This window comes from Balaenoptera acutorostrata, chromosome 19, assembly GCF_949987535.1.
Source record: "Balaenoptera acutorostrata chromosome 19, mBalAcu1.1, whole genome shotgun sequence".
Lineage (NCBI taxonomy): Eukaryota > Metazoa > Chordata > Mammalia > Artiodactyla > Balaenopteridae > Balaenoptera > Balaenoptera acutorostrata.
Window position 1 is genome coordinate 42,586,010 of NC_080082.1, and position 70,742 is coordinate 42,656,751.

The window sequence follows — 70,742 nt, forward strand, 5'->3', positions numbered from 1 at the left end:
GGCACATTGGCTCAGGACTGCCCTACCCGAAGGGCTCACGGTGTGCAGCCCTATTTGTTGAGATCAGCCCCTCTGGCTCTTTCTCGGATGAAACCAACTGGGCAAAGAGCCGTTCATAAGCTGGGGACCCTGGGAGCTTTCCCTAGTCTACACCAGAACAGCCCTCTGAGCGAGAGGAGCTGCTGACGTTTGGTAGCAAAATCTCCTATTCTGAAGAGAAACGTTTCGTTGTTAGTGGGTTCCATCAGCCTTGCCATATTTTCTCAGCTGGCTAGGATGGAGGGCAGGCAGTCAGTGGGCAGACTCACCTGAGGCCCTGCTTCCCAGACTGTGAAACTGACCCCCCCACCCCCGCCTGCTTCAGCCAAAGGGACGGCTTATGGTAAGGTAAACACACTGTGTTGGAAAGATCCTGCCTAACCCTCGCACAAGCACAAGCATATTGGTCATTGGCCAAAGACTTTCCCCCCAAGTTTAACATGTTTGCTCCCATCTAGCCTCCGAAGACCGAGTATACCTAGCTAGGAATCACACTTCAGGAAAGGTACTCAGGCTGCTGGTGAATGCAACTTGTTTCACCAGGCAGCCCAAATCGAGTACACCCACTTGCATTTTCCAGGGGCACAGCAAATGGTGTCAACGTACTTGCCTCTAGCCTGGGAGGGGCAACATACACTTTCTGAATGGGAAAGAAGCCCATGGCTTCAGTGTGAAAGGCCGCTAAGCCTCTTTGCTTTGGCAGCCCAGGGATAGCGTCAGCTCTGAAATGCTTCCATAGGAGCAGAGTCAGAGAACCTTTGAACCACAGAGCAGGTGCAGCCCAGAACAAGGACTGCTCTTGGCCTGAGAACACCCACTGCCCAGCGCTTCTTTTGGGTACACACGTGTAGAGGAAGGGTGTTGAATTCTGCTGAGTCATAACTTCTCTGGACCCACGTAGTGTGAGGGCAAGGAGAGTGGCCCTCCATCTCATCCTAGTTTCATGTATCAGTTGTATAAGGCAAACTCCCTGCTTGAATCCCTCCGTGGGCTAGGTAACCTCCAGAGAAAGATGGATGATTGGGACCCAGGGCTGGCATCTAGGTTAATGTTCTGTGCATCAACTTCGTAGCTGTTCTCTCTAAGCGGTTCCCAAAGGCTTTCTGGAAGTGTTTCCTTAGAGGGTCAAAAACAGGATATTAACCGACAGGCCCACGGGGATGCCCGTTCTCTCCAGCAACAAGGCTACCAGCCTCCCACTCTTGGGTTCTCTTTGTAAATGGAAGAACACTATGCTTGGAAGCTTCTTCCATCTAGTTTGAGAGTCGCACTTCCACTGCATCCTAGGATTCCAAGTGTTGCCATGCCGTCACAATTTCCAATTCTTAGGCCTATGACGGCAGAGTGTGTGGCAGTTCTGAAAGAGACCTTAGCAATGCAGGCGTTTTGGCTCCTTCCACCGAGAAACCAGCTCCTCCAGATCCTCTGTCGTTAGGTATTTCATGTTAGAGTATCTCTAGGCGCCCTCTTTCCTCCTGCACGAGGTAAGACACAAACGGAATTGCCCTAAAGGGAAGAAGCCTTCTGAGTCCGGCAGAGAGGCAGTCTCTCCCACTCAGCATTCCCCCACGGCTGAGCCCAGGGTATGGGTCCGAGAGAGGGAGAAAGCCGTAACTCCGAGCTTTTCTACTATGTAGTATAGGCCTCACCCTCAAGCTGAGGTCAGTTTCATAGAGGAAACACCAGGCCTCGGTGTGCTTTCCTGTGGCAAGGAAACTTTGCTTTCATTCCTTAGGTGGCACATTGGCTCAGGACTGCCCTACCCGAAGGGCTCACGGTGTGCACCCCTATTTGTTGAGATCAGCCCCTCTGGCTCTTTCTCGGATGAAACCAACTGGGCAAAGAGCCGTTCATAAGCTGGGGACCCTGGGAGCTTTCCCTAGTCTACACCAGAACAGCCCTCTGAGCGAGAGGAGCTGCTGACGTTTGGTAGCAAAAGCTCCTATTCTGAAGAGAAACGTTTCGTTGTTAGTGGGTTCCATCAGCCTTGCCATATTTTCTCAGCTGGCTAGGATGGAGGGCAGGCAGTCAGTGGGCAGACTCACCTGAGGCCCTGCTTCCCAGACTGTGAAACAGACCCCCCGCACCCCCGCCTGCTTCAGCCAAAGGGACGGCTTATGGTAAGGTAAACACACTGTGTTGGAAGATCCTGCCTAACCCTCGCACAAGCACAAGCATATTGCTCATTGGCCAAAGACTTTCCCCCCAAGTTTAACATGTTTGCTCCCATCTAGCCTCCAAAGACCGAGTATACCTAGCTAGGAATCACACTTCAGGAAAGGTACTCAGGCTGCTGGTGAATGCAACTTGTTTCACCAGGCAGCCGAAATCGAGTACACCCACTTGCATTTTCCAGGGGCAGAGCAAATGGTGTCAACGTACTTGCCTGTAGCCTGGGAGGGGCAACATACACTTTCTGAATGGGAAAGAAGCCCATGGCTTCAGTGTGAAAGGCCCCTAAGCCTCTTTGCTTTGGCAGCCCAGGGATAGCGTCAGCTCTGAAATGCTTCCATAGGAGCAGAGTCAGAGAACCTTTGAACCACAGAGCAGGTGCAGCCCAGAACAACGACTGCTCTTGGCCTGAGAACACCCACTGCCCAGCGCTTCTTTTGGGTACACACGTGTAGAGGAAGGGTGTTGAATTCTGCTGAGTCATAACTTCTCTGGACCCACGTAGTGTGAGGGCAAGGAGAGTGGCTCTCCATCTCATCCTAGTTTCATGTGTCAGTTGTATAAGGCAAACTCCCTGCTTGAATCCCTCCGTGGGCTAGGTAACCTCGAAAGAAAGATGGATGATTGGGACCCAGGGCTGGTATCTAGGTTAATGTTCTGTGCATCAACTTCGTAGCTGTTCTCTCTAAGCGGTTCCCAAAGGCTTTCTGGAAGTGTTTCCTTAGAGGGTCAAAAACAGGATATTAACCGACAGGCCCACGGGGATGCCCGTTCTCTCCAGCAACAAGGCTACCAGCCTCCCACTCTTGGGTTCTCTTTGTAAATGGAAGAACACTATGCTTGGAAGCTTCTTCCATCTAGTTTGAGAGTCGCACTTCCACTGCATCCTAGGATTCCAAGTGTTGCCATGCCGTCACAATTTCCAATTCTTAGGCCTATGACGGCAGAGTGTGTGGCAGTTCTGAAAGAGACCTTAGCAATGCAGGCGTTTTGGCTCCTTCCACCGAGAAACCAGCTCCTCCAGATCCTCTGTCGTTAGGTATTTCATGTTAGAGTATCTCTAGGCGCCCTCTTTCCTCCTGCACGAGGTAAGACACAAACGGAATTGCCCTAAAGGGAAGAAGCCTTCTGAGTCCGGCAGAGAGGCAGTCTCTCCCACTCAGCATTCCCCCACGGCTGAGCCCAGGGTATGGGTCCGAGAGAGGGAGAAAGCCGTAACTCCGAGCTTTTCTACTATGTAGTATAGGCCTCACCCTCAAGCTGAGGTCAGTTTCATAGAGGAAACACCAGGCCTCGGTGTGCTTTCCTGTGGCAAGGAAACTTTGCTTTCATTCCTTAGGTGGCACATTGGCTCAGGACTGCCCTACCCGAAGGGCTCACGGTGTGCAGCCCTATTTGTTGAGATCAGCCCCTCTGGCTCTTTCTCGGATGAAACCAACTGGGCAAAGAGCCGTTCATAAGCTGGGGACCCTGGGAGCTTTCCCTAGTCTACACCAGAACAGCCCTCTGAGCGAGAGGAGCTGCTGACGTTTGGTAGCAAAATCTCCTATTCTGAAGAGAAACGTTTCGTTGTTAGTGGGTTCCATCAGCCTTGCCATATTTTCTCAGCTGGCTAGGATGGAGGGCAGGCAGTCAGTGGGCAGACTCACCTGAGGCCCTGCTTCCCAGACTGTGAAACTGACCCCCCCACCCCCGCCTGCTTCAGCCAAAGGGACGGCTTATGGTAAGGTAAACACACTGTGTTGGAAAGATCCTGCCTAACCCTCGCACAAGCACAAGCATATTGGTCATTGGCCAAAGACTTTCCCCCCAAGTTTAACATGTTTGCTCCCATCTAGCCTCCGAAGACCGAGTATACCTAGCTAGGAATCACACTTCAGGAAAGGTACTCAGGCTGCTGGTGAATGCAACTTGTTTCACCAGGCAGCCCAAATCGAGTACACCCACTTGCATTTTCCAGGGGCACAGCAAATGGTGTCAACGTACTTGCCTGTAGCCTGGGAGGGGCAACATACACTTTCTGAATGGGAAAGAAGCCCATGGCTTCAGTGTGAAAGGCCGCTAAGCCTCTTTGCTTTGGCAGCCCAGGGATAGCGTCAGCTCTGAAATGCTTCCATAGGAGCAGAGTCAGAGAACCTTTGAACCACAGAGCAGGTGCAGCCCAGAACAAGGACTGCTCTTGGCCTGAGAACACCCACTGCCCAGCGCTTCTTTTGGGTACACACGTGTAGAGGAAGGGTGTTGAATTCTGCTGAGTCATAACTTCTCTGGACCCACGTAGTGTGAGGGCAAGGAGAGTGGCCCTCCATCTCATCCTAGTTTCATGTATCAGTTGTATAAGGCAAACTCCCTGCTTGAATCCCTCCGTGGGCTAGGTAACCTCGAGAGAAAGATGGATGATTGGGACCCAGGGCTGGCATCTAGGTTAATGTTCTGTGCATCAACTTCGTAGCTGTTCTCTCTAAGCGGTTCCCAAAGGCTTTCTGGAAGTGTTTCCTTAGAGGGTCAAAAACAGGATATTAACCGACAGGCCCACGGGGATGCCCATTCTCTCCAGCAACAAGGCTACCAGCCTCCCACTCTTGGGTTCTCTTTGTAAATGGAAGAACACTATGCTTGGAAGCTTCTTCCATCTAGTTTGAGAGTCGCACTTCCACTGCATCCTAGGATTCCAAGTGTTGCCATGCCGTCACAATTTCCAATTCTTAGGCCTATGACGGCAGAGTGTGTGGCAGTTCTGAAAGAGACCTTAGCAATGCAGGCGTTTTGGATCCTTCCACCGAGAAACCAGCTCCTCCAGATCCTCTGTCGTTAGGTATTTCATGTTAGAGTATCTCTAGGCGCCCTCTTTCCTCCTGCACGAGGTAAGACACAAACGGAATTGCCCTAAAGGGAAGAAGCCTTCTGAGTCCGGCAGAGAGGCAGTCTCTCCCACTCAGCATTCCCCCACGGCTGAGCCCAGGGTATGGGTCCGAGAGAGGGAGAAAGCCGTAACTCCGAGCTTTTCTACTATGTAGTATAGGCCTCACCCTCAAGCTGAGGTCAGTTTCATAGAGGAAACACCAGGCCTCGGTGTGCTTTCCTGTGGCAAGGAAACTTTGCTTTCATTCCTTAGGTGGCACATTGGCTCAGGACTGCCCTACCCGAAGGGCTCACGGTGTGCAGCCCTATTTGTTGAGATCAGCCCCTCTGGCTCTTTCTCGGATGAAACCAACTGGGCAAAGAGCCGTTCATAAGCTGGGGACCCTGGGAGCTTTCCCTAGTCTACACCAGAACAGCCCTCTGAGCGAGAGGAGCTGCTGACGTTTGGTAGCAAAATCTCCTATTCTGAAGAGAAACGTTTCGTTGTTAGTGGGTTCCATCAGCCTTGCCATATTTTCTCAGCTGGCTAGGATGGAGGGCAGGCAGTCAGTGGGCAGACTCACCTGAGGCCCTGCTTCCCAGACTGTGAAACTGACCCCCCCACCCCCGCCTGCTTCAGCCAAAGGGACGCCTTATGGTAAGGTAAACACACTGTGTTGGAAAGATCCTGCCTAACCCTCGCACAAGCACAAGCATATTGGTCATTGGCCAAAGACTTTCCCCCCAAGTTTAACATGATTGCTCCCATCTAGCCTCCGAAGACCGAGTATACCTAGCTAGGAATCACACTTCAGGAAAGGTACTCAGGCTGCTGGTGAATGCAACTTGTTTCACCAGGCAGCCCAAATCGAGTACACCCACTTGCATTTTCCAGGGGCACAGCAAATGGTGTCAACGTACTTGCCTGTAGCCTGGGAGGGGCAACATACACTTTCTGAATGGGAAAGAAGCCCATGCCTTCAGTGTGAAAGGCCGCTAAGCCTCTTTGCTTTGGCAGCCCAGGGATAGCGTCAGCTCTGAAATGCTTCCATAGGAGCAGAGTCAGAGAACCTTTGAACCACAGAGCAGGTGCAGCCCAGAACAACGACTGCTCTTGGCCTGAGAACACCCACTGCCCAGCGCTTCTTTTGGGTACACACGTGTAGAGGAAGGGTGTTGAATTCTGCTGAGTCATAACTTCTCTGGACCCCCGTAGTGTGAGGGCAAGGAGAGTGGCCCTCCATCTCATCCTAGTTTCATGTATCAGTTGTATAAGGCAAACTCCCTGCTTGAATCCCTCCGTGGGCTAGGTAACCTCCAGAGAAAGATGGATGATTGGGACCCAGGGCTGGCATCTAGGTTAATGTTCTGTGCGTCAACTTCGTAGCTGTTCTCTCTAAGCGGTTCCCAAAGGCTTTCTGGAAGTGTTTCCTTAGAGGGTCAAAAACAGGATATTAACCGACAGGCCCACGGGGATGCCCGTTCTCTCCAGCAACAAGGCTACCAGCCTCCCACTCTTGGGTTCTCTTTGTAAATGGAAGAACACTATGCTTGGAAGCTTCTTCCATCTAGTTTGAGAGTCGCACTTCCACTGCATCCTAGGATTCCAAGTGTTGCCATGCCGTCACAATTTCCAATTCTTAGGCCTATGACGGCAGAGTGTCTGGCAGTTCTGAAAGAGACCTTAGCAATGCAGGCGTTTTGGCTCCTTCCACCGAGAAACCAGCTCCTCCAGATCCTCTGTCGTTAGGTATTTCATGTTAGAGTATCTCTAGGCGCCCTCTTTCCTCCTGCACGAGGTAAGACACAAACGGAATTGCCCTAAAGGGAAGAAGCCTTCTGAGTCCGGCAGAGAGGCAGTCTCTCCCACTCAGCATTCCCCCACGGCTGAGCCCAGGGTATGGGTCCGAGAGAGGGAGAAAGCCGTAACTCCGAGCTTTTCTACTATGTAGTATAGGCCTCACCCTCAAGATGAGGTCAGTTTCATAGAGGAAACACCAGGCCTCGGTGTGCTTTCCTGTGGCAAGGAAACTTTGCTTTCATTCCTTAGGTGGCACATTGGCTCAGGACTGCCCTACCCGAAGGGCTCACGGTGTGCAGCCCTATTTGTTGAGATCAGCCCCTCTGGCTCTTTCTCGGATGAAACCAACTGGGCAAAGAGCCGTTCATAAGCTGGGGACCCTGGGAGCTTTCCCTAGTCTACACCAGAACAGCCCTCTGAGCGAGAGGAGCTGCTGACGTTTGGTAGCAAAATCTCCTATTCTGAAGAGAAACGTTTCGTTGTTAGTGGGTTCCATCAGCCTTGCCATATTTTCTCAGCTGGCTAGGATGGAGGGCAGGCAGTCAGTGGGCAGACTCACCTGAGGCCCTGCTTCCCAGACTGTGAAACTGACCCCCCCACCCCCGCCTGCTTCAGCCAAAGGGACGGCTTATGGTAAGGTAAACACACTGTGTTGGAAAGATCCTGCCTAACCCTCGCACAAGCACAAGCATATTGGTCATTGGCCAAAGACTTTCCCCCCAAGTTTAACATGTTTGCTCCCATCTAGCCTCCGAAGACCGAGTATACCTAGCTAGGAATCACACTTCAGGAAAGGTACTCAGGCTGCTGGTGAATGCAACTTGTTTCACCAGGCAGCCCAAATCGAGTACACCCACTTGCATTTTCCAGGGGCACAGCAAATGGTGTCAACGTACTTGCCTGTAGCCTGGGAGGGGCAACATACACTTTCTGAATGGGAAAGAAGCCCATGCCTTCAGTGTGAAAGGCCGCTAAGCCTCTTTGCTTTGGCAGCCCAGGGATAGCGTCAGCTCTGAAATGCTTCCATAGGAGCAGAGTCAGAGAACCTTTGAACCACAGAGCAGGTGCAGCCCAGAACAACGACTGCTCTTGGCCTGAGAACACCCACTGCCCAGCGCTTCTTTTGGGTACACACGTGTAGAGGAAGGGTGTTGAATTCTGCTGAGTCATAACTTCTCTGGACCCCCGTAGTGTGAGGGCAAGGAGAGTGGCCCTCCATCTCATCCTAGTTTCATGTATCAGTTGTATAAGGCAAACTCCCTGCTTGAATCCCTCCGTGGGCTAGGTAACCTCCAGAGAAAGATGGATGATTGGGACCCAGGGCTGGCATCTAGGTTAATGTTCTGTGCATCAACTTCGTAGCTGTTCTCTCTAAGCGGTTCCCAAAGGCTTTCTGGAAGTGTTTCCTTAGAGGGTCAAAAACAGGATATTAACCGACAGGCCCACGGGGATGCCCGTTCTCTCCAGCAACAAGGCTACCAGCCTCCCACTCTTGGGTTCTCTTTGTAAATGGAAGAACACTATGCTTGGAAGCTTCTTCCATCTAGTTTGAGAGTCGCACTTCCACTGCATCCTAGGATTCCAAGTGTTGCCATGCCGTCACAATTTCCAATTCTTAGGCCTATGACGGCAGAGTGTGTGGCAGTTCTGAAAGAGACCTTAGCAATGCAGGCGTTTTGGCTCCTTCCACCGAGAAACCAGCTCCTCCAGATCCTCTGTCGTTAGGTATTTCATGTTAGAGTATCTCTAGGCGCCCTCTTTCCTCCTGCACGAGGTAAGACACAAACGGAATTGCCCTAAAGGGAAGAAGCCTTCTGAGTCCGGCAGAGAGGCAGTCTCTCCCACTCAGCATTCCCCCACGGCTGAGCCCAGGGTATGGGTCCGAGAGAGGGAGAAAGCCGTAACTCCGAGCTTTTCTACTATGTAGTATAGGCCTCACCCTCAAGCTGAGGTCAGTTTCATAGAGGAAACACCAGGCCTCGGTGTGCTTTCCTGTGGCAAGGAAACTTTGCTTTCATTCCTTAGGTGGCACATTGGCTCAGGACTGCCCTACCCGAAGGGCTCACGGTGTGCAGCCCTATTTGTTGAGATCAGCCCCTCTGGCTCTTTCTCGGATGAAACCAACTGGGCAAAGAGCCGTTCATAAGCTGGGGACCCTGGGAGCTTTCCCTAGTCTACACCAGAACAGCCCTCTGAGCGAGAGGAGCTGCTGACGTTTGGTAGCAAAATCTCCTATTCTGAAGAGAAACGTTTCGTTGTTAGTGGGTTCCATCAGCCTTGCCATATTTTCTCAGCTGGCTAGGATGGAGGGCAGGCAGTCAGTGGGCAGACTCACCTGAGGCCCTGCTTCCCAGACTGTGAAACTGACCCCCCCACCCCCGCCTGCTTCAGCCAAAGGGACGCCTTATGGTAAGGTAAACACACTGTGTTGGAAAGATCCTGCCTAACCCTCGCACAAGCACAAGCATATTGGTCATTGGCCAAAGACTTTCCCCCCAAGTTTAACATGTTTGCTCCCATCTAGCCTCCGAAGACCGAGTATACCTAGCTAGGAATCACACTTCAGGAAAGGTACTCAGGCTGCTGGTGAATGCAACTTGTTTCACCAGGCAGCCCAAATCGAGTACACCCACTTGCATTTTCCAGGGGCACAGCAAATGGTGTCAACGTACTTGCCTCTAGCCTGGGAGGGGCAACATACACTTTCTGAATGGGAAAGAAGCCCATGCCTTCAGTGTGAAAGGCCGCTAAGCCTCTTTGCTTTGGCAGCCCAGGGATAGCGTCAGCTCTGAAATGCTTCCATAGGAGCAGAGTCAGAGAACCTTTGAACCACAGAGCAGGTGCAGCCCAGAACAAGGACTGCTCTTGGCCTGAGAACACCCACTGCCCAGCGCTTCTTTTGGGTACACACGTGTAGAGGAAGGGTGTTGAATTCTGCTGAGTCATAACTTCTCTGGACCCCCGTAGTGTGAGGGCAAGGAGAGTGGCCCTCCATCTCATCCTAGTTTCATGTATCAGTTGTATAAGGCAAACTCCCTGCTTGAATCCCTCCGTGGGCTAGGTAACCTCCAGAGAAAGATGGATGATTGGGACCCAGGGCTGGCATCTATGTTAATGTTCTGTGCGTCAACTTCGTAGCTGTTCTCTCTAAGCGGTTCCCAAAGGCTTTCTGGAAGTGTTTCCTTAGAGGGTCAAAAACAGGATATTAACCGACAGGCCCACGGGGATGCCCGTTCTCTCCAGCAACAAGGCTACCAGCCTCCCACTCTTGGGTTCTCTTTGTAAATGGAAGAACACTATGCTTGGAAGCTTCTTCCATCTAGTTTGAGAGTCGCACTTCCACTGCATCCTAGGATTCCAAGTGTTGCCATGCCGTCACAATTTCCAATTCTTAGGCCTATGACGGCAGAGTGTGTGGCAGTTCTGAAAGAGACCTTAGCAATGCAGGCGTTTTGGCTCCTTCCACCGAGAAACCAGCTCCTCCAGATCCTCTGTCGTTAGGTATTTCATGTTAGAGTATCTCTAGGCGCCCTCTTTCCTCCTGCACGAGGTAAGACACAAACGGAATTGCCCTAAAGGGAAGAAGCCTTCTGAGTCCGGCAGAGAGGCAGTCTCTCCCACTCAGCATTCCCCCACGGCTGAGCCCAGGGTATGGGTCCGAGAGAGGGAGAAAGCCGTAACTCCGAGCTTTTCTACTATGTAGTATAGGCCTCACCCTCAAGCTGAGGTCAGTTTCATAGAGGAAACACCAGGCCTCGGTGTGCTTTCCTGTGGCAAGGAAACTTTGCTTTCATTCCTTAGGTGGCACATTGGCTCAGGACTGCCCTACCCGAAGGGCTCACGGTGTGCAGCCCTATTTGTTGAGATCAGCCCCTCTGGCTCTTTCTCGGATGAAACCAACTGGGCAAAGAGCCGTTCATAAGCTGGGGACCCTGGGAGCTTTCCCTAGTCTACACCAGAACAGCCCTCTGAGCGAGAGGAGCTGCTGACGTTTGGTAGCAAAATCTCCTATTCTGAAGAGAAACGTTTCGTTGTTAGTGGGTTCCATCAGCCTTGCCATATTTTCTCAGCTGGCTAGGATGGAGGGCAGGCAGTCAGTGGGCAGACTCACCTGAGGCCCTGCTTCCCAGACTGTGAAACTGACCCCCCCACCCCCGCCTGCTTCAGCCAAAGGGACGGCTTATGGTAAGGTAAACACACTGTGTTGGAAAGATCCTGCCTAACCCTCGCACAAGCACAAGCATATTGGTCATTGGCCAAAGACTTTCCCCCCAAGTTTAACATGTTTGCTCCCATCTAGCCTCCGAAGACCGAGTATACCTAGCTAGGAATCACACTTCAGGAAAGGTACTCAGGCTGCTGGTGAATGCAACTTGTTTCACCAGGCAGCCCAAATCGAGTACACCCACTTGCATTTTCCAGGGGCACAGCAAATGGTGTCAACGTACTTGCCTGTAGCCTGGGAGGGGCAACATACACTTTCTGAATGGGAAAGAAGCCCATGGCTTCAGTGTGAAAGGCCGCTAAGCCTCTTTGCTTTGGCAGCCCAGGGATAGCGTCAGCTCTGAAATGCTTCCATAGGAGCAGAGTCAGAGAACCTTTGAACCACAGAGCAGGTGCAGCCCAGAACAACGACTGCTCTTGGCCTGAGAACACCCACTGCCCAGCGCTTCTTTTGGGTACACACGTGTAGAGGAAGGGTGTTGAATTCTGCTGAGTCATAACTTCTCTGGACCCACGTAGTGTGAGGGCAAGGAGAGTGGCCCTCCATCTCATCCTAGTTTCATGTATCAGTTGTATAAGGCAAACTCCCTGCTTGAATCCCTCCGTGGGCTAGGTAACCTCCAGAGAAAGATGGATGATTGGGACCCAGGGCTGGCATCTAGGTTAATGTTCTGTGCATCAACTTCGTAGCTGTTCTCTCTAAGCGGTTCCCAAAGGCTTTCTGGAAGTGTTTCCTTAGAGGGTCAAAAACAGGATATTAACCGACAGGCCCACGGGGATGCCCGTTCTCTCCAGCAACAAGGCTACCAGCCTCCCACTCTTGGGTTCTCTTTGTAAATGGAAGAACACTATGCTTGGAAGCTTCTTCCATCTAGTTTGAGAGTCGCACTTCCACTGCATCCTAGGATTCCAAGTGTTGCCATGCCGTCACAATTTCCAATTCTTAGGCCTATGACGGCAGAGTGTGTGGCAGTTCTGAAAGAGACCTTAGCAATGCAGGCGTTTTGGCTCCTTCCACCGAGAAACCAGCTCCTCCAGATCCTCTGTCGTTAGGTATTTCATGTTAGAGTATCTCTAGGCGCCCTCTTTCCTCCTGCACGAGGTAAGACACAAACGGAATTGCCCTAAAGGGAAGAAGCCTTCTGAGTCCGGCAGAGAGGCAGTCTCTCCCACTCAGCATTCCCCCACGGCTGAGCCCAGGGTATGGGTCCGAGAGAGGGAGAAAGCCGTAACTCCGAGCTTTTCTACTATGTAGTATAGGCCTCACCCTCAAGCTGAGGTCAGTTTCATAGAGGAAACACCAGGCCTCGGTGTGCTTTCCTGTGGCAAGGAAACTTTGCTTTCATTCCTTAGGTGGCACATTGGCTCAGGACTGCCCTACCCGAAGGGCTCACGGTGTGCAGCCCTATTTGTTGAGATCAGCCCCTCTGGCTCTTTCTCGGATGAAACCAACTGGGCAAAGAGCCGTTCATAAGCTGGGGACCCTGGGAGCTTTCCCTAGTCTACACCAGAACAGCCCTCTGAGCGAGAGGAGCTGCTGACGTTTGGTAGCAAAATCTCCTATTCTGAAGAGAAACGTTTCGTTGTTAGTGGGTTCCATCAGCCTTGCCATATTTTCTCAGCTGGCTAGGATGGAGGGCAGGCAGTCAGTGGGCAGACTCACCTGAGGCCCTGCTTCCCAGACTGTGAAACTGACCCCCCCACCCCCGCCTGCTTCAGCCAAAGGGACGGCTTATGGTAAGGTAAACACACTGTGTTGGAAAGATCCTGCCTAACCCTCGCACAAGCACAAGCATATTGGTCATTGGCCAAAGACTTTCCCCCCAAGTTTAACATGTTTGCTCCCATCTAGCCTCCGAAGACCGAGTATACCTAGCTAGGAATCACACTTCAGGAAAGGTACTCAGGCTGCTGGTGAATGCAACTTGTTTCACCAGGCAGCCCAAATCGAGTACACCCACTTGCATTTTCCAGGGGCACAGCAAATGGTGTCAACGTACTTGCCTGTAGCCTGGGAGGGGCAACATACACTTTCTGAATGGGAAAGAAGCCCATGCCTTCAGTGTGAAAGGCCGCTAAGCCTCTTTGCTTTGGCAGCCCAGGGATAGCGTCAGCTCTGAAATGCTTCCATAGGAGCAGAGTCAGAGAACCTTTGAACCACAGAGCAGGTGCAGCCCAGAACAACGACTGCTCTTGGCCTGAGAACACCCACTGCCCAGCGCTTCTTTTGGGTACACACGTGTAGAGGAAGGGTGTTGAATTCTGCTGAGTCATAACTTCTCTGGACCCCCGTAGTGTGAGGGCAAGGAGAGTGGCCCTCCATCTCATCCTAGTTTCATGTATCAGTTGTATAAGGCAAACTCCCTGCTTGAATCCCTCCGTGGGCTAGGTAACCTCCAGAGAAAGATGGATGATTGGGACCCAGGGCTGGCATCTAGGTTAATGTTCTGTGCATCAACTTCGTAGCTGTTCTCTCTAAGCGGTTCCCAAAGGCTTTCTGGAAGTGTTTCCTTAGAGGGTCAAAAACAGGATATTAACCGACAGGCCCACGGGGATGCCCGTTCTCTCCAGCAACAAGGCTACCAGCCTCCCACTCTTGGGTTCTCTTTGTAAATGGAAGAACACTATGCTTGGAAGCTTCTTCCATCTAGTTTGAGAGTCGCACTTCCACTGCATCCTAGGATTCCAAGTGTTGCCATGCCGTCACAATTTCCAATTCTTAGGCCTATGACGGCAGAGTGTGTGGCAGTTCTGAAAGAGACCTTAGCAATGCAGGCGTTTTGGCTCCTTCCACCGAGAAACCAGCTCCTCCAGATCCTCTGTCGTTAGGTATTTCATGTTAGAGTATCTCTAGGCGCCCTCTTTCCTCCTGCACGAGGTAAGACACAAACGGAATTGCCCTAAAGGGAAGAAGCCTTCTGAGTCCGGCAGAGAGGCAGTCTCTCCCACTCAGCATTCCCCCACGGCTGAGCCCAGGGTATGGGTCCGAGAGAGGGAGAAAGCCGTAACTCCGAGCTTTTCTACTATGTAGTATAGGCCTCACCCTCAAGCTGAGGTCAGTTTCATAGAGGAAACACCAGGCCTCGGTGTGCTTTCCTGTGGCAAGGAAACTTTGCTTTCATTCCTTAGGTGGCACATTGGCTCAGGACTGCCCTACCCGAAGGGCTCACGGTGTGCAGCCCTATTTGTTGAGATCAGCCCCTCTGGCTCTTTCTCGGATGAAACCAACTGGGCAAAGAGCCGTTCATAAGCTGGGGACCCTGGGAACTTTCCCTAGTCTACACCAGAACAGCCCTCTGAGCGAGAGGAGCTGCTGACGTTTGGTAGCAAAATCTCCTATTCTGAAGAGAAACGTTTCGTTGTTAGTGGGTTCCATCAGCCTTGCCATATTTTCTCAGCTGGCTAGGATGGAGGGCAGGCAGTCAGTGGGCAGACTCACCTGAGGCCCTGCTTCCCAGACTGTGAAACTGACCCCCCCACCCCCGCCTGCTTCAGCCAAAGGGACGCCTTATGGTAAGGTAAACACACTGTGTTGGAAAGATCCTGCCTAACCCTCGCACAAGCACAAGCATATTGGTCATTGGCCAAAGACTTTCCCCCCAAGTTTAACATGTTTGCTCCCATCTAGCCTCCGAAGACCGAGTATACCTAGCTAGGAATCACACTTCAGGAAAGGTACTCAGGCTGCTGGTGAATGCAACTTGTTTCACCAGGCAGCCCAAATCGAGTACACCCACTTGCATTTTCCAGGGGCACAGCAAATGGTGTCAACGTACTTGCCTCTAGCCTGGGAGGGGCAACATACACTTTCTGAATGGGAAAGAAGCCCATGCCTTCAGTGTGAAAGGCCGCTAAGCCTCTTTGCTTTGGCAGCCCAGGGATAGCGTCAGCTCTGAAATGCTTCCATAGGAGCAGAGTCAGAGAACCTTTGAACCACAGAGCAGGTGCAGCCCAGAACAAGGACTGCTCTTGGCCTGAGAACACCCACTGCCCAGCGCTTCTTTTGGGTACACACGTGTAGAGGAAGGGTGTTGAATTCTGCTGAGTCATAACTTCTCTGGACCCCCGTAGTGTGAGGGCAAGGAGAGTGGCCCTCCATCTCATCCTAGTTTCATGTATCAGTTGTATAAGGCAAACTCCCTGCTTGAATCCCTCCGTGGGCTAGGTAACCTCCAGAGAAAGATGGATGATTGGGACCCAGGGCTGGCATCTAGGTTAATGTTCTGTGCATCAACTTCGTAGCTGTTCTCTCTAAGCGGTTCCCAAAGGCTTTCTGGAAGTGTTTCCTTAGAGGGTCAAAAACAGGATATTAACCGACAGGCCCACGGGGATGCCCGTTCTCTCCAGCAACAAGGCTACCAGCCTCCCACTCTTGGGTTCTCTTTGTAAATGGAAGAACACTATGCTTGGAAGCTTCTTCCATCTAGTTTGAGAGTCGCACTTCCACTGCATCCTAGGATTCCAAGTGTTGCCATGCCGTCACAATTTCCAATTCTTAGGCCTATGACGGCAGAGTGTCTGGCAGTTCTGAAAGAGACCTTAGCAATGCAGGCGTTTTGGCTCCTTCCACCGAGAAACCAGCTCCTCCAGATCCTCTGTCGTTAGGTATTTCATGTTAGAGTATCTCTAGGCGCCCTCTTTCCTCCTGCACGAGGTAAGACACAAACGGAATTGCCCTAAAGGGAAGAAGCCTTCTGAGTCCGGCAGAGAGGCAGTCTCTCCCACTCAGCATTCCCCCACGGCTGAGCCCAGGGTATGGGTCCGAGAGAGGGAGAAAGCCGTAACTCCGAGCTTTTCTACTATGTAGTATAGGCCTCATCCTCAAGCTGAGGTCAGTTTCATAGAGGAAACACCAGGCCTCGGTGTGCTTTCCTGTGGCAAGGAAACTTTGCTTTCATTCCTTAGGTGGCACATTGGCTCAGGACTGCCCTACCCGAAGGGCTCACGGTGTGCAGCCCTATTTGTTGAGATCAGCCCCTCTGGCTCTTTCTCGGATGAAACCAACTGGGCAAAGAGCCGTTCATAAGCTGGGGACCCTGGGAGCTTTCCCTAGTCTACACCAGAACAGCCCTCTGAGCGAGAGGAGCTGCTGACGTTTGGTAGCAAAATCTCCTATTCTGAAGAGAAACGTTTCGTTGTAACTGGGTTCCATCAGCCTTGCCATATTTTCTCAGCTGGCTAGGATGGAGGGCAGGCAGTCAGTGGGCAGACTCACCTGAGGCCCTGCTTCCCAGACTGTGAAACTGACCCCCCCACCCCCGCCTGCTTCAGCCAAAGGGACGGCTTATGGTAAGGTAAACACACTGTGTTGGAAAGATCCTGCCTAACCCTCGCACAAGCACAAGCATATTGGTCATTGGCCAAAGACTTTCCCCCCAAGTTTAACATGTTTGCTCCCATCTAGCCTCCGAAGACCGAGTATACCTAGCTAGGAATCACACTTCAGGAAAGGTACTCAGGCTGCTGGTGAATGCAACTTGTTTCACCAGGCAGCCCAAATCGAGTACACCCACTTGCATTTTCCAGGGGCACAGCAAATGGTGTCAACGTACTTGCCTGTAGCCTGGGAGGGGCAACATACACTTTCTGAATGGGAAAGAAGCCCATGGCTTCAGTGTGAAAGGCCGCTAAGCCTCTTTGCTTTGGCAGCCCAGGGATAGCGTCAGCTCTGAAATGCTTCCATAGGAGCAGAGTCAGAGAACCTTTGAACCACAGAGCAGGTGCAGCCCAGAACAAGGACTGCTCTTGGCCTGAGAACACCCACTGCCCAGCGCTTCTTTTGGGTACACACGTGTAGAGGAAGGGTGTTGAATTCTGCTGAGTCATAACTTCTCTGGACCCACGTAGTGTGAGGGCAAGGAGAGTGGCCCTCCATCTCATCCTAGTTTCATGTATCAGTTGTATAAGGCAAACTCCCTGCTTGAATCCCTCCGTGGGCTAGGTAACCTCCAGAGAAAGATGGATGATTGGGACCCAGGGCTGGCATCTAGGTTAATGTTCTGTGCATCAACTTCGTAGCTGTTCTCTCTAAGCGGTTCCCAAAGGCTTTCTGGAAGTGTTTCCTTAGAGGGTCAAAAACAGGATATTAACCGACAGGCCCACGGGGATGCCCGTTCTCTCCAGCAACAAGGCTACCAGCCTCCCACTCTTGGGTTCTCTTTGTAAATGGAAGAACACTATGCTTGGAAGCTTCTTCCATCTAGTTTGAGAGTCGCACTTCCACTGCATCCTAGGATTCCAAGTGTTGCCATGCCGTCACAATTTCCAATTCTTAGGCCTATGACGGCAGAGTGTGTGGCAGTTCTGAAAGAGACCTTAGCAATGCAGGCGTTTTGGCTCCTTCCACCGAGAAACCAGCTCCTCCAGATCCTCTGTCGTTAGGTATTTCATGTTAGAGTATCTCTAGGCGCCCTCTTTCCTCCTGCACGAGGTAAGACACAAACGGAATTGCCCTAAAGGGAAGAAGCCTTCTGAGTCCGGCAGAGAGGCAGTCTCTCCCACTCAGCATTCCCCCACGGCTGAGCCCAGGGTATGGGTCCGAGAGAGGGAGAAAGCCGTAACTCCGAGCTTTTCTACTATGTAGTATAGGCCTCACCCTCAAGCTGAGGTCAGTTTCATAGAGGAAACACCAGGCCTCGGTGTGCTTTCCTGTGGCAAGGAAACTTTGCTTTCATTCCTTAGGTGGCACATTGGCTCAGGACTGCCCTACCCGAAGGGCTCACGGTGTGCAGCCCTATTTGTTGAGATCAGCCCCTCTGGCTCTTTCTCGGATGAAACCAACTGGGCAAAGAGCCGTTCATAAGCTGGGGACCCTGGGAGCTTTCCCTAGTCTACACCAGAACAGCCCTCTGAGCGAGAGGAGCTGCTGACGTTTGGTAGCAAAATCTCCTATTCTGAAGAGAAACGTTTCGTTGTTAGTGGGTTCCATCAGCCTTGCCATATTTTCTCAGCTGGCTAGGATGGAGGGCAGGCAGTCAGTGGGCAGACTCACCTGAGGCCCTGCTTCCCAGACTGTGAAACTGACCCCCCCACCCCCGCCTGCTTCAGCCAAAGGGACGCCTTATGGTAAGGTAAACACACTGTGTTGGAAAGATCCTGCCTAACCCTCGCACAAGCACAAGCATATTGGTCATTGGCCAAAGACTTTCCCCCCAAGTTTAACATGTTTGCTCCCATCTAGCCTCCGAAGACCGAGTATACCTAGCTAGGAATCACACTTCAGGAAAGGTACTCAGGCTGCTGGTGAATGCAACTTGTTTCACCAGGCAGCCCAAATCGAGTACACCCACTTGCATTTTCCAGGGGCACAGCAAATGGTGTCAACGTACTTGCCTGTAGCCTGGGAGGGGCAACATACACTTTCTGAATGGGAAAGAAGCCCATGCCTTCAGTGTGAAAGGCCGCTAAGCCTCTTTGCTTTGGCAGCCCAGGGATAGCGTCAGCTCTGAAATGCTTCCATAGGAGCAGAGTCAGAGAACCTTTGAACCACAGAGCAGGTGCAGCCCAGAACAACGACTGCTCTTGGCCTGAGAACACCCACTGCCCAGCGCTTCTTTTGGGTACACACGTGTAGAGGAAGGGTGTTGAATTCTGCTGAGTCATAACTTCTCTGGACCCCCGTAGTGTGAGGGCAAGGAGAGTGGCCCTCCATCTCATCCTAGTTTCATGTATCAGTTGTATAAGGCAAACTCCCTGCTTGAATCCCTCCGTGGGCTAGGTAACCTCCAGAGAAAGATGGATGATTGGGACCCAGGGCTGGCATCTAGGTTAATGTTCTGTGCGTCAACTTCGTAGCTGTTCTCTCTAAGCGGTTCCCAAAGGCTTTCTGGAAGTGTTTCCTTAGAGGGTCAAAAACAGGATATTAACCGACAGGCCCACGGGGATGCCCGTTCTCTCCAGCAACAAGGCTACCAGCCTCCCACTCTTGGGTTCTCTTTGTAAATGGAAGAACACTATGCTTGGAAGCTTCTTCCATCTAGTTTGAGAGTCGCACTTCCACTGCATCCTAGGATTCCAAGTGTTGCCATGCCGTCACAATTTCCAATTCTTAGGCCTATGACGGCAGAGTGTGTGGCAGTTCTGAAAGAGACCTTAGCAATGCAGGCGTTTTGGCTCCTTCCACCGAGAAACCAGCTCCTCCAGATCCTCTGTCGTTAGGTATTTCATGTTAGAGTATCTCTAGGCGCCCTCTTTCCTCCTGCACGAGGTAAGACACAAACGGAATTGCCCTAAAGGGAAGAAGCCTTCTGAGTCCGGCAGAGAGGCAGTCTCTCCCACTCAGCATTCCCCCACGGCTGAGCCCAGGGTATGGGTCCGAGAGAGGGAGAAAGCCGTAACTCCGAGCTTTTCTACTATGTAGTATAGGCCTCACCCTCAAGCTGAGGTCAGTTTCATAGAGGAAACACCAGGCCTCGGTGTGCTTTCCTGTGGCAAGGAAACTTTGCTTTCATTCCTTAGGTGGCACATTGGCTCAGGACTGCCCTACCCGAAGGGCTCACGGTGTGCAGCCCTATTTGTTGAGATCAGCCCCTCTGGCTCTTTCTCGGATGAAACCAACTGGGCAAAGAGCCGTTCATAAGCTGGGGACCCTGGGAGCTTTCCCTAGTCTACACCAGAACAGCCCTCTGAGCGAGAGGAGCTGCTGACGTTTGGTAGCAAAATCTCCTATTCTGAAGAGAAACGTTTCGTTGTTAGTGGGTTCCATCAGCCTTGCCATATTTTCTCAGCTGGCTAGGATGGAGGGCAGGCAGTCAGTGGGCAGACTCACCTGAGGCCCTGCTTCCCAGACTGTGAAACTGACCCCCCCACCCCCGCCTGCTTCAGCCAAAGGGACGCCTTATGGTAAGGTAAACACACTGTGTTGGAAAGATCCTGCCTAACCCTCGCACAAGCACAAGCATATTGGTCATTGGCCAAAGACTTTCCCCCCAAGTTTAACATGTTTGCTCCCATCTAGCCTCCGAAGACCGAGTATACCTAGCTAGGAATCACACTTCAGGAAAGGTACTCAGGCTGCTGGTGAATGCAACTTGTTTCACCAGGCAGCCCAAATCGAGTACACCCACTTGCATTTTCCAGGGGCACAGCAAATGGTGTCAACGTACTTGCCTCTAGCCTGGGAGGGGCAACATACACTTTCTGAATGGGAAAGAAGCCCATGCCTTCAGTGTGAAAGGCCGCTAAGCCTCTTTGCTTTGGCAGCCCAGGGATAGCGTCAGCTCTGAAATGCTTCCATAGGAGCAGAGTCAGAGAACCTTTGAACCACAGAGCAGGTGCAGCCCAGAACAAGGACTGCTCTTGGCCTGAGAACACCCACTGCCCAGCGCTTCTTTTGGGTACACACGTGTAGAGGAAGGGTGTTGAATTCTGCTGAGTCATAACTTCTCTGGACCCCCGTAGTGTGAGGGCAAGGAGAGTGGCCCTCCATCTCATCCTAGTTTCATGTATCAGTTGTATAAGGCAAACTCCCTGCTTGAATCCCTCCGTGGGCTAGGTAACCTCCAGAGAAAGATGGATGATTGGGACCCAGGGCTGGCATCTAGGTTAATGTTCTGTGCATCAACTTCGTAGCTGTTCTCTCTAAGCGGTTCCCAAAGGCTTTCTGGAAGTGTTTCCTTAGAGGGTCAAAAACAGGATATTAACCGACAGGCCCACGGGGATGCCCGTTCTCTCCAGCAACAAGGCTACCAGCCTCCCACTCTTGGGTTCTCTTTGTAAATGGAAGAACACTATGCTTGGAAGCTTCTTCCATCTAGTTTGAGAGTCGCACTTCCACTGCATCCTAGGATTCCAAGTGTTGCCATGCCGTCACAATTTCCAATTCTTAGGCCTATGACGGCAGAGTGTCTGGCAGTTCTGAAAGAGACCTTAGCAATGCAGGCGTTTTGGCTCCTTCCACCGAGAAACCAGCTCCTCCAGATCCTCTGTCGTTAGGTATTTCATGTTAGAGTATCTCTAGGCGCCCTCTTTCCTCCTGCACGAGGTAAGACACAAACGGAATTGCCCTAAAGGGAAGAAGCCTTCTGAGTCCGGCAGAGAGGCAGTCTCTCCCACTCAGCATTCCCCCACGGCTGAGCCCAGGGTATGGGTCCGAGAGAGGGAGAAAGCCGTAACTCCGAGCTTTTCTACTATGTAGTATAGGCCTCATCCTCAAGCTGAGGTCAGTTTCATAGAGGAAACACCAGGCCTCGGTGTGCTTTCCTGTGGCAAGGAAACTTTGCTTTCATTCCTTAGGTGGCACATTGGCTCAGGACTGCCCTACCCGAAGGGCTCACGGTGTGCAGCCCTATTTGTTGAGATCAGCCCCTCTGGCTCTTTCTCGGATGAAACCAACTGGGCAAAGAGCCGTTCATAAGCTGGGGACCCTGGGAGCTTTCCCTAGTCTACACCAGAACAGCCCTCTGAGCGAGAGGAGCTGCTGACGTTTGGTAGCAAAATCTCCTATTCTGAAGAGAAACGTTTCGTTGTAACTGGGTTCCATCAGCCTTGCCATATTTTCTCAGCTGGCTAGGATGGAGGGCAGGCAGTCAGTGGGCAGACTCACCTGAGGCCCTGCTTCCCAGACTGTGAAACTGACCCCCCCACCCCCGCCTGCTTCAGCCAAAGGGACGGCTTATGGTAAGGTAAACACACTGTGTTGGAAAGATCCTGCCTAACCCTCGCACAAGCACAAGCATATTGGTCATTGGCCAAAGACTTTCCCCCCAAGTTTAACATGTTTGCTCCCATCTAGCCTCCGAAGACCGAGTATACCTAGCTAGGAATCACACTTCAGGAAAGGTACTCAGGCTGCTGGTGAATGCAACTTGTTTCACCAGGCAGCCCAAATCGAGTACACCCACTTGCATTTTCCAGGGGCACAGCAAATGGTGTCAACGTACTTGCCTGTAGCCTGGGAGGGGCAACATACACTTTCTGAATGGGAAAGAAGCCCATGGCTTCAGTGTGAAAGGCCGCTAAGCCTCTTTGCTTTGGCAGCCCAGGGATAGCGTCAGCTCTGAAATGCTTCCATAGGAGCAGAGTCAGAGAACCTTTGAACCACAGAGCAGGTGCAGCCCAGAACAAGGACTGCTCTTGGCCTGAGAACACCCACTGCCCAGCGCTTCTTTTGGGTACACACGTGTAGAGGAAGGGTGTTGAATTCTGCTGAGTCATAACTTCTCTGGACCCACGTAGTGTGAGGGCAAGGAGAGTGGCCCTCCATCTCATCCTAGTTTCATGTATCAGTTGTATAAGGCAAACTCCCTGCTTGAATCCCTCCGTGGGCTAGGTAACCTCCAGAGAAAGATGGATGATTGGGACCCAGGGCTGGCATCTAGGTTAATGTTCTGTGCATCAACTTCGTAGCTGTTCTCTCTAAGCGGTTCCCAAAGGCTTTCTGGAAGTGTTTCCTTAGAGGGTCAAAAACAGGATATTAACCGACAGGCCCACGGGGATGCCCGTTCTCTCCAGCAACAAGGCTACCAGCCTCCCACTCTTGGGTTCTCTTTGTAAATGGAAGAACACTATGCTTGGAAGCTTCTTCCATCTAGTTTGAGAGTCGCACTTCCACTGCATCCTAGGATTCCAAGTGTTGCCATGCCGTCACAATTTCCAATTCTTAGGCCTATGACGGCAGAGTGTGTGGCAGTTCTGAAAGAGACCTTAGCAATGCAGGCGTTTTGGCTCCTTCCACCGAGAAACCAGCTCCTCCAGATCCTCTGTCGTTAGGTATTTCATGTTAGAGTATCTCTAGGCGCCCTCTTTCCTCCTGCACGAGGTAAGACACAAACGGAATTGCCCTAAAGGGAAGAAGCCTTCTGAGTCCGGCAGAGAGGCAGTCTCTCCCACTCAGCATTCCCCCACGGCTGAGCCCAGGGTATGGGTCCGAGAGAGGGAGAAAGCCGTAACTCCGAGCTTTTCTACTATGTAGTATAGGCCTCACCCTCAAGCTGAGGTCAGTTTCATAGAGGAAACACCAGGCCTCGGTGTGCTTTCCTGTGGCAAGGAAACTTTGCTTTCATTCCTTAGGTGGCACATTGGCTCAGGACTGCCCTACCCGAAGGGCTCACGGTGTGCAGCCCTATTTGTTGAGATCAGCCCCTCTGGCTCTTTCTCGGATGAAACCAACTGGGCAAAGAGCCGTTCATAAGCTGGGGACCCTGGGAGCTTTCCCTAGTCTACACCAGAACAGCCCTCTGAGCGAGAGGAGCTGCTGACGTTTGGTAGCAAAATCTCCTATTCTGAAGAGAAACGTTTCGTTGTTAGTGGGTTCCATCAGCCTTGCCATATTTTCTCAGCTGGCTAGGATGGAGGGCAGGCAGTCAGTGGGCAGACTCACCTGAGGCCCTGCTTCCCAGACTGTGAAACTGACCCCCCCACCCCCGCCTGCTTCAGCCAAAGGGACGCCTTATGGTAAGGTAAACACACTGTGTTGGAAAGATCCTGCCTAACCCTCGCACAAGCACAAGCATATTGGTCATTGGCCAAAGACTTTCCCCCCAAGTTTAACATGTTTGCTCCCATCTAGCCTCCGAAGACCGAGTATACCTAGCTAGGAATCACACTTCAGGAAAGGTACTCAGGCTGCTGGTGAATGCAACTTGTTTCACCAGGCAGCCCAAATCGAGTACACCCACTTGCATTTTCCAGGGGCACAGCAAATAGTGTCAACGTACTTGCCTGTAGCCTGGGAGGGGCAACATACACTTTCTGAATGGGAAAGAAGCCCATGCCTTCAGTGTGAAAGGCCGCTAAGCCTCTTTGCTTTGGCAGCCCAGGGATAGCGTCAGCTCTGAAATGCTTCCATAGGAGCAGAGTCAGAGAACCTTTGAACCACAGAGCAGGTGCAGCCCAGAACAACGACTGCTCTTGGCCTGAGAACACCCACTGCCCAGCGCTTCTTTTGGGTACACACGTGTAGAGGAAGGGTGTTGAATTCTGCTGAGTCATAACTTCTCTGGACCCCCGTAGTGTGAGGGCAAGGAGAGTGGCCCTCCATCTCATCCTAGTTTCATGTATCAGTTGTATAAGGCAAACTCCCTGCTTGAATCCCTCCGTGGGCTAGGTAACCTCCAGAGAAAGATGGATGATTGGGACCCAGGGCTGGCATCTAGGTTAATGTTCTGTGCGTCAACTTCGTAGCTGTTCTCTCTAAGCGGTTCCCAAAGGCTTTCTGGAAGTGTTTCCTTAGAGGGTCAAAAACAGGATATTAACCGACAGGCCCACGGGGATGCCCGTTCTCTCCAGCAACAAGGCTACCAGCCTCCCACTCTTGGGTTCTCTTTGTAAATGGAAGAACACTATGCTTGGAAGCTTCTTCCATCTAGTTTGAGAGTCGCACTTCCACTGCATCCTAGGATTCCAAGTGTTGCCATGCCGTCACAATTTCCAATTCTTAGGCCTATGACGGCAGAGTGTGTGGCAGTTCTGAAAGAGACCTTAGCAATGCAGGCGTTTTGGCTCCTTCCACCGAGAAACCAGCTCCTCCAGATCCTCTGTCGTTAGGTATTTCATGTTAGAGTATCTCTAGGCGCCCTCTTTCCTCCTGCACGAGGTAAGACACAAACGGAATTGCCCTAAAGGGAAGAAGCCTTCTGAGTCCGGCAGAGAGGCAGTCTCTCCCACTCAGCATTCCCCCACGGCTGAGCCCAGGGTATGGGTCCGAGAGAGGGAGAAAGCCGTAACTCCGAGCTTTTCTACTATGTAGTATAGGCCTCACCCTCAAGCTGAGGTCAGTTTCATAGAGGAAACACCAGGCCTCGGTGTGCTTTCCTGTGGCAAGGAAACTTTGCTTTCATTCCTTAGGTGGCACATTGGCTCAGGACTGCCCTACCCGAAGGGCTCACGGTGTGCAGCCCTATTTGTTGAGATCAGCCCCTCTGGCTCTTTCTCGGATGAAACCAACTGGGCAAAGAGCCGTTCATAAGCTGGGGACCCTGGGAGCTTTCCCTAGTCTACACCAGAACAGCCCTCTGAGCGAGAGGAGCTGCTGACGTTTGGTAGCAAAATCTCCTATTCTGAAGAGAAACGTTTCGTTGTTAGTGGGTTCCATCAGCCTTGCCATATTTTCTCAGCTGGCTAGGATGGAGGGCAGGCAGTCAGTGGGCAGACTCACCTGAGGCCCTGCTTCCCAGACTGTGAAACTGACCCCCCCACCCCCGCCTGCTTCAGCCAAAGGGACGCCTTATGGTAAGGTAAACACACTGTGTTGGAAAGATCCTGCCTAACCCTCGCACAAGCACAAGCATATTGGTCATTGGCCAAAGACTTTCCCCCCAAGTTTAACATGTTTGCTCCCATCTAGCCTCCGAAGACCGAGTATACCTAGCTAGGAATCACACTTCAGGAAAGGTACTCAGGCTGCTGGTGAATGCAACTTGTTTCACCAGGCAGCCCAAATCGAGTACACCCACTTGCATTTTCCAGGGGCACAGCAAATGGTGTCAACGTACTTGCCTGTAGCCTGGGAGGGGCAACATACACTTTCTGAATGGGAAAGAAGCCCATGCCTTCAGTGTGAAAGGCCGCTAAGCCTCTTTGCTTTGGCAGCCCAGGGATAGCGTCAGCTCTGAAATGCTTCCATAGGAGCAGAGTCAGAGAACCTTTGAACCACAGAGCAGGTGCAGCCCAGAACAACGACTGCTCTTGGCCTGAGAACACCCACTGCCCAGCGCTTCTTTTGGGTACACACGTGTAGAGGAAGGGTGTTGAATTCTGCTGAGTCATAACTTCTCTGGACCCACGTAGTGTGAGGGCAAGGAGAGTGGCCCTCCATCTCATCCTAGTTTCATGTATCAGTTGTATAAGGCAAACTCCCTGCTTGAATCCCTCCGTGGGCTAGGTAACCTCCAGAGAAAGATGGATGATTGGGACCCAGGGCTGGCATCTAGGTTAATGTTCTGTGCATCAACTTCGTAGCTGTTCTCTCTAAGCGGTTCCCAAAGGCTTTCTGGAAGTGTTTCCTTAGAGGGTCAAAAACAGGATATTAACCGACAGGCCCACGGGGATGCCCGTTCTCTCCAGCAACAAGGCTACCAGCCTCCCACTCTTGGGTTCTCTTTGTAAATGGAAGAACACTATGCTTGGAAGCTTCTTCCATCTAGTTTGAGAGTCGCACTTCCACTGCATCCTAGGATTCCAAGTGTTGCCATGCCGTCACAATTTCCAATTCTTAGGCCTATGACGGTAGAGTGTCTGGCAGTTCTGAAAGAGACCTTAGCAATGCAGGCGTTTTGGCTCCTTCCACCGAGAAACCAGCTCCTCCAGATCCTCTGTCGTTAGGTATTTCATGTTAGAGTATCTCTAGGCGCCCTCTTTCCTCCTGCACGAGGTAAGACACAAACGGAATTGCCCTAAAGGGAAGAAGCCTTCTGAGTCCGGCAGAGAGGCAGTCTCTCCCACTCAGCATTCCCCCACGGCTGAGCCCAGGGTATGGGTCCGAGAGAGGGAGAAAGCCGTAACTCCGAGCTTTTCTACTATGTAGTATAGGCCTCACCCTCAAGCTGAGGTCAGTTTCATAGAGGAAACACCAGGCCTCGGTGTGCTTTCCTGTGGCAAGGAAACTTTGCTTTCATTCCTTAGGTGGCACATTGGCTCAGGACTGCCCTACCCGAAGGGCTCACGGTGTGCAGCCCTATTTGTTGAGATCAGCCCCTCTGGCTCTTTCTCGGATGAAACCAACTGGGCAAAGAGCCGTTCATAAGCTGGGGACCCTGGGAGCTTTCCCTAGTCTACACCAGAACAGCCCTCTGAGCGAGAGGAGCTGCTGACGTTTGGTAGCAAAATCTCCTATTCTGAAGAGAAACGTTTCGTTGTTAGTGGGTTCCATCAGCCTTGCCATATTTTCTCAGCTGGCTAGGATGGAGGGCAGGCAGTCAGTGGGCAGACTCACCTGAGGCCCTGCTTCCCAGACTGTGAAACTGACCCCCCCACCCCCGCCTGCTTCAGCCAAAGGGACGGCTTATGGTAAGGTAAACACACTGTGTTGGAAAGATCCTGCCTAACCCTCGCACAAGCACAAGCATATTGGTCATTGGCCAAAGACTTTCCCCCCAAGTTTAACATGTTTGCTCCCATCTAGCCTCCGAAGACCGAGTATACCTAGCTAGGAATCACACTTCAGGAAAGGTACTCAGGCTGCTGGTGAATGCAACTTGTTTCACCAGGCAGCCCAAATCGAGTACACCCACTTGCATTTTCCAGGGGCACAGCAAATGGTGTCAACGTACTTGCCTGTAGCCTGGGAGGGGCAACATACACTTTCTGAATGGGAAAGAAGCCCATGGCTTCAGTGTGAAAGGCCGCTAAGCCTCTTTGCTTTGGCAGCCCAGGGATAGCGTCAGCTCTGAAATGCTTCCATAGGAGCAGAGTCAGAGAACCTTTGAACCACAGAGCAGGTGCAGCCCAGAACAACGACTGCTCTTGGCCTGAGAACACCCACTGCCCAGCGCTTCTTTTGGGTACACACGTGTAGAGGAAGGGTGTTGAATTCTGCTGAGTCATAACTTCTCTGGACCCACGTAGTGTGAGGGCAAGGAGAGTGGCCCTCCATCTCATCCTAGTTTCATGTATCAGTTGTATAAGGCAAACTCCCTGCTTGAATCCCTCCGTGGGCTAGGTAACCTCCAGAGAAAGATGGATGATTGGGACCCAGGGCTGGCATCTAGGTTAATGTTCTGTGCATCAACTTCGTAGCTGTTCTCTCTAAGCGGTTCCCAAAGGCTTTCTGGAAGTGTTTCCTTAGAGGGTCAAAAACAGGATATTAACCGACAGGCCCACGGGGATGCCCGTTCTCTCCAGCAACAAGGCTACCAGCCTCCCACTCTTGGGTTCTCTTTGTAAATGGAAGAACACTATGCTTGGAAGCTTCTTCCATCTAGTTTGAGAGTCGCACTTCCACTGCATCCTAGGATTCCAAGTGTTGCCATGCCGTCACAATTTCCAATTCTTAGGCCTATGACGGTAGAGTGTCTGGCAGTTCTGAAAGAGACCTTAGCAATGCAGGCGTTTTGGCTCCTTCCACCGAGAAACCAGCTCCTCCAGATCCTCTGTCGTTAGGTATTTCATGTTAGAGTATCTCTAGGCGCCCTCTTTCCTCCTGCACGAGGTAAGACACAAACGGAATTGCCCTAAAGGGAAGAAGCCTTCTGAGTCCGGCAGAGAGGCAGTCTCTCCCACTCAGCATTCCCCCACGGCTGAGCCCAGGGTATGGGTCCGAGAGAGGGAGAAAGCCGTAACTCCGAGCTTTTCTACTATGTAGTATAGGCCTCACCCTCAAGCTGAGGTCAGTTTCATAGAGGAAACACCAGGCCTCGGTGTGCTTTCCTGTGGCAAGGAAACTTTGCTTTCATTCCTTAGGTGGCACATTGGCTCAGGACTGCCCTACCCGAAGGGCTCACGGTGTGCAGCCCTATTTGTTGAGATCAGCCCCTCTGGCTCTTTCTCGGATGAAACCAACTGGGCAAAGAGCCGTTCATAAGCTGGGGACCCTGGGAGCTTTCCCTAGTCTACACCAGAACAGCCCTCTGAGCGAGAGGAGCTGCTGACGTTTGGTAGCAAAATCTCCTATTCTGAAGAGAAACGTTTCGTTGTTAGTGGGTTCCATCAGCCTTGCCATATTTTCTCAGCTGGCTAGGATGGAGGGCAGGCAGTCAGTGGGCAGACTCACCTGAGGCCCTGCTTCCCAGACTGTGAAACTGACCCCCCCACCCCCGCCTGCTTCAGCCAAAGGGACGCCTTATGGTAAGGTAAACACACTGTGTTGGAAAGATCCTGCCTAACCCTCGCACAAGCACAAGCATATTGGTCATTGGCCAAAGACTTTCCCCCCAAGTTTAACATGTTTGCTCCCATCTAGCCTCCGAAGACCGAGTATACCTAGCTAGGAATCACACTTCAGGAAAGGTACTCAGGCTGCTGGTGAATGCAACTTGTTTCACCAGGCAGCCCAAATCGAGTACACCCACTTGCATTTTCCAGGGGCACAGCAAATGGTGTCAACGTACTTGCCTGTAGCCTGGGAGGGGCAACATACACTTTCTGAATGGGAAAGAAGCCCATGCCTTCAGTGTGAAAGGCCGCTAAGCCTCTTTGCTTTGGCAGCCCAGGGATAGCGTCAGCTCTGAAATGCTTCCATAGGAGCAGAGTCAGAGAACCTTTGAACCACAGAGCAGGTGCAGCCCAGAACAACGACTGCTCTTGGCCTGAGAACACCCACTGCCCAGCGCTTCTTTTGGGTACACACGTGTAGAGGAAGGGTGTTGAATTCTGCTGAGTCATAACTTCTCTGGACCCCCGTAGTGTGAGGGCAAGGAGAGTGGCCCTCCATCTCATCCTAGTTTCATGTATCAGTTGTATAAGGCAAACTCCCTGCTTGAATCCCTCCGTGGGCTAGGTAACCTCCAGAGAAAGATGGATGATTGGGACCCAGGGCTGGCATCTAGGTTAATGTTCTGTGCGTCAACTTCGTAGCTGTTCTCTCTAAGCGGTTCCCAAAGGCTTTCTGGAAGTGTTTCCTTAGAGGGTCAAAAACAGGATATTAACCGACAGGCCCACGGGGATGCCCGTTCTCTCCAGCAACAAGGCTACCAGCCTCCCACTCTTGGGTTCTCTTTGTAAATGGAAGAACACTATGCTTGGAAGCTTCTTCCATCTAGTTTGAGAGTCGCACTTCCACTGCATCCTAGGATTCCAAGTGTTGCCATGCCGTCACAATTTCCAATTCTTAGGCCTATGACGGCAGAGTGTCTGGCAGTTCTGAAAGAGACCTTAGCAATGCAGGCGTTTTGGCTCCTTCCACCGAGAAACCAGCTCCTCCAGATCCTCTGTCGTTAGGTATTTCATGTTAGAGTATCTCTAGGCGCCCTCTTTCCTCCTGCACGAGGTAAGACACAAACGGAATTGCCCTAAAGGGAAGAAGCCTTCTGAGTCCGGCAGAGAGGCAGTCTCTCCCACTCAGCATTCCCCCACGGCTGAGCCCAGGGTATGGGTCCGAGAGAGGGAGAAAGCCGTAACTCCGAGCTTTTCTACTATGTAGTATAGGCCTCACCCTCAAGCTGAGGTCAGTTTCATAGAGGAAACACCAGGCCTCGGTGTGCTTTCCTGTGGCAAGGAAACTTTGCTTTCATTCCTTAGGTGGCACATTGGCTCAGGACTGCCCTACCCGAAGGGCTCACGGTGTGCAGCCCTATTTGTTGAGATCAGCCCCTCTGGCTCTTTCTCGGATGAAACCAACTGGGCAAAGAGCCGTTCATAAGCTGGGGACCCTGGGAGCTTTCCCTAGTCTACACCAGAACAGCCCTCTGAGCGAGAGGAGCTGCTGACGTTTGGTAGCAAAATCTCCTATTCTGAAGAGAAACGTTTCGTTGTTAGTGGGTTCCATCAGCCTTGCCATATTTTCTCAGCTGGCTAGGATGGAGGGCAGGCAGTCAGTGGGCAGACTCACCTGAGGCCCTGCTTCCCAGACTGTGAAACTGACCCCCCCACCCCCGCCTGCTTCAGCCAAAGGGACGGCTTATGGTAAGGTAAACACACTGTGTTGGAAAGATCCTGCCTAACCCTCGCACAAGCACAAGCATATTGGTCATTGGCCAAAGACTTTCCCCCCAAGTTTAACATGTTTGCTCCCATCTAGCCTCCGAAGACCGAGTATACCTAGCTAGGAATCACACTTCAGGAAAGGTACTCAGGCTGCTGGTGAATGCAACTTGTTTCACCAGGCAGCCCAAATCGAGTACACCCACTTGCATTTTCCAGGGGCACAGCAAATGGTGTCAACGTACTTGCCTGTAGCCTGGGAGGGGCAACATACACTTTCTGAATGGGAAAGAAGCCCATGCCTTCAGTGTGAAAGGCCGCTAAGCCTCTTTGCTTTGGCAGCCCAGGGATAGCGTCAGCTCTGAAATGCTTCCATAGGAGCAGAGTCAGAGAACCTTTGAACCACAGAGCAGGTGCAGCCCAGAACAAGGACTGCTCTTGGCCTGAGAACACCCACTGCCCAGCGCTTCTTTTGGGTACACACGTGTAGAGGAAGGGTGTTGAATTCTGCTGAGTCATAACTTCTCTGGACCCACGTAGTGTGAGGGCAAGGAGAGTGGCCCTCCATCTCATCCTAGTTTCATGTATCAGTTGTATAAGGCAAACTCCCTGCTTGAATCCCTCCGTGGGCTAGGTAACCTCCAGAGAAAGATGGATGATTGGGACCCAGGGCTGGCATCTAGGTTAATGTTCTGTGCATCAACTTCGTAGCTGTTCTCTCTAAGCGGTTCCCAAAGGCTTTCTGGAAGTGTTTCCTTAGAGGGTCAAAAACAGGATATTAACCGACAGGCCCACGGGGATGCCCGTTCTCTCCAGCAACAAGGCTACCAGCCTCCCACTCTTGGGTTCTCTTTGTAAATGGAAGAACACTATGCTTGGAAGCTTCTTCCATCTAGTTTGAGAGTCGCACTTCCACTGCATCCTAGGATTCCAAGTGTTGCCATGCCGTCACAATTTCCAATTCTTAGGCCTATGACGGTAGAGTGTCTGGCAGTTCTGAAAGAGACCTTAGCAATGCAGGCGTTTTGGCTCCTTCCACCGAGAAACCAGCTCCTCCAGATCCTCTGTCGTTAGGTATTTCATGTTAGAGTATCTCTAGGCGCCCTCTTTCCTCCTGCACGAGGTAAGACACAAACGGAATTGCCCTAAAGGGAAGAAGCCTTCTGAGTCCGGCAGAGAGGCAGTCTCTCCCACTCAGCATTCCCCCACGGCTGAGCCCAGGGTATGGGTCCGAGAGAGGGAGAAAGCCGTAACTCCGAGCTTTTCTACTATGTAGTATAGGCCTCACCCTCAAGCTGAGGTCAGTTTCATAGAGGAAACACCAGGCCTCGGTGTGCTTTCCTGTGGCAAGGAAACTTTGCTTTCATTCCTTAGGTGGCACATTGGCTCAGGACTGCCCTACCCGAAGGGCTCACGGTGTGCAGCCCTATTTGTTGAGATCAGCCCCTCTGGCTCTTTCTCGGATGAAACCAACTGGGCAAAGAGCCGTTCATAAGCTGGGGACCCTGGGAGCTTTCCCTAGTCTACACCAGAACAGCCCTCTGAGCGAGAGGAGCTGCTGACGTTTGGTAGCAAAATCTCCTATTCTGAAGAGAAACGTTTCGTTGTTAGTGGGTTCCATCAGCCTTGCCATATTTTCTCAGCTGGCTAGGATGGAGGGCAGGCAGTCAGTGGGCAGACTCACCTGAGGCCCTGCTTCCCAGACTGTGAAACTGACCCCCCCACCCCCGCCTGCTTCAGCCAAAGGGACGCCTTATGGTAAGGTAAACACACTGTGTTGGAAAGATCCTGCCTAACCCTCGCACAAGCACAAGCATATTGGTCATTGGCCAAAGACTTTCCCCCCAAGTTTAACATGTTTGCTCCCATCTAGCCTCCGAAGACCGAGTATACCTAGCTAGGAATCACACTTCAGGAAAGGTACTCAGGCTGCTGGTGAATGCAACTTGTTTCACCAGGCAGCCCAAATCGAGTACACCCACTTGCATTTTCCAGGGGCACAGCAAATGGTGTCAACGTACTTGCCTCTAGCCTGGGAGGGGCAACATACACTTTCTGAATGGGAAAGAAGCCCATGCCTTCAGTGTGAAAGGCCGCTAAGCCTCTTTGCTTTGGCAGCCCAGGGATAGCGTCAGCTCTGAAATGCTTCCATAGGAGCAGAGTCAGAGAACCTTTAAACCACAGAGCAGGTGCAGCCCAGAACAAGGACTGCTCTTGGCCTGAGAACACCCACTGCCCAGCGCTTCTTTTGGGTACACACGTGTAGAGGAAGGGTGTTGAATTCTGCTGAGTCATAACTTCTCTGGACCCCCGTAGTGTGAGGGCAAGGAGAGTGGCCCTCCATCTCATCCTAGTTTCATGTATCAGTTGTATAAGGCAAACTCCCTGCTTGAATCCCTCCGTGGGCTAGGTAACCTCCAGAGAAAGATGGATGATTGGGACCCAGGGCTGGCATCTAGGTTAATGTTCTGTGCGTCAACTTCGTAGCTGTTCTCTCTAAGCGGTTCCCAAAGGCTTTCTGGAAGTGTTTCCTTAGAGGGTCAAAAACAGGATATTAACCGACAGGCCCACGGGGATGCCCGTTCTCTCCAGCAACAAGGCTACCAGCCTCCCACTCTTGGGTTCTCTTTGTAAATGGAAGAACACTATGCTTGGAAGCTTCTTCCATCTAGTTTGAGAGTCGCACTTCCACTGCATCCTAGGATTCCAAGTGTTGCCATGCCGTCACAATTTCCAATTCTTAGGCCTATGACGGCAGAGTGTCTGGCAGTTCTGAAAGAGACCTTAGCAATGCAGGCGTTTTGGCTCCTTCCACCGAGAAACCAGCTCCTCCAGATCCTCTGTCGTTAGGTATTTCATGTTAGAGTATCTCTAGGCGCCCTCTTTCCTCCTGCACGAGGTAAGACACAAACGGAATTGCCCTAAAGGGAAGAAGCCTTCTGAGTCCGGCAGAGAGGCAGTCTCTCCCACTCAGCATTCCCCCACGGCTGAGCCCAGGGTATGGGTCCGAGAGAGGGAGAAAGCCGTAACTCCGAGCTTTTCTACTATGTAGTATAGGCCTCACCCTCAAGCTGAGGTCAGTTTCATAGAGGAAACACCAGGCCTCGGTGTGCTTTCCTGTGGCAAGGAAACTTTGCTTTCATTCCTTAGGTGGCACATTGGCTCAGGACTGCCCTACCCGAAGGGCTCACGGTGTGCAGCCCTATTTGTTGAGATCAGCCCCTCTGGCTCTTTCTCGGATGAAACCAACTGGGCAAAGAGCCGTTCATAAGCTGGGGACCCTGGGAGCTTTCCCTAGTCTACACCAGAACAGCCCTCTGAGCGAGAGGAGCTGCTGACGTTTGGTAGCAAAATCTCCTATTCTGAAGAGAAACGTTTCGTTGTTAGTGGGTTCCATCAGCCTTGCCATATTTTCTCAGCTGGCTAGGATGGAGGGCAGGCAGTCAGTGGGCAGACTCACCTGAGGCCCTGCTTCCCAGACTGTGAAACTGACCCCCCCACCCCCGCCTGCTTCAGCCAAAGGGACGGCTTATGGTAAGGTAAACACACTGTGTTGGAAAGATCCTGCCTAACCCTCGCACAAGCACAAGCATATTGGTCATTGGCCAAAGACTTTCCCCCCAAGTTTAACATGTTTGCTCCCATCTAGCCTCCGAAGACCGAGTATACCTAGCTAGGAATCACACTTCAGGAAAGGTACTCAGGCTGCTGGTGAATGCAACTTGTTTCACCAGGCAGCCCAAATCGAGTACACCCACTTGCATTTTCCAGGGGCACAGCAAATGGTGTCAACGTACTTGCCTGTAGCCTGGGAGGGGCAACATACACTTTCTGAATGGGAAAGAAGCCCATGCCTTCAGTGTGAAAGGCCGCTAAGCCTCTTTGCTTTGGCAGCCCAGGGATAGCGTCAGCTCTGAAATGCTTCCATAGGAGCAGAGTCAGAGAACCTTTGAACCACAGAGCAGGTGCAGCCCAGAACAACGACTGCTCTTGGCCTGAGAACACCCACTGCCCAGCGCTTCTTTTGGGTACACACGTGTAGAGGAAGGGTGTTGAATTCTGCTGAGTCATAACTTCTCTGGACCCACGTAGTGTGAGGGCAAGGAGAGTGGCCCTCCATCTCATCCTAGTTTCATGTATCAGTTGTATAAGGCAAACTCCCTGCTTGAATCCCTCCGTGGGCTAGGTAACCTCCAGAGAAAGATGGATGATTGGGACCCAGGGCTGGCATCTAGGTTAATGTTCTGTGCATCAACTTCGTAGCTGTTCTCTCTAAGCGGTTCCCAAAGGCTTTCTGGAAGTGTTTCCTTAGAGGGTCAAAAACAGGATATTAACCGACAGGCCCACGGGGATGCCCGTTCTCTCCAGCAACAAGGCTACCAGCCTCCCACTCTTGGGTTCTCTTTGTAAATGGAAGAACACTATGCTTGGAAGCTTCTTCCATCTAGTTTGAGAGTCGCACTTCCACTGCATCCTAGGATTCCAAGTGTTGCCATGCCGTCACAATTTCCAATTCTTAGGCCTATGACGGCAGAGTGTGTGGCAGTTCTGAAAGAGACCTTAGCAATGCAGGCGTTTTGGCTCCTTCCACCGAGAAACCAGCTCCTCCAGATCCTCTGTCGTTAGGTATTTCATGTTAGAGTATCTCTAGGCGCCCTCTTTCCTCCTGCACGAGGTAAGACACAAACGGAATTGCCCTAAAGGGAAGAAGCCTTCTGAGTCCGGCAGAGAGGCAGTCTCTCCCACTCAGCATTCCCCCACGGCTGAGCCCAGGGTATGGGTCCGAGAGAGGGAGAAAGCCGTAACTCCGAGCTTTTCTACTATGTAGTATAGGCCTCACCCTCAAGCTGAGGTCAGTTTCATAGAGGAAACACCAGGCCTCGGTGTGCTTTCCTGTGGCAAGGAAACTTTGCTTTCATTCCTTAGGTGGCACATTGGCTCAGGACTGCCCTACCCGAAGGGCTCACGGTGTGCAGCCCTATTTGTTGAGATCAGCCCCTCTGGCTCTTTCTCGGATGAAACCAACTGGGCAAAGAGCCGTTCATAAGCTGGGGACCCTGGGAGCTTTCCCTAGTCTACACCAGAACAGCCCTCTGAGCGAGAGGAGCTGCTGACGTTTGGTAGCAAAATCTCCTATTCTGAAGAGAAACGTTTCGTTGTTAGTGGGTTCCATCAGCCTTGCCATATTTTCTCAGCTGGCTAGGATGGAGGGCAGGCAGTCAGTGGGCAGACTCACCTGAGGCCCTGCTTCCCAGACTGTGAAACTGACCCCCCCACCCCCGCCTGCTTCAGCCAAAGGGACGGCTTATGGTAAGGTAAACACACTGTGTTGGAAAGATCCTGCCTAACCCTCGCACAAGCACAAGCATATTGGTCATTGGCCAAAGACTTTCCCCCCAAGTTTAACATGTTTGCTCCCATCTAGCCTCCGAAGACCGAGTATACCTAGCTAGGAATCACACTTCAGGAAAGGTACTCAGGCTGCTGGTGAATGCAACTTGTTTCACCAGGCAGCCCAAATCGAGTACACCCACTTGCATTTTCCAGGGGCACAGCAAATGGTGTCAACGTACTTGCCTGTAGCCTGGGAGGGGCAACATACACTTTCTGAATGGGAAAGAAGCCCATGCCTTCAGTGTGAAAGGCCGCTAAGCCTCTTTGCTTTGGCAGCCCAGGGATAGCGTCAGCTCTGAAATGCTTCCATAGGAGCAGAGTCAGAGAACCTTTGAACCACAGAGCAGGTGCAGCCCAGAACAACGACTGCTCTTGGCCTGAGAACACCCACTGCCCAGCGCTTCTTTTGGGTACACACGTGTAGAGGAAGGGTGTTGAATTCTGCTGAGTCATAACTTCTCTGGACCCACGTAGTGTGAGGGCAAGGAGAGTGGCCCTCCATCTCATCCTAGTTTCATGTATCAGTTGTATAAGGCAAACTCCCTGCTTGAATCCCTCCGTGGGCTAGGTAACCTCCAGAGAAAGATGGATGATTGGGACCCAGGGCTGGCATCTAGGTTAATGTTCTGTGCATCAACTTCGTAGCTGTTCTCTCTAAGCGGTTCCCAAAGGCTTTCTGGAAGTGTTTCCTTAGAGGGTCAAAAACAGGATATTAACCGACAGGGCCACGGGGATGCCCGTTCTCTCCAGCAACAAGGCTACCAGCCTCCCACTCTTGGGTTCTCTTTGTAAATGGAAGAACACTATGCTTGGAAGCTTCTTCCATCTAGTTTGAGAGTCGCACTTCCACTGCATCCTAGGATTCCAAGTGTTGCCATGCCGTCACAATTTCCAATTCTTAGGCCTATGACGGCAGAGTGTGTGGCAGTTCTGAAAGAGACCTTAGCAATGCAGGCGTTTTGGCTCCTTCCACCGAGAAACCAGCTCCTCCAGATCCTCTGTCGTTAGGTATTTCATGTTAGAGTATCTCTAGGCGCCCTCTTTCCTCCTGCACGAGGTAAGACACAAACGGAATTGCCCTAAAGGGAAGAAGCCTTCTGAGTCCGGCAGAGAGGCAGTCTCTCCCACTCAGCATTCCCCCACGGCTGAGCCCAGGGTATGGGTCCGAGAGAGGGAGAAAGCCGTAACTCCGAGCTTTTCTACTATGTAGTATAGGCCTCACCCTCAAGCTGAGGTCAGTTTCATAGAGGAAACACCAGGCCTCGGTGTGCTTTCCTGTGGCAAGGAAACTTTGCTTTCATTCCTTAGGTGGCACATTGGCTCAGGACTGCCCTACCCGAAGGGCTCACGGTGTGCAGCCCTATTTGTTGAGATCAGCCCCTCTGGCTCTTTCTCGGATGAAACCAACTGGGCAAAGAGCCGTTCATAAGCTGGGGACCCTGGGAGCTTTCCCTAGTCTACACCAGAACAGCCCTCTGAGCGAGAGGAGCTGCTGACGTTTGGTAGCAAAATCTCCTATTCTGAAGAGAAACGTTTCGTTGTTAGTGGGTTCCATCAGCCTTGCCATATTTTCTCAGCTGGCTAGGATGGAGGGCAGGCAGTCAGTGGGCAGACTCACCTGAGGCCCTGCTTCCCAGACTGTGAAACTGACCCCCCCACCCCCGCCTGCTTCAGCCAAAGGGACGGCTTATGGTAAGGTAAACACACTGTGTTGGAAAGATCCTGCCTAACCCTCGCACAAGCACAAGCATATTGGTCATTGGCCAAAGACTTTCCCCCCAAGTTTAACATGTTTGCTCCCATCTAGCCTCCGAAGACCGAGTATACCTAGCTAGGAATCACACTTCAGGAAAGGTACTCAGGCTGCTGGTGAATGCAACTTGTTTCACCAGGCAGCCCAAATCGAGTACACCCACTTGCATTTTCCAGGGGCACAGCAAATGGTGTCAACGTACTTGCCTGTAGCCTGGGAGGGGCAACATACACTTTCTGAATGGGAAAGAAGCCCATGCCTTCAGTGTGAAAGGCCGCTAAGCCTCTTTGCTTTGGCAGCCCAGGGATAGCGTCAGCTCTGAAATGCTTCCATAGGAGCAGAGTCAGAGAACCTTTGAACCACAGAGCAGGTGCAGCCCAGAACAAGGACTGCTCTTGGCCTGAGAACACCCACTGCCCAGCGCTTCTTTTGGGTACACACGTGTAGAGGAAGGGTGTTGAATTCTGCTGAGTCATAACTTCTCTGGACCCACGTAGTGTGAGGGCAAGGAGAGTGGCCCTCCATCTCATCCTAGTTTCATGTATCAGTTGTATAAGGCAAACTCCCTGCTTGAATCCCTCCGTGGGCTAGGTAACCTCCAGAGAAAGATGGATGATTGGGACCCAGGGCTGGCATCTAGGTTAATGTTCTGTGCATCAACTTCGTAGCTGTTCTCTCTAAGCGGTTCCCAAAGGCTTTCTGGAAGTGTTTCCTTAGAGGGTCAAAAACAGGATATTAACCGACAGGGCCACGGGGATGCCCGTTCTCTCCAGCAACAAGGCTACCAGCCTCCCACTCTTGGGTTCTCTTTGTAAATGGAAGAACACTATGCTTGGAAGCTTCTTCCATCTAGTTTGAGAGTCGCACTTCCACTGCATCCTAGGATTCCAAGTGTTGCCATGCCGTCACAATTTCCAATTCTTAGGCCTATGACGGCAGAGTGTGTGGCAGTTCTGAAAGAGACCTTAGCAATGCAGGCGTTTTGGCTCCTTCCACCGAGAAACCAGCTCCTCCAGATCCTCTGTCGTTAGGTATTTCATGTTAGAGTATCTCTAGGCGCCCTCTTTCCTCCTGCACGAGGTAAGACACAAACGGAATTGCCCTAAAGGGAAGAAGCCTTCTGAGTCCGGCAGAGAGGCAGTCTCTCCCACTCAGCATTCCCCCACGGCTGAGCCCAGGGTATGGGTCCGAGAGAGGGAGAAAGCCGTAACTCCGAGCTTTTCTACTATGTAGTATAGGCCTCACCCTCAAGCTGAGGTCAGTTTCATAGAGGAAACACCAGGCCTCGGTGTGCTTTCCTGTGGCAAGGAAACTTTGCTTTCATTCCTTAGGTGGCACATTGGCTCAGGACTGCCCTACCCGAAGGGCTCACGGTGTGCAGCCCTATTTGTTGAGATCAGCCCCTCTGGCTCTTTCTCGGATGAAACCAACTGGGCAAAGAGCCGTTCATAAGCTGGGGACCCTGGGAGCTTTCCCTAGTCTACACCAGAACAGCCCTCTGAGCGAGAGGAGCTGCTGACGTTTGGTAGCAAAATCTCCTATTCTGAAGAGAAACGTTTCGTTGTTAGTGGGTTCCATCAGCCTTGCCATATTTTCTCAGCTGGCTAGGATGGAGGGCAGGCAGTCAGTGGGCAGACTCACCTGAGGCCCTGCTTCCCAGACTGTGAAACTGACCCCCCCACCCCCGCCTGCTTCAGCCAAAGGGACGGCTTATGGTAAGGTAAACACACTGTGTTGGAAAGATCCTGCCTAACCCTCGCACAAGCACAAGCATATTGGTCATTGGCCAAAGACTTTCCCCCCAAGTTTAACATGTTTGCTCCCATCTAGCCTCCGAAGACCGAGTATACCTAGCTAGGAATCACACTTCAGGAAAGGTACTCAGGCTGCTGGTGAATGCAACTTGTTTCACCAGGCAGCCCAAATCGAGTACACCCACTTGCATTTTCCAGGGGCACAGCAAATGGTGTCAACGTACTTGCCTGTAGCCTGGGAGGGGCAACATACACTTTCTGAATGGGAAAGAAGCCCATGCCTTCAGTGTGAAAGGCCGCTAAGCCTCTTTGCTTTGGCAGCCCAGGGATAGCGTCAGCTCTGAAATGCTTCCATAGGAGCAGAGTCAGAGAACCTTTGAACCACAGAGCAGGTGCAGCCCAGAACAAGGACTGCTCTTGGCCTGAGAACACCCACTGCCCAGCGCTTCTTTTGGGTACACACGTGTAGAGGAAGGGTGTTGAATTCTGCTGAGTCATAACTTCTCTGGACCCACGTAGTGTGAGGGCAAGGAGAGTGGCCCTCCATCTCATCCTAGTTTCATGTATCAGTTGTATAAGGCAAACTCCCTGCTTGAATCCCTCCGTGGGCTAGGTAACCTCCAGAGAAAGATGGATGATTGGGACCCAGGGCTGGCATCTAGGTTAATGTTCTGTGCATCAACTTCGTAGCTGTTCTCTCTAAGCGGTTCCCAAAGGCTTTCTGGAAGTGTTTCCTTAGAGGGTCAAAAACAGGATATTAACCGACAGGCCCACGGGGATGCCCGTTCTCTCCAGCAACAAGGCTACCAGCCTCCCACTCTTGGGTTCTCTTTGTAAATGGAAGAACACTATGCTTGGAAGCTTCTTCCATCTAGTTTGAGAGTCGCACTTCCACTGCATCCTAGGATTCCAAGTGTTGCCATGCCGTCACAATTTCCAATTCTTAGGCCTATGACGGCAGAGTGTGTGGCAGTTCTGAAAGAGACCTTAGCAATGCAGGCGTTTTGGCTCCTTCCACCGAGAAACCAGCTCCTCCAGATCCTCTGTCGTTAGGTATTTCATGTTAGAGTATCTCTAGGCGCCCTCTTTCCTCCTGCACGAGGTAAGACACAAACGGAATTGCCCTAAAGGGAAGAAGCCTTCTGAGTCCGGCAGAGAGGCAGTCTCTCCCACTCAGCATTCCCCCACGGCTGAGCCCAGGGTATGGGTCCGAGAGAGGGAGAAAGCCGTAACTCCGAGCTTTTCTACTATGTAGTATAGGCCTCATCCTCAAGCTGAGGTCAGTTTCATAGAGGAAACACCAGGCCTCGGTGTGCTTTCCTGTGGCAAGGAAACTTTGCTTTCATTCCTTAGGTGGCACATTGGCTCAGGACTGCCCTACCCGAAGGGCTCACGGTGTGCAGCCCTATTTGTTGAGATCAGCCCCTCTGGCTCTTTCTCGGATGAAACCAACTGGGCAAAGAGCCGTTCATAAGCTGGGGACCCTGGGAGCTTTCCCTAGTCTACACCAGAACAGCCCTCTGAGCGAGAGGAGCTGCTGACGTTTGGTAGCAAAATCTCCTATTCTGAAGAGAAACGTTTCGTTGTTAGTGGGTTCCATCAGCCTTGCCATATTTTCTCAGCTGGCTAGGATGGAGGGCAGGCAGTCAGTGGGCAGACTCACCTGAGGCCCTGCTTCCCAGACTGTGAAACTGACCCCCCCACCCCCGCCTGCTTCAGCCAAAGGGACGGCTTATGGTAAGGTAAACACACTGTGTTGGAAAGATCCTGCCTAACCCTCGCACAAGCACAAGCATATTGGTCATTGGCCAAAGACTTTCCCCCCAAGTTTAACATGTTTGCTCCCATCTAGCCTCCGAAGACCGAGTATACCTAGCTAGGAATCACACTTCAGGAAAGGTACTCAGGCTGCTGGTGAATGCAACTTGTTTCACCAGGCAGCCCAAATCGAGTACACCCACTTGCATTTTCCAGGGGCACAGCAAATGGTGTCAACGTACTTGCCTCTAGCCTGGGAGGGGCAACATACACTTTCTGAATGGGAAAGAAGCCCATGCCTTCAGTGTGAAAGGCCGCTAAGCCTCTTTGCTTTGGCAGCCCAGGGATAGCGTCAGCTCTGAAATGCTTCCATAGGAGCAGAGTCAGAGAACCTTTGAACCACAGAGCAGGTGCAGCCCAGAACAAGGACTGCTCTTGGCCTGAGAACACCCACTGCCCAGCGCTTCTTTTGGGTACACACGTGTAGAGGAAGGGTGTTGAATTCTGCTGAGTCATAACTTCTCTGGACCCACGTAGTGTGAGGGCAAGGAGAGTGGCCCTCCATCTCATCCTAGTTTCATGTATCAGTTGTATAAGGCAAACTCCCTGCTTGAATCCCTCCGTGGGCTAGGTAACCTCCAGAGAAAGATGGATGATTGGGACCCAGGGCTGGCATCTAGGTTAATGTTCTGTGCGTCAACTTCGTAGCTGTTCTCTCTAAGCGGTTCCCAAAGGCTTTCTGGAAGTGTTTCCTTAGAGGGTCAAAAACAGGATATTAACCGACAGGCCCACGGGGATGCCCGTTCTCTCCAGCAACAAGGCTACCAGCCTCCCACTCTTGGGTTCTCTTTGTAAATGGAAGAACACTATGCTTGGAAGCTTCTTCCATCTAGTTTGAGAGTCGCACTTCCACTGCATCCTAGGATTCCAAGTGTTGCCATGCCGTCACAATTTCCAATTCTTAGGCCTATGACGGCAGAGTGTGTGGCAGTTCTGAAAGAGACCTTAGCAATGCAGGCGTTTTGGCTCCTTCCACCGAGAAACCAGCTCCTCCAGATCCTCTGTCGTTAGGTATTTCATGTTAGAGTATCTCTAGGCGCCCTCTTTCCTCCTGCACGAGGTAAGACACAAACGGAATTGCCCTAAAGGGAAGAAGCCTTCTGAGTCCGGCAGAGAGGCAGTCTCTCCCACTCAGCATTCCCCCACGGCTGAGCCCAGGGTATGGGTCCGAGAGAGGGAGAAAGCCGTAACTCCGAGCTTTTCTACTATGTAGTATAGGCCTCATCCTCAAGCTGAGGTCAGTTTCATAGAGGAAACACCAGGCCTCGGTGTGCTTTCCTGTGGCAAGGAAACTTTGCTTTCATTCCTTAGGTGGCACATTGGCTCAGGACTGCCCTACCCGAAGGGCTCACGGTGTGCAGCCCTATTTGTTGAGATCAGCCCCTCTGGCTCTTTCTCGGATGAAACCAACTGGGCAAAGAGCCGTTCATAAGCTGGGGACCCTGGGAGCTTTCCCTAGTCTACACCAGAACAGCCCTCTGAGCGAGAGGAGCTGCTGACGTTTGGTAGCAAAATCTCCTATTCTGAAGAGAAACGTTTCGTTGTTAGTGGGTTCCATCAGCCTTGCCATATTTTCTCAGCTGGCTAGGATGGAGGGCAGGCAGTCAGTGGGCAGACTCACCTGAGGCCCTGCTTCCCAGACTGTGAAACTGACCCCCCCACCCCCGCCTGCTTCAGCCAAAGGGACGCCTTATGGTAAGGTAAACACACTGTGTTGGAAAGATCCTGCCTAACCCTCGCACAAGCACAAGCATATTGGTCATTGGCCAAAGACTTTCCCCCCAAGTTTAACATGTTTGCTCCCATCTAGCCTCCGAAGACCGAGTATACCTAGCTAGGAATCACACTTCAGGAAAGGTACTCAGGCTGCTGGTGAATGCAACTTGTTTCACCAGGCAGCCCAAATCGAGTACACCCACTTGCATTTTCCAGGGGCACAGCAAATGGTGTCAACGTACTTGCCTCTAGCCTGGGAGGGGCAACATACACTTTCTGAATGGGAAAGAAGCCCATGCCTTCAGTGTGAAAGGCCGCTAAGCCTCTTTGCTTTGGCAGCCCAGGGATAGCGTCAGCTCTGAAATGCTTCCATAGGAGCAGAGTCAGAGAACCTTTGAACCACAGAGCAGGTGCAGCCCAGAACAAGGACTGCTCTTGGCCTGAGAACACCCACTGCCCAGCGCTTCTTTTGGGTACACACGTGTAGAGGAAGGGTGTTGAATTCTGCTGAGTCATAACTTCTCTGGACCCCCGTAGTGTGAGGGCAAGGAGAGTGGCCCTCCATCTCATCCTAGTTTCATGTATCAGTTGTATAAGGCAAACTCCCTGCTTGAATCCCTCCGTGGGCTAGGTAACCTCCAGAGAAAGATGGATGATTGGGACCCAGGGCTGGCATCTAGGTTAATGTTCTGTGCGTCAACTTCGTAGCTGTTCTCTCTAAGCGGTTCCCAAAGGCTTTCTGGAAGTGTTTCCTTAGAGGGTCAAAAACAGGATATTAACCGACAGGCCCACGGGGATGCCCGTTCTCTCCAGCAACAAGGCTACCAGCCTCCCACTCTTGGGTTCTCTTTGTAAATGGAAGAACACTATGCTTGGAAGCTTCTTCCATCTAGTTTGAGAGTCGCACTTCCACTGCATCCTAGGATTCCAAGTGTTGCCATGCCGTCACAATTTCCAATTCTTAGGCCTATGACGGCAGAGTGTGTGGCAGTTCTGAAAGAGACCTTAGCAATGCAGGCGTTTTGGCTCCTTCCACCGAGAAACCAGCTCCTCCAGATCCTCTGTCGTTAGGTATTTCATGTTAGAGTATCTCTAGGCGCCCTCTTTCCTCCTGCACGAGGTAAGACACAAACGGAATTGCCCTAAAGGGAAGAAGCCTTCTGAGTCCGGCAGAGAGGCAGTCTCTCCCACTCAGCATTCCCCCACGGCTGAGCCCAGGGTATGGGTCCGAGAGAGGGAGAAAGCCGTAACTCCGAGCTTTTCTACTATGTAGTATAGGCCTCACCCTCAAGCTGAGGTCAGTTTCATAGAGGAAACACCAGGCCTCGGTGTGCTTTCCTGTGGCAAGGAAACTTTGCTTTCATTCCTTAGGTGGCACATTGGCTCAGGACTGCCCTACCCGAAGGGCTCACGGTGTGCAGCCCTATTTGTTGAGATCAGCCCCTCTGGCTCTTTCTCGGATGAAACCAACTGGGCAAAGAGCCGTTCATAAGCTGGGGACCCTGGGAGCTTTCCCTAGTCTACACCAGAACAGCCCTCTGAGCGAGAGGAGCTGCTGACGTTTGGTAGCAAAATCTCCTATTCTGAAGAGAAACGTTTCGTTGTTAGTGGGTTCCATCAGCCTTGCCATATTTTCTCAGCTGGCTAGGATGGAGGGCAGGCAGTCAGTGGGCAGACTCACCTGAGGCCCTGCTTCCCAGACTGTGAAACTGACCCCCCCACCCCCGCCTGCTTCAGCCAAAGGGACGGCTTATGGTAAGGTAAACACACTGTGTTGGAAAGATCCTGCCTAACCCTCGCACAAGCACAAGCATATTGGTCATTGGCCAAAGACTTTCCCCCCAAGTTTAACATGTTTGCTCCCATCTAGCCTCCGAAGACCGAGTATACCTAGCTAGGAATCACACTTCAGGAAAGGTACTCAGGCTGCTGGTGAATGCAACTTGTTTCACCAGGCAGCCCAAATCGAGTACACCCACTTGCATTTTCCAGGGGCACAGCAAATGGTGTCAACGTACTTGCCTCTAGCCTGGGAGGGGCAACATACACTTTCTGAATGGGAAAGAAGCCCATGCCTTCAGTGTGAAAGGCCGCTAAGCCTCTTTGCTTTGGCAGCCCAGGGATAGCGTCAGCTCTGAAATGCTTCCATAGGAGCAGAGTCAGAGAACCTTTGAACCACAGAGCAGGTGCAGCCCAGAACAAGGACTGCTCTTGGCCTGAGAACACCCACTGCCCAGCGCTTCTTTTGGGTACACACGTGTAGAGGAAGGGTGTTGAATTCTGCTGAGTCATAACTTCTCTGGACCCCCGTAGTGTGAGGGCAAGGAGAGTGGCCCTCCATCTCATCCTAGTTTCATGTATCAGTTGTATAAGGCAAACTCCCTGCTTGAATCCCTCCGTGGGCTAGGTAACCTCCAGAGAAAGATGGATGATTGGGACCCAGGGCTGGCATCTAGGTTAATGTTCTGTGCGTCAACTTCGTAGCTGTTCTCTCTAAGCGGTTCCCAAAGGCTTTCTGGAAGTGTTTCCTTAGAGGGTCAAAAACAGGATATTAACCGACAGGCCCACGGGGATGCCCGTTCTCTCCAGCAACAAGGCTACCAGCCTCCCACTCTTGGGTTCTCTTTGTAAATGGAAGAACACTATGCTTGGAAGCTTCTTCCATCTAGTTTGAGAGTCGCACTTCCACTGCATCCTAGGATTCCAAGTGTTGCCATGCCGTCACAATTTCCAATTCTTAGGCCTATGACGGCAGAGTGTGTGGCAGTTCTGAAAGAGACCTTAGCAATGCAGGCGTTTTGGCTCCTTCCACCGAGAAACCAGCTCCTCCAGATCCTCTGTCGTTAGGTATTTCATGTTAGAGTATCTCTAGGCGCCCTCTTTCCTCCTGCACGAGGTAAGACACAAACGGAATTGCCCTAAAGGGAAGAAGCCTTCTGAGTCCGGCAGAGAGGCAGTCTCTCCCACTCAGCATTCCCCCACGGCTGAGCCCAGGGTATGGGTCCGAGAGAGGGAGAAAGCCGTAACTCCGAGCTTTTCTACTATGTAGTATAGGCCTCACCCTCAAGCTGAGGTCAGTTTCATAGAGGAAACACCAGGCCTCGGTGTGCTTTCCTGTGGCAAGGAAACTTTGCTTTCATTCCTTAGGTGGCACATTGGCTCAGGACTGCCCTACCCGAAGGGCTCACGGTGTGCAGCCCTATTTGTTGAGATCAGCCCCTCTGGCTCTTTCTCGGATGAAACCAACTGGGCAAAGAGCCGTTCATAAGCTGGGGACCCTGGGAGCTTTCCCTAGTCTACACCAGAACAGCCCTCTGAGCGAGAGGAGCTGCTGACGTTTGGTAGCAAAATCTCCTATTCTGAAGAGAAACGTTTCGTTGTTAGTGGGTTCCATCAGCCTTGCCATATTTTCTCAGCTGGCTAGGATGGAGGGCAGGCAGTCAGTGGGCAGACTCACCTGAGGCCCTGCTTCCCAGACTGTGAAACTGACCCCCCCACCCCCGCCTGCTTCAGCCAAAGGGACGGCTTATGGTAAGGTAAACACACTGTGTTGGAAAGATCCTGCCTAACCCTCGCACAAGCACAAGCATATTGGTCATTGGCCAAAGACTTTCCCCCCAAGTTTAACATGTTTGCTCCCATCTAGCCTCCGAAGACCGAGTATACCTAGCTAGGAATCACACTTCAGGAAAGGTACTCAGGCTGCTGGTGAATGCAACTTGTTTCACCAGGCAGCCCAAATCGAGTACACCCACTTGCATTTTCCAGGGGCACAGCAAATGGTGTCAACGTACTTGCCTCTAGCCTGGGAGGGGCAACATACACTTTCTGAATGGGAAAGAAGCCCATGCCTTCAGTGTGAAAGGCCGCTAAGCCTCTTTGCTTTGGCAGCCCAGGGATAGCGTCAGCTCTGAAATGCTTCCATAGGAGCAGAGTCAGAGAACCTTTGAACCACAGAGCAGGTGCAGCCCAGAACAAGGACTGCTCTTGGCCTGAGAACACCCACTGCCCAGCGCTTCTTTTGGGTACACACGTGTAGAGGAAGGGTGTTGAATTCTGCTGAGTCATAACTTCTCTGGACCCCCGTAGTGTGAGGGCAAGGAGAGTGGCCCTCCATCTCATCCTAGTTTCATGTATCAGTTGTATAAGGCAAACTCCCTGCTTGAATCCCTCCGTGGGCTAGGTAACCTCCAGAGAAAGATGGATGATTGGGACCCAGGGCTGGCATCTAGGTTAATGTTCTGTGCGTCAACTTCGTAGCTGTTCTCTCTAAGCGGTTCCCAAAGGCTTTCTGGAAGTGTTTCCTTAGAGGGTCAAAAACAGGATATTAACCGACAGGCCCACGGGGATGCCCGTTCTCTCCAGCAACAAGGCTACCAGCCTCCCACTCTTGGGTTCTCTTTGTAAATGGAAGAACACTATGCTTGGAAGCTTCTTCCATCTAGTTTGAGAGTCGCACTTCCACTGCATCCTAGGATTCCAAGTGTTGCCATGCCGTCACAATTTCCAATTCTTAGGCCTATGACGGCAGAGTGTGTGGCAGTTCTGAAAGAGACCTTAGCAATGCAGGCGTTTTGGCTCCTTCCACCGAGAAACCAGCTCCTCCAGATCCTCTGTCGTTAGGTATTTCATGTTAGAGTATCTCTAGGCGCCCTCTTTCCTCCTGCACGAGGTAAGACACAAACGGAATTGCCCTAAAGGGAAGAAGCCTTCTGAGTCCGGCAGAGAGGCAGTCTCTCCCACTCAGCATTCCCCCACGGCTGAGCCCAGGGTATGGGTCCGAGAGAGGGAGAAAGCCGTAACTCCGAGCTTTTCTACTATGTAGTATAGGCCTCACCCTCAAGCTGAGGTCAGTTTCATAGAGGAAACACCAGGCCTCGGTGTGCTTTCCTGTGGCAAGGAAACTTTGCTTTCATTCCTTAGGTGGCACATTGGCTCAGGACTGCCCTACCCGAAGGGCTCACGGTGTGCAGCCCTATTTGTTGAGATCAGCCCCTCTGGCTCTTTCTCGGATGAAACCAACTGGGCAAAGAGCCGTTCATAAGCTGGGGACCCTGGGAGCTTTCCCTAGTCTACACCAGAACAGCCCTCTGAGCGAGAGGAGCTGCTGACGTTTGGTAGCAAAATCTCCTATTCTGAAGAGAAACGTTTCGTTGTTAGTGGGTTCCATCAGCCTTGCCATATTTTCTCAGCTGGCTAGGATGGAGGGCAGGCAGTCAGTGGGCAGACTCACCTGAGGCCCTGCTTCCCAGACTGTGAAACTGACCCCCCCACCCCCGCCTGCTTCAGCCAAAGGGACGGCTTATGGTAAGGTAAACACACTGTGTTGGAAAGATCCTGCCTAACCCTCGCACAAGCACAAGCATATTGGTCATTGGCCAAAGACTTTCCCCCCAAGTTTAACATGTTTGCTCCCATCTAGCCTCCGAAGACCGAGTATACCTAGCTAGGAATCACACTTCAGGAAAGGTACTCAGGCTGCTGGTGAATGCAACTTGTTTCACCAGGCAGCCCAAATCGAGTACACCCACTTGCATTTTCCAGGGGCACAGCAAATGGTGTCAACGTACTTGCCTGTAGCCTGGGAGGGGCAACATACACTTTCTGAATGGGAAAGAAGCCCATGCCTTCAGTGTGAAAGGCCGCTAAGCCTCTTTGCTTTGGCAGCCCAGGGATAGCGTCAGCTCTGAAATGCTTCCATAGGAGCAGAGTCAGAGAACCTTTGAACCACAGAGCAGGTGCAGCCCAGAACAACGACTGCTCTTGGCCTGAGAACACCCACTGCCCAGCGCTTCTTTTGGGTACACACGTGTAGAGGAAGGGTGTTGAATTCTGCTGAGTCATAACTTCTCTGGACCCACGTAGTGTGAGGGCAAGGAGAGTGGCCCTCCATCTCATCCTAGTTTCATGTATCAGTTGTATAAGGCAAACTCCCTGCTTGAATCCCTCCGTGGGCTAGGTAACCTCGAGAGAAAGATGGATGATTGGGACCCAGGGCTGGCATCTAGGTTAATGTTCTGTGCATCAACTTCGTAGCTGTTCTCTCTAAGCGGTTCCCAAAGGCTTTCTGGAAGTGTTTCCTTAGAGGGTCAAAAACAGGATATTAACCGACAGGCCCACGGGGATGCCCGTTCTCTCCAGCAACAAGGCTACCAGCCTCCCACTCTTGGGTTCTCTTTGTAAATGGAAGAACACTATGCTTGGAAGCTTCTTCCATCTAGTTTGAGAGTCGCACTTCCACTGCATCCTAGGATTCCAAGTGTTGCCATGCCGTCACAATTTCCAATTCTTAGGCCTATGACGGCAGAGTGTGTGGCAGTTCTGAAAGAGACCTTAGCAATGCAGGCGTTTTGGCTCCTTCCACCGAGAAACCAGCTCCTCCAGATCCTCTGTCGTTAGGTATTTCATGTTAGAGTATCTCTAGGCGCCCTCTTTCCTCCTGCACGAGGTAAGACACAAACGGAATTGCCCTAAAGGGAAGAAGCCTTCTGAGTCCGGCAGAGAGGCAGTCTCTCCCACTCAGCATTCCCCCACGGCTGAGCCCAGGGTATGGGTCCGAGAGAGGGAGAAAGCCGTAACTCCGAGCTTTTCTACTATGTAGTATAGGCCTCATCCTCAAGCTGAGGTCAGTTTCATAGAGGAAACACCAGGCCTCGGTGTGCTTTCCTGTGGCAAGGAAACTTTGCTTTCATTCCTTAGGTGGCACATTGGCTCAGGACTGCCCTACCCGAAGGGCTCACGGTGTGCAGCCCTATTTGTTGAGATCAGCCCCTCTGGCTCTTTCTCGGATGAAACCAACTGGGCAAAGAGCCGTTCATAAGCTGGGGACCCTGGGAGCTTTCCCTAGTCTACACCAGAACAGCCCTCTGAGCGAGAGGAGCTGCTGACGTTTGGTAGCAAAATCTCCTATTCTGAAGAGAAACGTTTCGTTGTTAGTGGGTTCCATCAGCCTTGCCATATTTTCTCAGCTGGCTAGGATGGAGGGCAGGCAGTCAGTGGGCAGACTCACCTGAGGCCCTGCTTCCCAGACTGTGAAACTGACCCCCCCACCCCCGCCTGCTTCAGCCAAAGGGACGCCTTATGGTAAGGTAAACACACTGTGTTGGAAAGATCCTGCCTAACCCTCGCACAAGCACAAGCATATTGGTCATTGGCCAAAGACTTTCCCCCCAAGTTTAACATGTTTGCTCCCATCTAGCCTCCGAAGACCGAGTATACCTAGCTAGGAATCACACTTCAGGAAAGGTACTCAGGCTGCTGGTGAATGCAACTTGTTTCACCAGGCAGCCCAAATCGAGTACACCCACTTGCATTTTCCAGGGGCACAGCAAATGGTGTCAACGTACTTGCCTCTAGCCTGGGAGGGGCAACATACACTTTCTGAATGGGAAAGAAGCCCATGCCTTCAGTGTGAAAGGCCGCTAAGCCTCTTTGCTTTGGCAGCCCAGGGATAGCGTCAGCTCTGAAATGCTTCCATAGGAGCAGAGTCAGAGAACCTTTGAACCACAGAGCAGGTGCAGCCCAGAACAAGGACTGCTCTTGGCCTGAGAACACCCACTGCCCAGCGCTTCTTTTGGGTACACACGTGTAGAGGAAGGGTGTTGAATTCTGCTGAGTCATAACTTCTCTGGACCCCCGTAGTGTGAGGGCAAGGAGAGTGGCCCTCCATCTCATCCTAGTTTCATGTATCAGTTGTATAAGGCAAACTCCCTGCTTGAATCCCTCCGTGGGCTAGGTAACCTCCAGAGAAAGATGGATGATTGGGACCCAGGGCTGGCATCTAGGTTAATGTTCTGTGCGTCAACTTCGTAGCTGTTCTCTCTAAGCGGTTCCCAAAGGCTTTCTGGAAGTGTTTCCTTAGAGGGTCAAAAACAGGATATTAACCGACAGGCCCACGGGGATGCCCGTTCTCTCCAGCAACAAGGCTACCAGCCTCCCACTCTTGGGTTCTCTTTGTAAATGGAAGAACACTATGCTTGGAAGCTTCTTCCATCTAGTTTGAGAGTCGCACTTCCACTGCATCCTAGGATTCCAAGTGTTGCCATGCCGTCACAATTTCCAATTCTTAGGCCTATGACGGCAGAGTGTGTGGCAGTTCTGAAAGAGACCTTAGCAATGCAGGCGTTTTGGCTCCTTCCACCGAGAAACCAGCTCCTCCAGATCCTCTGTCGTTAGGTATTTCATGTTAGAGTATCTCTAGGCGCCCTCTTTCCTCCTGCACGAGGTAAGACACAAACGGAATTGCCCTAAAGGGAAGAAGCCTTCTGAGTCCGGCAGAGAGGCAGTCTCTCCCACTCAGCATTCCCCCACGGCTGAGCCCAGGGTATGGGTCCGAGAGAGGGAGAAAGCCGTAACTCCGAGCTTTTCTACTATGTAGTATAGGCCTCACCCTCAAGCTGAGGTCAGTTTCATAGAGGAAACACCAGGCCTCGGTGTGCTTTCCTGTGGCAAGGAAACTTTGCTTTCATTCCTTAGGTGGCACATTGGCTCAGGACTGCCCTACCCGAAGGGCTCACGGTGTGCAGCCCTATTTGTTGAGATCAGCCCCTCTGGCTCTTTCTCGGATGAAACCAACTGGGCAAAGAGCCGTTCATAAGCTGGGGACCCTGGGAGCTTTCCCTAGTCTACACCAGAACAGCCCTCTGAGCGAGAGGAGCTGCTGACGTTTGGTAGCAAAATCTCCTATTCTGAAGAGAAACGTTTCGTTGTTAGTGGGTTCCATCAGCCTTGCCATATTTTCTCAGCTGGCTAGGATGGAGGGCAGGCAGTCAGTGGGCAGACTCACCTGAGGCCCTGCTTCCCAGACTGTGAAACTGACCCCCCCACCCCCGCCTGCTTCAGCCAAAGGGACGGCTTATGGTAAGGTAAACACACTGTGTTGGAAAGATCCTGCCTAACCCTCGCACAAGCACAAGCATATTGCTCATTGGCCAAAGACTTTCCCCCCAAGTTTAACATGTTTGCTCCCATCTAGCCTCCGAAGACCGAGTATACCTAGCTAGGAATCACACTTCAGGAAAGGTACTCAGGCTGCTGGTGAATGCAACTTGTTTCACCAGGCAGCCCAAATCGAGTACACCCACTTGCATTTTCCAGGGGCAGAGCAAATGGTGTCAACGTACTTGCCTCTAGCCTGGGAGGGGCAACATACACTTTCTGAATGGGAAAGAAGCCCATGCCTTCAGTGTGAAAGGCCGCTAAGCCTCTTTGCTTTGGCAGCCCAGGGATAGCGTCAGCTCTGAAATGCTTCCATAGGAGCAGAGTCAGAGAACCTTTGAACCACAGAGCAGGTGCAGCCCAGAACAACGACTGCTCTTGGCCTGAGAACACCCACTGCCCAGCGCTTCTTTTGGGTACACACGTGTAGAGGAAGGGTGTTGAATTCTGCTGAGTCATAACTTCTCTGGACCCACGTAGTGTGAGGGCAAGGAGAGTGGCCCTCCATCTCATCCTAGTTTCATGTATCAGTTGTATAAGGCAAACTCCCTGCTTGAATCCCTCCGTGGGCTAGGTAACCTCCAGAGAAAGATGGATGATTGGGACCCAGGGCTGGCATCTAGGTTAATGTTCTGTGCATCAACTTCGTAGCTGTTCTCTCTAAGCGGTTCCCAAAGGCTTTCTGGAAGTGTTTCCTTAGAGGGTCAAAAACAGGATATTAACCGACAGGCCCACGGGGATGCCCGTTCTCTCCAGCAACAAGGCTACCAGCCTCCCACTCTTGGGTTCTCTTTGTAAATGGAAGAACACTATGCTTGGAAGCTTCTTCCATCTAGTTTGAGAGTCGCACTTCCACTGCATCCTAGGATTCCAAGTGTTGCCATGCCGTCACAATTTCCAATTCTTAGGCCTATGACGGCAGAGTGTGTGGCAGTTCTGAAAGAGACCTTAGCAATGCAGGCGTTTTGGCTCCTTCCACCGAGAAACCAGCTCCTCCAGATCCTCTGTCGTTAGGTATTTCATGTTAGAGTATCTCTAGGCGCCCTCTTTCCTCCTGCACGAGGTAAGACACAAACGGAATTGCCCTAAAGGGAAGAAGCCTTCTGAGTCCGGCAGAGAGGCAGTCTCTCCCACTCAGCATTCCCCCACGGCTGAGCCCAGGGTATGGGTCCGAGAGAGGGAGAAAGCCGTAACTCCGAGCTTTTCTACTATGTAGTATAGGCCTCACCCTCAAGCTGAGGTCAGTTTCATAGAGGAAACACCAGGCCTCGGTGTGCTTTCCTGTGGCAAGGAAACTTTGCTTTCATTCCTTAGGTGGCACATTGGCTCAGGACTGCCCTACCCGAAGGGCTCACGGTGTGCAGCCCTATTTGTTGAGATCAGCCCCTCTGGCTCTTTCTCGGATGAAACCAACTGGGCAAAGAGCCGTTCATAAGCTGGGGACCCTGGGAGCTTTCCCTAGTCTACACCAGAACAGCCCTCTGAGCGAGAGGAGCTGCTGACGTTTGGTAGCAAAATCTCCTATTCTGAAGAGAAACGTTTCGTTGTTAGTGGGTTCCATCAGCCTTGCCATATTTTCTCAGCTGGCTAGGATGGAGGGCAGGCAGTCAGTGGGCAGACTCACCTGAGGCCCTGCTTCCCAGACTGTGAAACTGACCCCCCCACCCCCGCCTGCTTCAGCCAAAGGGACGCCTTATGGTAAGGTAAACACACTGTGTTGGAAAGATCCTGCCTAACCCTCGCACAAGCACAAGCATATTGGTCATTGGCCAAAGACTTTCCCCCCAAGTTTAACATGTTTGCTCCCATCTAGCCTCCGAAGACCGAGTATACCTAGCTAGGAATCACACTTCAGGAAAGGTACTCAGGCTGCTGGTGAATGCAACTTGTTTCACCAGGCAGCCCAAATCGAGTACACCCACTTGCATTTTCCAGGGGCACAGCAAATGGTGTCAACGTACTTGCCTCTAGCCTGGGAGGGGCAACATACACTTTCTGAATGGGAAAGAAGCCCATGCCTTCAGTGTGAAAGGCCGCTAAGCCTCTTTGCTTTGGCAGCCCAGGGATAGCGTCAGCTCTGAAATGCTTCCATAGGAGCAGAGTCAGAGAACCTTTGAACCACAGAGCAGGTGCAGCCCAGAACAACGACTGCTCTTGGCCTGAGAACACCCACTGCCCAGCGCTTCTTTTGGGTACACACGTGTAGAGGAAGGGTGTTGAATTCTGCTGAGTCATAACTTCTCTGGACCCACGTAGTGTGAGGGCAAGGAGAGTGGCCCTCCATCTCATCCTAGTTTCATGTATCAGTTGTATAAGGCAAACTCCCTGCTTGAATCCCTCCGTGGGCTAGGTAACCTCCAGAGAAAGATGGATGATTGGGACCCAGGGCTGGCATCTAGGTTAATGTTCTGTGCATCAACTTCGTAGCTGTTCTCTCTAAGCGGTTCCCAAAGGCTTTCTGGAAGTGTTTCCTTAGAGGGTCAAAAACAGGATATTAACCGACAGGCCCACGGGGATGCCCGTTCTCTCCAGCAACAAGGCTACCAACCTCCCACTCTTGGGTTCTCTTTGTAAATGGAAGAACACTATGCTTGGAAGCTTCTTCCATCTAGTTTGAGAGTCGCACTTCCACTGCATCCTAGGATTCCAAGTGTTGCCATGCCGTCACAATTTCCAATTCTTAGGCCTATGACGGCAGAGTGTGTGGCAGTTCTGAAAGAGACCTTAGCAATGCAGGCGTTTTGGCTCCTTCCACCGAGAAACCAGCTCCTCCAGATCCTCTGTCGTTAGGTATTTCATGTTAGAGTATCTCTAGGCGCCCTCTTTCCTCCTGCACGAGGTAAGACACAAACGGAATTGCCCTAAAGGGAAGAAGCCTTCTGAGTCCGGCAGAGAGGCAGTCTCTCCCACTCAGCATTCCCCCACGGCTGAGCCCAGGGTATGGGTCCGAGAGAGGGAGAAAGCCGTAACTCCGAGCTTTCCTACTATGTAGTATAGGCCTCATCCTCAAGCTGAGGTCAGTTTCATAGAGGAAACACCAGGCCTCGGTGTGCTTTCCTGTGGCAAGGAAACTTTGCTTTCATTCCTTAGGTGGCACATTGGCTCAGGACTGCCCTACCCGAAGGGCTCACGGTGTGCAGCCCTATTTGTTGAGATCAGCCCCTCTGGCTCTTTCTCGGATGAAACCAACTGGGCAAAGAGCCGTTCATAAGCTGGGGACCCTGGGAGCTTTCCCTAGTCTACACCAGAACAGCCCTCTGAGCGAGAGGAGCTGCTGACGTTTGGTAGCAAAATCTCCTATTCTGAAGAGAAACGTTTCGTTGTTAGTGGGTTCCATCAGCCTTGCCATATTTTCTCAGCTGGCTAGGATGGAGGGCAGGCAGTCAGTGGGCAGACTCACCTGAGGCCCTGCTTCCCAGACTGTGAAACTGACCCCCCCACCCCCGCCTGCTTCAGCCAAAGGGACGCCTTATGGTAAGGTAAACACACTGTGTTGGAAAGATCCTGCCTAACCCTCGCACAAGCACAAGCATATTGGTCATTGGCCAAAGACTTTCCCCCCAAGTTTAACATGTTTGCTCCCATCTAGCCTCCGAAGACCGAGTATACCTAGCTAGGAATCACACTTCAGGAAAGGTACTCAGGCTGCTGGTGAATGCAACTTGTTTCACCAGGCAGCCCAAATCGAGTACACCCACTTGCATTTTCCAGGGGCACAGCAAATGGTGTCAACGTACTTGCCTGTAGCCTGGGAGGGGCAACATACACTTTCTGAATGGGAAAGAAGCCCATGCCTTCAGTGTGAAAGGCCGCTAAGCCTCTTTGCTTTGGCAGCCCAGGGATAGCGTCAGCTCTGAAATGCTTCCATAGGAGCAGAGTCAGAGAACCTTTGAACCACAGAGCAGGTGCAGCCCAGAACAACGACTGCTCTTGGCCTGAGAACACCCACTGCCCAGCGCTTCTTTTGGGTACACACGTGTAGAGGAAGGGTGTTGAATTCTGCTGAGTCATAACTTCTCTGGACCCACGTAGTGTGAGGGCAAGGAGAGTGGCCCTCCATCTCATCCTAGTTTCATGTATCAGTTGTATAAGGCAAACTCCCTGCTTGAATCCCTCCGTGGGCTAGGTAACCTCCAGAGAAAGATGGATGATTGGGACCCAGGGCTGGCATCTAGGTTAATGTTCTGTGCATCAACTTCGTAGCTGTTCTCTCTAAGCGGTTCCCAAAGGCTTTCTGGAAGTGTTTCCTTAGAGGGTCAAAAACAGGATATTAACCGACAGGCCCACGGGGATGCCCGTTCTCTCCAGCAACAAGGCTACCAGCCTCCCACTCTTGGGTTCTCTTTGTAAATGGAAGAACACTATGCTTGGAAGCTTCTTCCATCTAGTTTGAGAGTCGCACTTCCACTGCATCCTAGGATTCCAAGTGTTGCCATGCCGTCACAATTTCCAATTCTTAGGCCTATGACGGTAGAGTGTCTGGCAGTTCTGAAAGAGACCTTAGCAATGCAGGCGTTTTGGCTCCTTCCACCGAGAAACCAGCTCCTCCAGATCCTCTGTCGTTAGGTATTTCATGTTAGAGTATCTCTAGGCGCCCTCTTTCCTCCTGCACGAGGTAAGACACAAACGGAATTGCCCTAAAGGGAAGAAGCCTTCTGAGTCCGGCAGAGAGGCAGTCTCTCCCACTCAGCATTCCCCCACGGCTGAGCCCAGGGTATGGGTCCGAGAGAGGGAGAAAGCCGTAACTCCGAGCTTTTCTACTATGTAGTATAGGCCTCACCCTCAAGCTGAGGTCAGTTTCATAGAGGAAACACCAGGCCTCGGTGTGCTTTCCTGTGGCAAGGAAACTTTGCTTTCATTCCTTAGGTGGCACATTGGCTCAGGACTGCCCTACCCGAAGGGCTCACGGTGTGCAGCCCTATTTGTTGAGATCAGCCCCTCTGGCTCTTTCTCGGATGAAACCAACTGGGCAAAGAGCCGTTCATAAGCTGGGGACCCTGGGAGCTTTCCCTAGTCTACACCAGAACAGCCCTCTGAGCGAGAGGAGCTGCTGACGTTTGGTAGCAAAATCTCCTATTCTGAAGAGAAACGTTTCGTTGTTAGTGGGTTCCATCAGCCTTGCCATATTTTCTCAGCTGGCTAGGATGGAGGGCAGGCAGTCAGTGGGCAGACTCACCTGAGGCCCTGCTTCCCAGACTGTGAAACTGACCCCCCCACCCCCGCCTGCTTCAGCCAAAGGGACGGCTTATGGTAAGGTAAACACACTGTGTTGGAAAGATCCTGCCTAACCCTCGCACAAGCACAAGCATATTGGTCATTGGCCAAAGACTTTCCCCCCAAGTTTAACATGTTTGCTCCCATCTAGCCTCCGAAGACCGAGTATACCTAGCTAAGAATCACACTTCAGGAAAGGTACTCAGGCTGCTGGTGAATGCAACTTGTTTCACCAGGCAGCCCAAATCGAGTACACCCACTTGCATTTTCCAGGGGCACAGCAAATGGTGTCAACGTACTTGCCTCTAGCCTGGGAGGGGCAACATACACTTTCTGAATGGGAAAGAAGCCCATGCCTTCAGTGTGAAAGGCCGCTAAGCCTCTTTGCTTTGGCAGCCCAGGGATAGCGTCAGCTCTGAAATGCTTCCATAGGAGCAGAGTCAGAGAACCTTTGAACCACAGAGCAGGTGCAGCCCAGAACAACGACTGCTCTTGGCCTGAGAACACCCACTGCCCAGCGCTTCTTTTGGGTACACACGTGTAGAGGAAGGGTGTTGAATTCTGCTGAGTCATAACTTCTCTGGACCCACGTAGTGTGAGGGCAAGGAGAGTGGCCCTCCATCTCATCCTAGTTTCATGTATCAGTTGTATAAGGCAAACTCCCTGCTTGAATCCCTCCGTGGGCTAGGTAACCTCGAGAGAAAGATGGATGATTGGGACCCAGGGCTGGTATCTAGGTTAATGTTCTGTGCGTCAACTTCATAGCTGTTCTCTCTAAGCGGTTCCCAAAGGCTTTCTGGAAGTGTTTCCTTAGAGGGTCAAAAACAGGATATTAACCGACAGGCCCACGGGGATGCCCGTTCTCTCCAGCAACAAGGCTACCAGCCTCCCACTCTTGGGTTCTCTTTGTAAATGGAAGAACACTATGCTTGGAAGCTTCTTCCATCTAGTTTGAGAGTCGCACTTCCACTGCATCCTAGGATTCCAAGTGTTGCCATGCCGTCACAATTTCCAATTCTTAGGCCTATGACGGCAGAGTGTCTGGCAGTTCTGAAAGAGACCTTAGCAATGCAGGCGTTTTGGCTCCTTCCACCGAGAAACCAGCTCCTCCAGATCCTCTGTCGTTAGGTATTTCATGTTAGAGTATCTCTAGGCGCCCTCTTTCCTCCTGCACGAGGTAAGACACAAACGGAATTGCCCTAAAGGGAAGAAGCCTTCTGAGTCCGGCAGAGAGGCAGTCTCTCCCACTCAGCATTCCCCCACGGCTGAGCCCAGGGTATGGGTCCGAGAGAGGGAGAAAGCCGTAACTCCGAGCTTTTCTACTATGTAGTATAGGCCTCACCCTCAAGCTGAGGTCAGTTTCATAGAGGAAACACCAGGCCTCGGTGTGCTTTCCTGTGGCAAGGAAACTTTGCTTTCATTCCTTAGGTGGCACATTGGCTCAGGACTGCCCTACCCGAAGGGCTCACGGTGTGCAGCCCTATTTGTTGAGATCAGCCCCTCTGGCTCTTTCTCGGATGAAACCAACTGGGCAAAGAGCCGTTCATAAGCTGGGGACCCTGGGAGCTTTCCCTAGTCTACACCAGAACAGCCCTCTGAGCGAGAGGAGCTGCTGACGTTTGGTAGCAAAATCTCCTATTCTGAAGAGAAACGTTTCGTTGTTAGTGGGTTCCATCAGCCTTGCCATATTTTCTCAGCTGGCTAGGATGGAGGGCAGGCAGTCAGTGGGCAGACTCACCTGAGGCCCTGCTTCCCAGACTGTGAAACTGACCCCCCCACCCCCGCCTGCTTCAGCCAAAGGGACGCCTTATGGTAAGGTAAACACACTGTGTTGGAAAGATCCTGCCTAACCCTCGCACAAGCACAAGCATATTGGTCATTGGCCAAAGACTTTCCCCCCAAGTTTAACATGTTTGCTCCCATCTAGCCTCCGAAGACCGAGTATACCTAGCTAGGAATCACACTTCAGGAAAGGTACTCAGGCTGCTGGTGAATGCAACTTGTTTCACCAGGCAGCCCAAATCGAGTACACCCACTTGCATTTTCCAGGGGCACAGCAAATGGTGTCAACGTACTTGCCTGTAGCCTGGGAGGGGCAACATACACTTTCTGAATGGGAAAGAAGCCCATGCCTTCAGTGTGAAAGGCCGCTAAGCCTCTTTGCTTTGGCAGCCCAGGGATAGCGTCAGCTCTGAAATGCTTCCATAGGAGCAGAGTCAGAGAACCTTTGAACCACAGAGCAGGTGCAGCCCAGAACAACGACTGCTCTTGGCCTGAGAACACCCACTGCCCAGCGCTTCTTTTGGGTACACACGTGTAGAGGAAGGGTGTTGAATTCTGCTGAGTCATAACTTCTCTGGACCCACGTAGTGTGAGGGCAAGGAGAGTGGCCCTCCATCTCATCCTAGTTTCATGTATCAGTTGTATAAGGCAAACTCCCTGCTTGAATCCCTCCGTGGGCTAGGTAACCTCCAGAGAAAGATGGATGATTGGGACCCAGGGCTGGCATCTAGGTTAATGTTCTGTGCATCAACTTCGTAGCTGTTCTCTCTAAGCGGTTCCCAAAGGCTTTCTGGAAGTGTTTCCTTAGAGGGTCAAAAACAGGATATTAACCGACAGGCCCACGGGGATGCCCGTTCTCTCCAGCAACAAGGCTACCAGCCTCCCACTCTTGGGTTCTCTTTGTAAATGGAAGAACACTATGCTTGGAAGCTTCTTCCATCTAGTTTGAGAGTCGCACTTCCACTGCATCCTAGGATTCCAAGTGTTGCCATGCCGTCACAATTTCCAATTCTTAGGCCTATGACGGTAGAGTGTCTGGCAGTTCTGAAAGAGACCTTAGCAATGCAGGCGTTTTGGCTCCTTCCACCGAGAAACCAGCTCCTCCAGATCCTCTGTCGTTAGGTATTTCATGTTAGAGTATCTCTAGGCGCCCTCTTTCCTCCTGCACGAGGTAAGACACAAACGGAATTGCCCTAAAGGGAAGAAGCCTTCTGAGTCCGGCAGAGAGGCAGTCTCTCCCACTCAGCATTCCCCCACGGCTGAGCCCAGGGTATGGGTCCGAGAGAGGGAGCAAGCCGTAACTCCGAGCTTTTCTACTATGTAGTATAGGCCTCACCCTCAAGCTGAGGTCAGTTTCATAGAGGAAACACCAGGCCTCGGTGTGCTTTCCTGTGGCAAGGAAACTTTGCTTTCATTCCTTAGGTGGCACATTGGCTCAGGACTGCCCTACCCGAAGGGCTCACGGTGTGCAGCCCTATTTGTTGAGATCAGCCCCTCTGGCTCTTTCTCGGATGAAACCAACTGGGCAAAGAGCCGTTCATAAGCTGGGGACCCTGGGAGCTTTCCCTAGTCTACACCAGAACAGCCCTCTGAGCGAGAGGAGCTGCTGACGTTTGGTAGCAAAATCTCCTATTCTGAAGAGAAACGTTTCGTTGTTAGTGGGTTCCATCAGCCTTGCCATATTTTCTCAGCTGGCTAGGATGGAGGGCAGGCAGTCAGTGGGCAGACTCACCTGAGGCCCTGCTTCCCAGACTGTGAAACTGACCCCCCCACCCCCGCCTGCTTCAGCCAAAGGGACGGCTTATGGTAAGGTAAACACACTGTGTTGGAAAGATCCTGCCTAACCCTCGCACAAGCACAAGCATATTGGTCATTGGCCAAAGACTTTCCCCCCAAGTTTAACATGTTTGCTCCCATCTAGCCTCCGAAGACCGAGTATACCTAGCTAAGAATCACACTTCAGGAAAGGTACTCAGGCTGCTGGTGAATGCAACTTGTTTCACCAGGCAGCCCAAATCGAGTACACCCACTTGCATTTTCCAGGGGCACAGCAAATGGTGTCAACGTACTTGCCTCTAGCCTGGGAGGGGCAACATACACTTTCTGAATGGGAAAGAAGCCCATGCCTTCAGTGTGAAAGGCCGCTAAGCCTCTTTGCTTTGGCAGCCCAGGGATAGCGTCAGCTCTGAAATGCTTCCATAGGAGCAGAGTCAGAGAACCTTTGAACCACAGAGCAGGTGCAGCCCAGAACAACGACTGCTCTTGGCCTGAGAACACCCACTGCCCAGCGCTTCTTTTGGGTACACACGTGTAGAGGAAGGGTGTTGAATTCTGCTGAGTCATAACTTCTCTGGACCCACGTAGTGTGAGGGCAAGGAGAGTGGCCCTCCATCTCATCCTAGTTTCATGTATCAGTTGTATAAGGCAAACTCCCTGCTTGAATCCCTCCGTGGGCTAGGTAACCTCCAGAGAAAGATGGATGATTGGGACCCAGGGCTGGCATCTAGGTTAATGTTCTGTGCATCAACTTCGTAGCTGTTCTCTCTAAGCGGTTCCCAAAGGCTTTCTGGAAGTGTTTCCTTAGAGGGTCAAAAACAGGATATTAACCGCCAGGCCCACGGGGATGCCCGTTCTCTCCAGCAACAAGGCTACCAGCCTCCCACTCTTGGGTTCTCTTTGTAAATGGAAGAACACTATGCTTGGAAGCTTCTTCCATCTAGTTTGAGAGTCGCACTTCCACTGCATCCTAGGATTCCAAGTGTTGCCATGCCGTCACAATTTCCAATTCTTAGGCCTATGACGGCAGAGTGTCTGGCAGTTCTGAAAGAGACCTTAGCAATGCAGGCGTTTTGGCTCCTTCCACCGAGAAACCAGCTCCTCCAGATCCTCTGTCGTTAGGTATTTCATGTTAGAGTATCTCTAGGCGCCCTCTTTCCTCCTGCACGAGGTAAGACACAAACGGAATTGCCCTAAAGGGAAGAAGCCTTCTGAGTCCGGCAGAGAGGCAGTCTCTCCCACTCAGCATTCCCCCACGGCTGAGCCCAGGGTATGGGTCCGAGAGAGGGAGAAAGCCGTAACTCCGAGCTTTCCTACTATGTAGTATAGGCCTCACCCTCAAGCTGAGGTCAGTTTCATAGAGGAAACACCAGGCCTCGGTGTGCTTTCCTGTGGCAAGGAAACTTTGCTTTCTTTCCTTAGGTGGCACATTGGCTCAGGACTGCCCTACCCGAAGGGCTCACGGTGTGCAGCCCTATTTGTTGAGATCAGCCCCTCTGGCTCTTTCTCGGATGAAACCAACTGGGCAAAGAGCCGTTCATAAGCTGGGGACCCTGGGAGCTTTCCCTAGTCTACACCAGAACAGCCCTCTGAGCGAGAGGAGCTGCTGACGTTTGGTAGCAAAATCTCCTATTCTGAAGAGAAACGTTTCGTTGTTAGTGGGTTCCATCAGCCTTGCCATATTTTCTCAGCTGGCTAGGATGGAGGGCAGGCAGTCAGTGGGCAGACTCACCTGAGGCCCTGCTTCCCAGACTGTGAAACTGACCCCCCCACCCCCGCCTGCTTCAGCCAAAGGGACGGCTTATGGTAAGGTAAACACACTGTGTTGGAAAGATCCTGCCTAACCCTCGCACAAGCACAAGCATATTGGTCATTGGCCAAAGACTTTCCCCCCAAGTTTAACATGTTTGCTCCCATCTAGCCTCCGAAGACCGAGTATACCTAGCTAGGAATCACACTTCAGGAAAGGTACTCAGGCTGCTGGTGAATGCAACTTGTTTCACCAGGCAGCCCAAATCGAGTACACCCACTTGCATTTTCCAGGGGCACAGCAAATGGTGTCAACGTACTTGCCTCTAGCCTGGGAGGGGCAACATACACTTTCTGAATGGGAAAGAAGCCCATGCCTTCAGTGTGAAAGGCCGCTAAGCCTCTTTGCTTTGGCAGCCCAGGGATAGCGTCAGCTCTGAAATGCTTCCATAGGAGCAGAGTCAGAGAACCTTTGAACCACAGAGCAGGTGCAGCCCAGAACAACGACTGCTCTTGGCCTGAGAACACCCACTGCCCAGCGCTTCTTTTGGGTACACACGTGTAGAGGAAGGGTGTTGAATTCTGCTGAGTCATAACTTCTCTGGACCCACGTAGTGTGAGGGCAAGGAGAGTGGCCCTCCATCTCATCCTAGTTTCATGTATCAGTTGTATAAGGCAAACTCCCTGCTTGAATCCCTCCGTGGGCTAGGTAACCTCCAGAGAAAGATGGATGATTGGGACCCAGGGCTGGCATCTAGGTTAATGTTCTGTGCATCAACTTCGTAGCTGTTCTCTCTAAGCGGTTCCCAAAGGCTTTCTGGAAGTGTTTCCTTAGAGGGTCAAAAACAGGATATTAACCGACAGGCCCACGGGGATGCCCGTTCTCTCCAGCAACAAGGCTACCAGCCTCCCACTCTTGGGTTCTCTTTGTAAATGGAAGAACACTATGCTTGGAAGCTTCTTCCATCTAGTTTGAGAGTCGCACTTCCACTGCATCCTAGGATTCCAAGTGTTGCCATGCCGTCACAATTTCCAATTCTTAGGCCTATGACGGCAGAGTGTCTGGCAGTTCTGAAAGAGACCTTAGCAATGCAGGCGTTTTGGCTCCTTCCACCGAGAAACCAGCTCCTCCAGATCCTCTGTCGTTAGGTATTTCATGTTAGAGTATCTCTAGGCGCCCTCTTTCCTCCTGCACGAGGTAAGACACAAACGGAATTGCCCTAAAGGGAAGAAGCCTTCTGAGTCCGGCAGAGAGGCAGTCTCTCCCACTCAGCATTCCCCCACGGCTGAGCCCAGGGTATGGGTCCGAGAGAGGGAGAAAGCTGTAACTCCGAGCTTTTCTACTATGTAGTATAGGCCTCACCCTCAAGCTGAGGTCAGTTTCATAGAGGAAACACCAGGCCTCGGTGTGCTTTCCTGTGGCAAGGAAACTTTGCTTTCATTCCTTAGGTGGCACATTGGCTCAGGACTGCCCTACCCGAAGGGCTCACGGTGTGCAGCCCTATTTGTTGAGATCAGCCCCTCTGGCTCTTTCTCGGATGAAACCAACTGGGCAAAGAGCCGTTCATAAGCTGGGGACCCTGGGAGCTTTCCCTAGTCTACACCAGAACAGCCCTCTGAGCGAGAGGAGCTGCTGACGTTTGGTAGCAAAATCTCCTATTCTGAAGAGAAACGTTTCGTTGTTAGTGGGTTCCATCAGCCTTGCCATATTTTCTCAGCTGGCTAGGATGGAGGGCAGGCAGTCAGTGGGCAGACTCACCTGAGGCCCTGCTTCCCAGACTGTGAAACTGACCCCCCCACCCCCGCCTGCTTCAGCCAAAGGGACGGCTTATGGTAAGGTAAACACACTGTGTTGGAAAGATCCTGCCTAACCCTCGCACAAGCACAAGCATATTGGTCATTGGCCAAAGACTTTCCCCCCAAGTTTAACATGTTTGCTCCCATCTAGCCTCCGAAGACCGAGTATACCTAGCTAGGAATCACACTTCAGGAAAGGTACTCAGGCTGCTGGTGAATGCAACTTGTTTCACCAGGCAGCCCAAATCGAGTACACCCACTTGCATTTTCCAGGGGCAGAGCAAATGGTGTCAACGTACTTGCCTCTAGCCTGGGAGGGGCAACATACACTTTCTGAATGGGAAAGAATCCCATGCCTTCAGTGTGAAAGGCCGCTAAGCCTCTTTGCTTTGGCAGCCCAGGGATAGCGTCAGCTCTGAAATGCTTCCATAGGAGCAGAGTCAGAGAACCTTTGAACCACAGAGCAGGTGCAGCCCAGAACAACGACTGCTCTTGGCCTGAGAACACCCACTGCCCAGCGCTTCTTTTGGGTACACACGTGTAGAGGAAGGGTGTTGAATTCTGCTGAGTCATAACTTCTCTGGACCCACCTAGTGTGAGGGCAAGGAGAGTGGCCCTCCATCTCATCCTAGTTTCATGTATCAGTTGTATAAGGCAAACTCCCTGCTTGAATCCCTCCGTGGGCTAGGTAACCTCGAGAGAAAGATGGATGATTGGGACCCAGGGCTGGCATCTAGGTTAATGTTCTGTGCATCAACTTCGTAGCTGTTCTCTCTAAGCGGTTCCCAAAGGCTTTCTGGAAGTGTTTCCTTAGAGGGTCAAAAACAGGATATTAACCGACAGGCCCACGGGGATGCCCGTTCTCTCCAGCAACAAGGCTACCAGCCTCCCACTCTTGGGTTCTCTTTGTAAATGGAAGAACACTATGCTTGGAAGCTTCTTCCATCTAGTTTGAGAGTCGCACTTCCACTGCATCCTAGGATTCCAAGTGTTGCCATGCCGTCACAATTTCCAATTCTTAGGCCTATGACGGCAGAGTGTCTGGCAGTTCTGAAAGAGACCTTAGCAATGCAGGCGTTTTGGCTCCTTCCACCGAGAAACCAGCTCCTCCAGATCCTCTGTCGTTAGGTATTTCATGTTAGAGTATCTCTAGGCGCCCTCTTTCCTCCTGCACGAGGTAAGACACAAACGGAATTGCCCTAAAGGGAAGAAGCCTTCTGAGTCCGGCAGAGAGGCAGTCTCTCCCACTCAGCATTCCCCCACGGCTGAGCCCAGGGTATGGGTCCGAGAGAGGGAGAAAGCCGTAACTCCGAGCTTTTCTACTATGTAGTATAGGCCTCACCCTCAAGCTGAGGTCAGTTTCATAGAGGAAACACCAGGCCTCGGTGTGCTTTCCTGTGGCAAGGAAACTTTGCTTTCATTCCTTAGGTGGCACATTGGCTCAGGACTGCCCTACCCGAAGGGCTCACGGTGTGCAGCCCTATTTGTTGAGATCAGCCCCTCTGGCTCTTTCTCGGATGAAACCAACTGGGCAAAGAGCCGTTCATAAGCTGGGGACCCTGGGAGCTTTCCCTAGTCTACACCAGAACAGCCCTCTGAGCGAGAGGAGCTGCTGACGTTTGGTAGCAAAATCTCCTATTCTGAAGAGAAACGTTTCGTTGTTAGTGGGTTCCATCAGCCTTGCCATATTTTCTCAGCTGGCTAGGATGGAGGGCAGGCAGTCAGTGGGCAGACTCACCTGAGGCCCTGCTTCCCAGACTGTGAAACTGACCCCCCCACCCCCGCCTGCTTCAGCCAAAGGGACGGCTTATGGTAAGGTAAACACACTGTGTTGGAAGATCCTGCCTAACCCTCGCACAAGCACAAGCATATTGCTCATTGGCCAAAGACTTTCCCCCCAAGTTTAACATGTTTGCTCCCATCTAGCCTCCGAAGACCGAGTATACCTAGCTAGGAATCACACTTCAGGAAAGGTACTCAGGCTGCTGGTGAATGCAACTTGTTTCACCAGGCAGCCCAAATCGAGTACACCCACTTGCATTTTCCAGGGGCACAGCAAATGGTGTCAACGTACTTGCCTCTAGCCTGGGAGGGGCAACATACACTTTCTGAATGGGAAAGAAGCCCATGCCTTCAGTGTGAAAGGCCGCTAAGCCTCTTTGCTTTGGCAGCCCAGGGATAGCGTCAGCTCTGAAATGCTTCCATAGGAGCAGAGTCAGAGAACCTTTGAACCACAGAGCAGGTGCAGCCCAGAACAAGGACTGCTCTTGGCCTGAGAACACCCACTGCCCAGCGCTTCTTTTGGGTACACACGTGTAGAGGAAGGGTGTTGAATTCTGCTGAGTCATAACTTCTCTGGACCCACGTAGTGTGAGGGCAAGGAGAGTGGCCCTCCATCTCATCCTAGTTTCATGTATCAGTTGTATAAGGCAAACTCCCTGCTTGAATCCCTCCGTGGGCTAGGTAACCTCCAGAGAAAGATGGATGATTGGGACCCAGGGCTGGCATCTAGGTTAATGTTCTGTGCATCAACTTCGTAGCTGTTCTCTCTAAGCGGTTCCCAAAGGCTTTCTGGAAGTGTTTCCTTAGAGGGTCAAAAACAGGATATTAACCGACAGGCCCACGGGGATGCCCGTTCTCTCCAGCAACAAGGCTACCAGCCTCCCACTCTTGGGTTCTCTTTGTAAATGGAAGAACACTATGCTTGGAAGCTTCTTCCATCTAGTTTGAGAGTCGCACTTCCACTGCATCCTAGGATTCCAAGTGTTGCCATGCCGTCACAATTTCCAATTCTTAGGCCTATGACGGCAGAGTGTCTGGCAGTTCTGAAAGAGACCTTAGCAATGCAGGCGTTTTGGCTCCTTCCACCGAGAAACCAGCTCCTCCAGATCCTCTGTCGTTAGGTATTTCATGTTAGAGTATCTCTAGGCGCCCTCTTTCCTCCTGCACGAGGTAAGACACAAACGGAATTGCCCTAAAGGGAAGAAGCCTTCTGAGTCCGGCAGAGAGGCAGTCTCTCCCACTCAGCATTCCCCCACGGCTGAGCCCAGGGTATGGGTCCGAGAGAGGGAGAAAGCCGTAACTCCGAGCTTTTCTACTATGTAGTATAGGCCTCACCCTCAAGCTGAGGTCAGTTTCATAGAGGAAACACCAGGCCTCGGTGTGCTTTCCTGTGGCAAGGAAACTTTGCTTTCATTCCTTAGGTGGCACATTGGCTCAGGACTGCCCTACCCGAAGGGCTCACGGTGTGCAGCCCTATTTGTTGAGATCAGCCCCTCTGGCTCTTTCTCGGATGAAACCAACTGGGCAAAGAGCCGTTCATAAGCTGGGGACCCTGGGAGCTTTCCCTAGTCTACACCAGAACAGCCCTCTGAGCGAGAGGAGCTGCTGACGTTTGGTAGCAAAATCTCCTATTCTGAAGAGAAACGTTTCGTTGTTAGTGGGTTCCATCAGCCTTGCCATATTTTCTCAGCTGGCTAGGATGGAGGGCAGGCAGTCAGTGGGCAGACTCACCTGAGGCCCTGCTTCCCAGACTGTGAAACTGACCCCCCCACCCCCGCCTGCTTCAGCCAAAGGGACGGCTTATGGTAAGGTAAACACACTGTGTTGGAAAGATCCTGCCTAACCCTCGCACAAGCACAAGCATATTGGTCATTGGCCAAAGACTTTCCCCCCAAGTTTAACATGTTTGCTCCCATCTAGCCTCCGAAGACCGAGTATACCTAGCTAAGAATCACACTTCAGGAAAGGTACTCAGGCTGCTGGTGAATGCAACTTGTTTCACCAGGCAGCCCAAATCGAGTACACCCACTTGCATTTTCCAGGGGCACAGCAAATGGTGTCAACGTACTTGCCTCTAGCCTGGGAGGGGCAACATACACTTTCTGAATGGGAAAGAAGCCCATGCCTTCAGTGTGAAAGGCCGCTAAGCCTCTTTGCTTTGGCAGCCCAGGGATAGCGTCAGCTCTGAAATGCTTCCATAGGAGCAGAGTCAGAGAACCTTTGAACCACAGAGCAGGTGCAGCCCAGAACAACGACTGCTCTTGGCCTGAGAACACCCACTGCCCAGCGCTTCTTTTGGGTACACACGTGTAGAGGAAGGGTGTTGAATTCTGCTGAGTCATAACTTCTCTGGACCCACGTAGTGTGAGGGCAAGGAGAGTGGCCCTCCATCTCATCCTAGTTTCATGTATCAGTTGTATAAGGCAAACTCCCTGCTTGAATCCCTCCGTGGGCTAGGTAACCTCCAGAGAAAGATGGATGATTGGGACCCAGGGCTGGCATCTAGGTTAATGTTCTGTGCATCAACTTCGTAGCTGTTCTCTCTAAGCGGTTCCCAAAGGCTTTCTGGAAGTGTTTCCTTAGAGGGTCAAAAACAGGATATTAACCGACAGGCCCACGGGGATGCCCGTTCTCTCCAGCAACAAGGCTACCAGCCTCCCACTCTTGGGTTCTCTTTGTAAATGGAAGAACACTATGCTTGGAAGCTTCTTCCATCTAGTTTGAGAGTCGCACTTCCACTGCATCCTAGGATTCCAAGTGTTGCCATGCCGTCACAATTTCCAATTCTTAGGCCTATGACGGCAGAGTGTCTGGCAGTTCTGAAAGAGACCTTAGCAATGCAGGCGTTTTGGCTCCTTCCACCGAGAAACCAGCTCCTCCAGATCCTCTGTCGTTAGGTATTTCATGTTAGAGTATCTCTAGGCGCCCTCTTTCCTCCTGCACGAGGTAAGACACAAACGGAATTGCCCTAAAGGGAAGAAGCCTTCTGAGTCCGGCAGAGAGGCAGTCTCTCCCACTCAGCATTCCCCCACGGCTGAGCCCAGGGTATGGGTCCGAGAGAGGGAGAAAGCCGTAACTCCGAGCTTTCCTACTATGTAGTATAGGCCTCACCCTCAAGCTGAGGTCAGTTTCATAGAGGAAACACCAGGCCTCGGTGTGCTTTCCTGTGGCAAGGAAACTTTGCTTTCATTCCTTAGGTGGCACATTGGCTCAGGACTGCCCTACCCGAAGGGCTCACGGTGTGCAGCCCTATTTGTTGAGATCAGCCCCTCTGGCTCTTTCTCGGATGAAACCAACTGGGCAAAGAGCCGTTCATAAGCTGGGGACCCTGGGAGCTTTCCCTAGTCTACACCAGAACAGCCCTCTGAGCGAGAGGAGCTGCTGACGTTTGGTAGCAAAATCTCCTATTCTGAAGAGAAACGTTTCGTTGTTAGTGGGTTCCATCAGCCTTGCCATATTTTCTCAGCTGGCTAGGATGGAGGGCAGGCAGTCAGTGGGCAGACTCACCTGAGGCCCTGCTTCCCAGACTGTGAAACTGACCCCCCCACCCCCGCCTGCTTCAGCCAAAGGGACGGCTTATGGTAAGGTAAACACACTGTGTTGGAAAGATCCTGCCTAACCCTCGCACAAGCACAAGCATATTGGTCATTGGCCAAAGACTTTCCCCCCAAGTTTAACATGTTTGCTCCCATCTAGCCTCCGAAGACCGAGTATACCTAGCTAGGAATCACACTTCAGGAAAGGTACTCAGGCTGCTGGTGAATGCAACTTGTTTCACCAGGCAGCCCAAATCGAGTACACCCACTTGCATTTTCCAGGGGCACAGCAAATGGTGTCAACGTACTTGCCTCTAGCCTGGGAGGGGCAACATACACTTTCTGAATGGGAAAGAAGCCCATGCCTTCAGTGTGAAAGGCCGCTAAGCCTCTTTGCTTTGGCAGCCCAGGGATAGCGTCAGCTCTGAAATGCTTCCATAGGAGCAGAGTCAGAGAACCTTTGAACCACAGAGCAGGTGCAGCCCAGAACAAGGACTGCTCTTGGCCTGAGAACACCCACTGCCCAGCGCTTCTTTTGGGTACACACGTGTAGAGGAAGGGTGTTGAATTCTGCTGAGTCATAACTTCTCTGGACCCACGTAGTGTGAGGGCAAGGAGAGTGGCCCTCCATCTCATCCTAGTTTCATGTATCAGTTGTATAAGGCAAACTCCCTGCTTGAATCCCTCCGTGGGCTAGGTAACCTCCAGAGAAAGATGGATGATTGGGACCCAGGGCTGGCATCTAGGTTAATGTTCTGTGCATCAACTTCGTAGCTGTTCTCTCTAAGCGGTTCCCAAAGGCTTTCTGGAAGTGTTTCCTTAGAGGGTCAAAAACAGGATATTAACCGACAGGCCCACGGGGATGTCCGTTCTCTCCAGCAACAAGGCTACCAGCCTCCCACTCTTGGGTTCTCTTTGTAAATGGAAGAACACTATGCTTGGAAGCTTCTTCCATCTAGTTTGAGAGTCGCACTTCCACTGCATCCTAGGATTCCAAGTGTTGCCATGCCGTCACAATTTCCAATTCTTAGGCCTATGACGGCAGAGTGTCTGGCAGTTCTGAAAGAGACCTTAGCAATGCAGGCGTTTTGGCTCCTTCCACCGAGAAACCAGCTCCTCCAGATCCTCTGTCGTTAGGTATT